General features: G+C 42.8%; 3 protein-coding genes across 3 annotated transcripts; 1 reads left to right on the top strand and 2 right to left on the bottom strand.

Annotated features, from left to right (window-relative positions):
* Window positions 1-8824: 8824 nt before the first annotated feature.
* Window positions 8825-9778, top strand: LOC117189037. The gene is made up of 2 exons (XM_033393927.1): window positions 8825-9431; window positions 9490-9778. Exons 1-2 carry the CDS (start codon window positions 9404-9406, stop codon window positions 9762-9764), a joined length of 303 nt encoding a protein of 100 aa, XP_033249818.1. The 5' UTR covers window positions 8825-9403; the 3' UTR covers window positions 9765-9778.
* On the bottom strand, window positions 9536-11090 carry LOC117189034. Its single transcript, XM_033393919.1, has 3 exons — window positions 10751-11090; window positions 10400-10688; window positions 9536-10318 (listed from the first exon to the last, which is right to left on the bottom strand). The coding sequence occupies exons 1-3, from the start codon at window positions 10934-10936 to the stop codon at window positions 10299-10301; spliced, it is 495 nt and encodes a 164-aa protein (XP_033249810.1). The 5' UTR covers window positions 10937-11090; the 3' UTR covers window positions 9536-10298.
* A 47443-nt stretch (window positions 11091-58533) lies between these two features.
* LOC108162654 lies at window positions 58534-59561 on the bottom strand. The gene is made up of 2 exons (XM_017297487.2): window positions 59293-59561; window positions 58534-59228 (listed from the first exon to the last, which is right to left on the bottom strand). Exon 2 carries the CDS (start codon window positions 59216-59218, stop codon window positions 58862-58864), a length of 357 nt encoding a protein of 118 aa, XP_017152976.1. The 5' UTR covers window positions 59219-59228; window positions 59293-59561; the 3' UTR covers window positions 58534-58861.
* Between the last annotated feature and the right edge of the window lie 12528 nt (window positions 59562-72089).

The following is a 72089-nucleotide window of genomic DNA, read 5'->3' as shown; positions in this document are numbered from 1 at the left end:
GAACTGGATGAATATGTTTTTATTGAAAATAGTGTGGCAATTTGTGGGAAAATTTATGAAAAAAACCATGGTTATTGAATTAAATTTATTAGATTTGTTGTTTTGATTAAAAAACAAAAAAAAGGCCCGAAGTTCGGGCCTCTGCACTATTGTTATCGAAAAGCACGTGAAGGGAAAAAGTGCCGGATTAAGAACAATTTTAAATCTATCAAAAATTAAAAAACGCAAGGAACTGATTAAATTTTTTTCCTGAATCTTAATCAGTCGGGTTTGAATTACGTGTTTTGAGTTGTGAACTGTATCTAGTAGTTGTGATGTCTTCGTAATTGTAGGTTAAAGTGAGTCGTTCAACATGTGCCACCTTGTAATAAAAACTAATTTTTGAAAAGGTGTACAAAGTTAGTCCTACCTAGTCCCACCCTGAAACCTTTTGTGTGTCGTAGATTAATAAATTCTTTTTGAAATGTATATAGTAAGAAATGCCACTTTTCACCACAATTCTTTAAATTTGCATTAATAGATCATTACCTCAAATTCAAAAAATGCAGAATTGTTTGCCTTATGGCATTCAGAAAAGGGTAAAAAAAGCAAAAAGGAAATTGTGGTACTGGAATTTTTAAAATCAGCACTTAATGGTGACATATCAGAAGAAATGACCACAGCATTTGTTGAAACCAGCAAAAAAAATTGTTATCGGTTGACAACAAAATGGAAAATATGCAGGTCAAATATAAAGATGTTTCAACGGAAATATGTGGATTGGCTTGATCAACAAACAAGTGTAGCCGTCCCAAAAGTTTTAAAGTCAGTGGGACGCCCTGTATTGTTATATACCAAAAAAGGTCGCAGAGCACAAAGAAGGCAGGCTGCAGATCTTGTTACATCAGAGAAAGGAAACATCAATTTATTGATTCAAGCGGCAAGCATTGCCGCACGAAAGCGAGGCAAACACGACCTCGCTTTTGTGCTAAAACTTCTCTCTGTATGCCCAGAGAAGGCCAAAATAGTTCGCAAGGCTGTGCAGGACCCAGTAGGAAAGCCGACCCCGATCTCCCCTGACGAAACGTTAGCCCTGCTTCTCGACAAGGATCTTAGCAAAGAGCAGTACTGTGCAATAAGGGAGCAAACAAAACGGAAAAATTGCGACATATACCCTTCATTTTACAAAATTTTGGACCAAAAGAAAGACTGTCGGCCGAATAACATTTCCACAGTGGAGATAAAAACAAAGGTTCCGCTTCAAAGTCTTCTAGACCACACTGCAAGTAGAATTGTTTCATTACAAGATGAAGTTATTTTAAATGTAATGGAAGAGCAAGGCGTGAAGTTTTTGACTGCAGATTTGACTTTGAGTTATGGTTTCGATGGTAGCTCTGGACAATCAAATTACAACCAAGGTTATTCTGGAGGTGAAGCATTTGATATGGACTCCAGCATTTTAGCCACAACAGTTACACCATTAAGGCTAGTAGATTCATCCGGAAACATACTGTGGAACAACCGAACACCTCAATCTATTAGATTTAGTCGGCCCTTAAGACTAGCCTTTATGAAAGAGACCAAGGAGTGCATATTAAAAGAAAATTCAGACTTAAAAAAAGAGATAAAACACTTGCAACCCTGCAAAATGATTATGGAAGACGGAAAATTTGTTTATATAAGTTTCAATTTACAACTAACAGCAATCGATGGCAAAGTGCTTAACGCCTTGACAGGCACAAAGTCAACACACGCCTGTCCAATATGTGGTGCATTACCTTCCGATTTTATTAATAATAAAAATTTCCAATGTGAAAAGTTTTTGCCCGTTTTAAGTAATTTGAAATATGGATTAAGCCCTCTACACTGCTGGATTCGCATGTTTGAATTTATTTTACACGCTGGATACAAGTGCAATATTAAAAAGTGGAAAATATGCAATTAAAATGATAAAATGGAAGTCGATGAAAGAAAAAGGCATATTCAAGACCTGTTTTGGGTACAACTTTCTCTAAAAGTTGATAGACCGAAAACTGGCGGATTTGGCAGTACAAATGATGGAAATACAGCCCGCCGTGCATTTAGTGACCCAAAAATATTTTCGAAAATCACTGGCATTGATGAACAGCTTATTAGCAAGTTAAGGATTGTGTTGATATGTCTTTCATGCCAATTGCCAATAAATGTTTCAAAATTTAAACAGTTCTGCTATAAAACTGCGGAAATAATTATTGACAAATACCCTTGGTTACCAATGACTGCAACAGTTCACAGAATTCTGGTTCATTCAAGTGATATTATGGAAAGCACTGTTCTTCCTGTAGCATATTTTGGAGAGGAGGGCGCTGAATCTATAAATAAACTGTATAAATCTGATCGGTTACATCATGCACGGAAGTGCAGCCGAATGCATAATTTTACAGACGTGTTCCACCGAGCAATGGATACATCAGATCCTATTATTTCATCGTTAAATCTAGATAGACGTATTCAGAGACAAAATAGAATAAACCTTCCAACTGAAGTTTTGGAAATGTTATCAAGCGAAGGTAGCCCATTAGAAGACCACGGTCGGAATGAAGATGATTATGATGATAATTTTGGATTGCAATGGAGTATGGAAGTGGAAAACGAAGAGCATGAGGCTTAAAAATATGTAGGTGTGTATAATCTGGTAAACTAACTAACAGCACAGTTAGAACAAATGTAATTCTTTTATATTTCAGAGCCCCTTGACAAAAGCAACCTTTAAACAATTATTTTTTTGACTTAGATCCCAATTTGTATTTATATTTAAGTAAAAAAATTCTTTTAAGCATCCAACGCCTCTATTTTTAATAAAGATGTTGAAAATATGCTCAAGACTTGTTTTTCACTATAACTAATAATTTAAATATGCATGATTAAAAAAAGGGGCGGTGCCACACCCATTTTTTTTCTTAAATCCACTTCTTATTGATTATATAAATCCAATACAAAAAACCAGATTAAAAAATCTTGTTCCGTTCGGGAGTTATTAATTTTGGCCAACAAAAGTGGTCATTCGGACCATAGTGCTCTGCTTGCCGTTATTTTGTATATGTGTGTGTATGTGAATGCCGTTGTTTTTTCTGGGCTGGGTTCACGGACGATTTTTTTGATATATTCTTAACCCTTATGTCCCGACAGCAAAAAAATTACATATTGCATATTATATAAATAGCATATAAAAAAAAATATCACAGAACTATAAGTAATATTTATATATTATGCAAAAGAAAATTTTAATATAACTAAAAATGTTGAAGACAAATTTTTAATGGCTGCATAAAATTTAAATATTAATATATCAGTAAAATCATTTTATTTTAAAATTTTAAGCCCCACGGGCCTGTTAAGGGTTAATCAACATCAACATATGCCGTCTCACTCACACTCACTATACTATGTGCCTTTCATTCGCACTTATTGCTAGCATACGTTAAGGGACTGACTTTTGCCGACGAGACCACCTTGTATAATTGCATCATAGGATATACACACATACGAAATCGTTAAAAGAAACATTAGCATCCTTCACAGCCTTGGCGTTTCTGTTAAAGTATAAATAAAATAGACCAGATATTTGACTGCATGAATAGTGGTTCATTATATGCGGATAATGTGTACAGATCTGCGATACAGCTTAACAATGTACCCCACAAATTCATTCAATTTTTTTTAAAGCTATATTAAAAACGTAAATTTTTTGGATTCGAAGAAACGTGTTTATTTTCTTGACGGCATACAGATTACATTAAAATCCCTTCTTTTACTTGCTGATGAGCTTTTAACGAATTTAGATAAGTTTTTTATTATGACAAAAACGCTCAACCAGGACAAACTGGAAAACACATTTGCAGTAGTGAGGCAAAAGGGTGGCAATAATACCAATAATTCCAAGGCTTAACTGCGAAACTTGCTCCAATTGTATGAGAAAGGAGGATGAAGTTATTACTGTGCCTAGTGAACTGTTCATTTTTACAAAAATTATCAGAAATTGACAGATTTTGGTAGCCTTATTGCTACTTCCGATTGCCTCATGGAAGTAAGCAAGAAGCACATTTTAATTTTTTGTAAGTTTTTTGAAATTGGTTCTCAAAAAGTTGGCATTAAAAATCTAATTTTAAAAGCATGTCAAGATGAGACTCCTCTTTGGTTTACAGGCGAATGTCGTGAGCATAAATTGGCTCTTTTAGATTTTTTAATATTAGTTCTTCTTAGGAAACATTCTTTGTGGGCTATACGAGGAGGAAACAAATGCGTCAAAAAAGATAAAAATTATGGCTCAATAAATAATACAACCAACGGCTTTTTGAACCAAAAAACTAAAACAGAACACCAAGATAAACCAAAAAATCGGACCATCCAAATTTAAGTCGAGCATAAATGTGCTTAGTCATTCCAGATGGCTTCCCGTCGTCAAAGATTCATATTTTGTTTTTGTATTCTTTCTCTCGAGACACACCGACTCGACGCTGACCGAGGCATTGACGAAGCCGAGTAGCATTTCGGAGGCAAAGGTAGCGTAAAAGAGAATTGAAGTACTATCCCCGCGCGCCCGTACCATGAAGCGTCAAACGAAAATTGAAAAAGCATTTGTTCCTCATGCAACATCTTGGTATTGTATAGTCTTTGATAAAACGCAGCAGTGCAGCAGCTGCAGCAGCCATTGGAACATAAGTCAGAGAAGTTCCAGCAATATCCCACGTTGCAAAATCAGCCGCAGCCACAGCATCCGCACCACCAGCAGCCATTGTAAGAGAAACCACAGCAGGATCCAAGGAAGCCAGGATTCAAGTTGAGCCGTTCAGACAACGTCTCCAGTCAGACCACGCAAGCCACCTAAACCATCGCCTCAAAATCCGTTACTTTCGACATAATCATGAAAGGAGACGCATATTGGAAAGAGAGCAGGATAAAGTTCGCAGGGTCCAAGAAAGGAGTTTAGTAGATCGTTGCGCGAGATGCTCTGGTGCGAGAAGATGCTCTGGCGCGAGAAGCTGCTCGGGCCGCAGCACGACAGTTAAAAATTCTTAATGACGCTGCCATAGCTGTTAGTCAGATAGTAAGCCAATGTACGAGCGATAGCAGCAATAGAGTTGAGCAAAATTGAAGAAATGCTTCCCGAATCATGGGCTCAGATAGAACCCAGAATCAGGCTTAGTGGCCTAGAAGCTCTAAAAGTAGTTTAGACACTACACTGTAGACACGGAGCCAGACCGTCCGACAAGGAAGAAGAAGCAAAAAAGTTCAACCCTGGAGGTCAGGAAACTCTGTTTGAAATCAACATACCATTTGATGATAGGATTATCGAAATCGCACCAGGCCAAGGCCAACGACCTCTCTATATGATTCTAGATATTGACTCGGAAGAATTATCCTTTCCCACCATTTATGCAAGTGTTAAAAGACAATCTTAGCAAAGTTTTACAACCATTGTTAGATCAGAGCTTCGAAATGAAGGTAGGAGAGGTTGTAGAACTTATAAAAAATAATATTCCAATCTGCTTACGTAAGCGGAGCACTTCTAGTGCTGTAACGGTACCTAGCGCTCTTAATGAGAATTTCATAGGGGGGTAAAACTACGATGGGGATATAGGGCTCTTCGAGATATTTGATCGTCCCCGACTCACCGGTAGGGCAAAAATGGGAGTAAAATTTAGGTGAAGAGGCAGTTGATGAGGGGTATAGGGTTTAGCTATTTAAGATATAAGTTCCCACATAAATGCTCTGAACTTGAATGACCAGGAAGGGGTTCAAGATAGGAGCATTCGCTTTGTCAGCGACAGCCACCTAATGGTCATCTGCGTGGACATAAGCTCCCAAATAAATGCTCTGAACTTGAATGACCAGGAAGGGGTTCAATATAGGAGTATTCGCTTTGTCAGCGACAGCCACCTGATGGTCATCTGCGTGGACAAGTCCGAAAAAGAAGAGGAGAACAAGTAGCTTCCACTGGATGCCCCTTAATATTTTATCTAATTTAAATAGATCGCTTGATATTCACAATGTGAGAAGTAAGTCAGTTTTTATGAGCTTGTAGGTGGCGTCGGCAAGAGTAGAAAAATATCTAACATTTTTTAATTTTAGCAATGCAGAAAATTCAATTTCCTTATAGTTCTCTGATGGACAACACTCCTCTTTCTTCTCCAACGCCAACCGAGGAAACTCCACCGAGCAAGTTCGCTGCCAATTTCGAAGCTTCCGACGCGGAAGAGGACAACGAAATTGTGCCTGCAGAAGCCAGCACGAACAGCATGAATGACAATACACCTCTTCTTTCTCCAGCTATAGCCGAGGAAAAGGGAAAAAGCAAAAACAAAACACCAAAAGGAGGACCCAAAAATAAGTAAAACTTATATATGTAATAGTCGTATTCTGAATTATAATATTACTTTACTCTTTTTCTTTTAATTTTTATCCGCTTTATTCTATTAAGTTTATCCTTTTTTTTTAATTTTTGGAGAATGTGGAGCTTTAAATGTTCCCCCTCGTTTTATTACATACATATATTGATATATGCGATAATATATTGCGCTATGGCGAATTTTGGCAAAATGCGGGAAAGACAGCATGTGGCCTCCATTTTATAGTCCGTGGGCCACGTGAAATTGAAGCTGAGGCAGAGGTGATACTGAGCCGCTTCTGTCTCTTCCCTCTCGCTTTGGCACATGCAGATCCGCATGGTTCTTTTGGTGTTCGTATATGTTTCGCTGTCGGCGCTCTCTCTGCCCGCTTTCGGATTCCGTCGCTTTGGTTCTGCCCGAAGTTCGGGCCTCTGCTTGCCGATACTTTGTATATGTGTGTGTATGTGAATGCCGTTGTTTTGTCTGTGCTGTGGAAATCTAGGGATGGCAGCTGCGCCTAGTGATGGAATGTTTTGTGACAGATGTTTTGAGCAGATTTTTGAAGTTTTTGATAGTCACCAAAGAAGTGGGATAAAATTAGTAAAAAATAACGGCCGAAGTCCGTCCCAGACACATGGATGCCTCCACCCGAATAAGCGTTGGCTTTCAGTGCAGCCAAGTTGTGAGCAGCGACGTTGGGTTTAATTCTAATATCAAAAATAAAGAATAAAATAAAACGTTTTGTTCCAAATTTAAGTTCGATGTGTATTTAGTATTATTAATTATATATTTATTAATTTTTATTAGCGCATAATATTTTGAAGATTGCTTATTACAGGCCAATTAAATTAAAAATTAGATTCTCAATTAAGAAAAAACAGCTCCTATTTTCCATTATTAATCCATACGATAATATTGCGATTATTGCGAATTTTGATCAATTGCGGGACAGACAGCATTGGCCTCCATTTTATAGTCCGCGGGCTGCTTGAAATTGAAGCAGCGCAGCGTTGCTCCAGTCGGCTGAGGCTGAGGTGTTACTGAGCCGCTTCTATCTCGCTCTGGCACATGCAGGCCCGCATGGTGCTTTCGCTGCTCCTATATATTGCGCTGCCGGCTCTCTTTCTGCCCGCTTTCGGCATCTATCGCTTTGGTTCTGCCAAAGTTCGGGGCTCTGCTCGCCGTTACTTTGTATATGAGCGTGTACGTGTATACTACTGCCTAGTGATGGAATATTTTGTGCATATTTGTGCAGATTTTGGAAGTTTTTGAAGGTCGCCAAAGAAAAAGAATAAAATTAGAAAAAAGCATGCTTATTTTTATTTTATTTTCACATCAACGCGTAAATTTTATAACAAAAATATTTGTGTTGAATCCTGGTAGTAGCTAACGGCTGTTAGGCTGTGCGAATATACACCATATACACTTTTCGATGTGTTCCGCCAATTTTGGAGCACTTATTTTTGGATTTTTATTGACTTCATTGAGGATGCTTCTCTCGTCGCGACTCGATGGCTTTTTTGGCCTTCCAGATCTCATCTTATTTTCCGTGGAATTGTTGTTGTTGTTGCGAATGATGGTCTGGACGGTGGATCGACTTAATTCAACTATATCCGCGATTTCGCCATATGATTTATTATCATTACGAAGGCTAATAATTAAATTGCGAACAGAAGACTGTATTTCCTTCCTTTTTTCCATTTTTTTCCCAAAAAAAGAGTAGCAATAATACTTTTTTCCAGCCAGTAAACACACTTGATACGCAATTCCCTTTTTTACCTTCTATTTCTTGAATTATTAAAGGGAATTCCCACGCTGTATGTAGACTTTTTTCCGTGAACATTTTATGTTTTTTCCTTGTAACTTTGGTATACATAATTTTTTTTAAAATTTTTTTTATGAAATAATGATAACTTTAAGTGTCCTAAATAATGGCATACCAACTTTTTTAATTTTCATTGCGAAAACCCGAAATATTGAAAAATCGGTGCTGTATGTTGACTTTTTTCCTTGACTGTACATATTTGGTCTTATCCGCTTTATCAGCGATAAATCAGGATAATTAAGGAGATAATTACACCACTAATAACAACAAAATATTACATAAAAAATCAAGTTTTGGCGACACTGCAGGATAAGTGGGAGGAGAACATTGAAGGTTTTCATGGTGTGAGGAAGAACTCCAACAAACGACTTGGCAGAAAATAATAACTAAATATGATTATCCAGTCTCTTTCGTCCATTTTCCTGTCGATTTCCATTATTTTTTTTTAAATTTAAATATTTGGTTGCTTTCCAATGCGCCCGTTCCGATGCCGATAGCAAGCGTACGGCAGTGTAAAAAGGCTATTACACTAATGGGAGCTTGCAGCATAGAATGAGCGCTTACATTCTCAAAAAGTATTATTGCATTATTGAAATAGCTTATTATAAAATATATCATATTATTACACAATGCAGCAAACAAGAGAACAACAGCAGGCGGCACGGTGAAATGGAGTGCCGCGCTTGAGAGCCTGCTGATTGACATATGGAAGGAGAAAATTGAAGATTTGCGCGGACCACGCAAAAATTCACATGTGTAAATTAAGTGGTCCGTATGTCCAAGTAGCCTTAGCTGCTTGATGCGGTGGTCCTCGTGCGGGTTCCGTGGTATAGAATCCTTTATGAAGATTATGTTGGAGAGATAACTGTCTCTCTTATCACTGGCCTTGTGGTACAGTGGTATAGAATTAATAATTCAAAGTGTTTACGGCTGGTTGCCGGAGCAAGGTTTATTAACAAGCGTTAGCTTTCGTTATAAGAACAGAACTAAAACTAGGAGCCACCAGCAAGCTGGGGCATAAGCTGAATCAAAAGTATTTAATTGCCAAAGAATGCAAATCTACAAAATATATGTACTTAGAGCTACAAAGCTACAGTCGGTAAGCCGACTTGGCATAAGCGATAATGCTGATCTTGCGGCATGTGCAAGATATCAGATTACCGCCGGTTGACCGTCACATTCAGGGCGCTGAACTGAAGTTCGCTGATTTGGCATCTTGAGTGCAAACAACATGGAGCAGAGCACATTGGACAACGACAGTAAGTTTTATTAATTTATTGCTAAAAAAATATATTTCATTTAAGGTGTTCATTGCAGATCCTGATGAGTACTTTTCGGATATTATTGAGATGGACCTGGACGGATCTTGTAGCTCCAGCACCTTGTCTGGGCGTCCGCCAAAGAAAAAGAAAAAGACCGACATTTCGTGGCTGGCAGAGATCGCCCAGGAGCGTCTCGAACAACAAAAGGACCACCACAGAAAGAAGGAGGAGCACGACGTTAGGCAGGAGAAGATGGTGCAGGACTTGATCAGCACCCAAACAAAATTCCAGAACGACTTATTAGAAGTTTTAAAAAATAAAAATAAATAAGTTTTTAATTTTCATTACGGTCTACACAATATTTTGCGATTGCAGATCGTATCTGTTCTGCTGACTGATTAAAGTCAGCAGAACTGTTGCTGGTATCGGGCTGTTCGCGCTGCTCATTTGTTGCAAGCTCCTAATTTTCATTAATCGCGCTGTTGTGCATATTTAATATATTGTGTAAAATACAACAGCTCATTATTATGGCGCTATTATTTTTGTGGTGGCTATCAAGACCTTTTCCGATTATTCGAAATCTGGCTTTTAAATGCCCAAATGCATTTTCCACCACTCGCCCAGCTTTGGAAAGGTTGTAGTTAAACGTGCGCTATTCCAAAGAGGCGACTGTGGAAAACGGGTAAGGTTTCATCAGCTTTTTAGAAAACCTAAATGCCGAGTCCCCGATAAGCATTACAGGGACGTTTACTCCGCTTATTTCCTTGGCTTTCTCTTGGAGTAATGCCGATGCTTCGATATGTTTTGCAAGGCTTGACTTCTGGTATATCATCGAGTCATTGCACCTTCCTGCAGAGCCGATATTTACATATGTAAATCTGTATCTAAAAAGAATCGGATTTAAATAATTTAGGACATTAAACCAACTTGCTAAATACATATTTTTGTGCAAGATATTTGCATACCTATAAGTGCTCTGCAAAACTCGTGCAGGATATTACACACACTGTTTGGAGCTACACCGAAAAGCCTGCCAACTGTTCGGTACTCAGAGGACGAGCCCAAAGTGTATAGCGCAATGGCGATGCGCTTTTCCAAAGGAATTGCAGCTCGGCAGTTGGTTTCCTTCTTTCGCAGCACTTCAAGCCGATTCACTAAAATATCAAAGCAGGGCCTCTCCATTCGGAAACTCTCTTTGAAAAACGCCTCGTTGTTTTCTGGTACATCTTTCTCCCAAAATGTCCCGAACCGCTTCTAAAACCATAAAATATGTCCTTGTACTTTAAACTATGGTTGAAGTTAGTAGAAGTACTCACAAACGACCATAATCTTCCTGGCTTTTGTGTTTTTATGGCAGTCATCTGGGTCATCTCATCCTCGTCAATGTTAAAGTCATCATCGTCATCATCATTATTCATTGACAGCAACATTATTAGTTGGTGCAAGAAAATATTTTGCTGTTGAACCACAGCCGAAATAATTGCTATATCTTCATCATCCATTATAAGAACCAAGAATTAATAAATCTTCCGCGCAAATTTAATGAACTTGTTATTGGCATCAGCTGTTTTTGACGGATGGTGGATGGTGGCAGTGTGAATCGGAGTTTCACATCTGTCAAAAAATCCCACCATTCCCCCGGGATGGGCTCAGTGTGCAGAGCCTATAAGCCTTGTTCGTCTATCAGAGACAATTTGCCCTGCCTTGCTAAAAACTCTTTCCGACTCCACAGACGTAGCTGGGATGCATAAATATTTAAATATCAGTTATTTTAGTAATGGAAAATCTGTTTGGTTGACCTGCAATTAAAATAAAATAAAATAATTATTATAAAATCTTAATTTTAAGTGTCGATTATTGTATATATTATTTTTACTTTAATCCATAATAGAGGATCCATTTCTTGGGGGGCAAGGTCTCTCTCCAGATACTGCCTTTTCATTATGATCGCATCCGATCGCACATTCCTTTTCTTACTAATGGATTGATGGTCCAAAAAATCAAAAAATGGGTCCTCTGTTGTAGTGTTTGCTTCAACATCCAAGTTAACAGGGTTTTCATTATTAGACAAATTGACCAATTCATTTTCAAAAAAAGACTGAAGCTTGTTCAGAATTTGTGTTAACCCTCTAAGACTATTTTATAAAATAATAGAAGAAAATAATTCAAATAATTTGTTCTATAGTGAATTGCGGCTCCTGAACATAAAAAGAGTGTACAAGCTTTCGTTTACCTGTAAGGTGAGAAAAAGTGAATAAGTGCCTATAGGCAATCTTGGGGCTCTGAGTATAAAAAAGTCATTTCCCAATTGCGAAGTTTAATTTTATTTATTTTTATGATACTCCAAAAAACAATTTTTGTTGGCTGAGCAACATAAGTGCAGATTGCATTTAGTGCAAACGCACTGCGTTTGTGAAGTTTTACAGTACTCGCAACATCTTCTTTCACTTTCTCGACCCAACCAATCCGGAAAATGGTTTAGCTGGTCAATCCGCAAGTCCGATATTGGATGATTTGATTTTTTTTCACCTAGTTTGAGCACTAGCTTTGAAGGTCGCTGGGAGAGTGGAGACTGGATTGTTCGTGAAGATCGATTGTTGAAACCACTGATTGGACGACATGGATAGTTTTTGGTTTGAAATGCCACCAGACCAGCAGCAATTGATTCGCACGCATTGAACCGAAAAAAATAGAAAAATAGCTGTAATGGAGTCTTGAGCTCCATTATTTCAGCTGGCAGCGAAGAGTCTCCTCGAAAGGCTATGTCGTTGACATTCAACTGCATACATTGCTTTCGCCATATAATTTTAGTCGGCTCCTTTGTTATTGTTTATATAAATTAATTACTCACTTGTTTAACATATCGCATTTATGTTTGCTTACCAAAACCATTGAAGCCACCAGAATCTTCAATAGTTGTCAATGGCGATCTAGGCCTTTTTACGGTTTCCCGGGTAAACTTAGATTGTACTATATTTTGCACATTTTCAAAATTAGTGTCCATAAATGAAACGTTATCAGCATCCTCTAAAGCAGTGGTCAGAGCTCCTCGTCGTAACTTGATACATTTGACACTTCCTCATCCGACGGTAGTGACTCAAGCAAATCCAACAACTGTTCATCAGTCAAGTCGGACTACTTGTAACGAACCCGCTTTGCCATTTATTCTAATATTTTAATTTCTATTAAGAACGAGAGGGAACGTTGTGAGTTGCTGCGGACACCGCAACTCTACATTTATACCCGATACTAAGTCAGTATGGCTCTCCACCGGCAGACGCCGCGAATATTAAACGACACGACAAAGAGTGCGTGCGAGAGAGACAGAAAATCAGTCTGAGCGTGACGTCGGGCGCTGCGTAGCCACTGCAAATTGATTTCTTGCTTTTGGCTATACAAATTATCCGATCTGATCCAGATTCAGCAATCTGATAGATATGGTCATTCTCCATGATTATGCGTTTTTAGTTTTCTCGAATCTGCAATATTGTGGATGCAACAGATTTTCATCCTTTGTGGGGGCGGAAGGGGGTGGGGCGAAATTCTGAGATATACGTTTTAAAGTGAGATCTAACAGGAGTGAGGATACCAAATGTGCTTGCTCTAGCCTTAATAGTCTCTGAGATTTGTGGATGCCCCAGATTTTCGTCCTTTGTGGGGGCGGAAGGGGGTGTGGCGAAATTTTGACACAAAACGGTCAAGGTCCGATATCACAGGAGTGTGGATACCAAGTTTGGTTGCTCTGGCTCTTATAGGTTCTGAGATCCTTGAACTCATATTTTGCAATTGGCAAAAGCGACCATGAAACTTGTGTGTTAGAGAGAGACAGAGCGAGCAAGAATGAAATTGTTTTATTGATTCTGGCTATGATAATTACTGGTTAATTACGATCTGGTTCAGATTTTACACTCTAGAACATATAGTCATCCTCTACGATTCTGCGTTTTCAGTTTTCTCGTATCTTTGAATTTGTGGATGCCACAGATTTTCGCCCTTTGTGGGGGCTGAAGTGGGCGGGGCGAAGTTTTGAAATATTTTTGTAGCAGTGACGTATCACAGAAGTCTGGATCCAAAACATCGTTGCTCTAGCTCTTATAGTCTTTGAGCACTAGGCGCTGAAGGGGACGGACAGACGGACGGACGGACGGACGGACAGACAGACAGGGCTCAATCGACTCGGCTATTGATGCTGATCAAGAATATATGTATATACTTTATGAGGTCGGAAACGATTCCTTCTGGACGTTACACACATCCACTTTTACCACAAATCTAATATACCCCAATACTCATTTTGAGTATCGGGTATAAAAATCACACAATAAACACAAAAAAACACAACAACTACAAGTAGTTGAGAAAAAGCTACTGGCAACAAAATATAGCGTGGAACCCCAAAAGTGTCTCAAGACACTTATCACTATTTTTTTGCTACATCGCACATTTTTCTAATACTTGCATATCTATTTCACGAAAGAATTATGGACTGGATTGGTTTTATATATTTACTTTTATAAGCAGAACAAAACACAAAATGCCGCAGGTCGAATTTGACGCGGGAAAAAACACATCTTCTGTGCACATGGAAAAGTACCGTTAAAATCTTCTAAGAGCTTTCAAAGCTTCTTCTAGTAATTGGTGTATTTGTTAGTAACAGCCAAAAAATAATCAAATGATGTAAAAGCTCTTCGTTTTTTTGCTAATGTGAATAATATAATAAGTGTCTCAAGGCACTCTTACGTGTTAGAGGGTTAAGCTGAAATCCATCTTTCTTCAAGCGCGGATCTAATATCGTGGCCATCCTAGTTACAGTCCGTTGCTCATATGTACATAGATAGTCGTTTTTGATCGACTCCAATAAAGCATTTTTCATATTTTCCCCTACTTCAGTTTTTAGCTGTGGTGAAAGATTTTGGACTTGACGATAAGGTCGCCAATGGTATTATCAACGAAATTTTCACATATTTCCCAACAGAAATATTTTCGAAAACTTTCTTAAAAAATTACAATATTTTTTCTAAATCTTTCAAAATATTTATTTCCTCGGCAGTAAATGGTAGCGGTGCATTTGTGGTGGATAATAACACATATCATAATGTGAAAGCTATTCTATCTTGTTGGGGTTTCCTGCAACAAAGTATATGCGAAATTTTCCTGAACTGATTTTAATTTTTCGTTCGCAATATAACTTTGTTTGAAAAACCTCACAATGGTTTTACATTTTGAAAATAAAGCTTTTGAAACATCGTCATGGTCAAGCTTTAAACCATCTTGGACCACCAAATTAATGGCGTGGGCCCAACATGGCAGATTTGTGATCTTTAAATTTTCACATGCTTTTAGCATTTAGCTGGCACTGTCATTTACAATACAAAGCGTTTTATCCAAGACGTTCCAAGATGTCAATATATCCTTTAAGGTGTCTGCAATATTTTGGGCTGAGTGATGGTTGCATCTTTTCACTATGGATGTACCAAAACTAATAATTCTGGGGTTTTCCCCTTTGGGGTGGACTCACTTTTATCTTATTGGGCCTGCTTTCGGCTTTGTCCTTGTCTCCTAGAATTACATACATTACATACAACACTACTCCATCCTTATCCCACTTACTTTTTTTCACGCATTCGCGTGAGCTTCCATTGCAGATTTTTTTGGACTGATCTGATTCTGAGCTGCTCTAGCTGCTCTGTGTATTTCTTCCGGGCGGCTACAATGAGTTCCTGCTGTTCTAAACGCTATGACGTTAACCGTTCGGTCGCCAGTGCTGTGCCACGGTGGAGATACAGTATGTCAACTAATTGTTTGCGAAATGAAAAAAGGCACACAAGTTCAACTTAAACATAATTATTTATTAGACACCCTTGTTTTCATGTTCAGTCCAATACAATGTTTTTCTTTTTAAATAATAATTTTAAATTATATATATCTTTGGAAGACTCAGATCTATTTGGATAATATTTTGCATGCCCTCCATTAGCATCTATTACTCCTCTGAGGCATCGCGACATCGACGATATAAGGAAATTTGTGTCGTAATATTCTTGAATTTTCAGCCACTCCTAGCTTATCCAACGAATCAAATCATTGTTTGAGGTAGTGCTTCGTTTGGCCACCCTTTTCTTTAGCAATCCCAGAAATTCTCGATATGATTAAGATCTGGACTCTGGCGGGGCGTGTCAATCACTTTGCTGCAATTATGAGGCAGCCAAGTGCGGCAAAGGAAAGATTTTTGCTTTAGATCATTGTCCTGGTTCAGCTTGCATTTTAGTTTGCTGGTGTTTTGTGGACCAACGAAGCCAAAATTCTGCACACTTTTTGTCAGTTCCTTGTTTAAAATGTCCAAATAAAACTCATTGGTCATAATATCCGGGAAAATGCGCAGCTCTTTAACACCATTGGAAGAAATACAGCCCCAAGCCATCACTGAAAGCTTGCCAAATTTAACAGTAGGCACAATGTTCTTTGAGTGGAGGGCTGTTTTCGGCCTATGCCAAACTTTTCCAGGGCCATCATTATAATATAGCATGATCTTGGTCTCGTCACAAAAAATTACGTCGTTCCAGTACTCGAGAGGCTTGTCAGCATTAAATTTCGCAAAATTTAAGCGTTTCTCAATATTAACAGCGGACAGCAACGGCTTCTTTCTTGCCACGTGTTATGAGTATCTGTGGACATTTAGAACTTTTCGCACAGTCTCAGGGCAATCGGTCTTGTTAAGATTAATTTGTATGTCATTCACCAACTCTCTGAGGCTTGTTTGTGGTTTATTTTACACGGTTTTTAAGATTTGCGAACAATCCAGCCGAGAAAGATTCTTTGGTCTGCTGGCAGAGGTCTGTAGTTCTAGCCTATTTTCTTTATCCGCATGTTTAATAATATTATAAACTGTTCTCAGCTTAATATTGAACATCTTGGCCAACTCTTTTGCTGTCTTCCCTTTAGCATAATTTAAATACACCAATTGTATCAAATTATCGCCTGTTCATTTTTCGGGCATTGCAAAAACTTCAAATTACACAATAAACAGTGTGAAGGTATAAACCTTCACAACGTAGGAGCAACACCCTCCCCTGAAGGAACAACCCAGATGGCTTATTATTACATTTCGAACCGGAACCAGTAGGAGAGAACCAACAAGAGCATCACCAGCAATGGGCCTGCCTCAACGCCGCACGGCGAAACAGCAAGCGACGACACAAAAGGAAACAGCAAGAAGAGAGCCGACGGCCATACGCAGCGAGCAAGTGACAAACACCCAAAGCAACAGCGGTACAGAGAGGGAGACGAAGAGAGCCCGACGATCGCTCTGACGCCCACCCCGCAGCAGCTGAATATGAAGAAAGGCCAGCAGCGGAATGCTACAGAAGTGGCAAAGCGGCAGAAAAGCGGCCGAAGAAGACAAATTTAACAAATTTATAAAAACCACCACTGCATAAAACGTTACACGTTGTGGCAGACCACGAAAGACAACTGCCAAGTCAGACACTTTTAATTTGCGGCAATTTAAGCAGGATGTCTTGAAAACTCCTCGATCGGTTGCCAATGACTTGAGGGAAACAGGAAAACTTGATGTAAGTGAGCGGACAATACGTACACGTCTTAAGGAAACTGATTTAGGAACATATATTACCAGAGCTATACTGCAATAAGTTAAACGCCTTGAGTTTGCCAAAAAATTGATCGGCGAAAAATTTTAATTTTGGAAAAAAAAATTTATGGAGCGATGCAAGTGCTTTTCAGTATCACGGCTCAAAAAAAAAAGTTTTCGTTAGAAACCTAAAAGAACGTCGTAAAAAAAATGTCTAGCCTCTTATAGCCACACTCTTTGGTAATCCCACGGGTTGCACGCAACCAGTTTTTTTTTTCATATCTTGCATGTTTTTGGAGAGATTACCATCCTTCTTTAAATTTCTTTTAACTAAGGGACAATATCGCTCAATTGGCCGGAGCTCTGGGAGAACCCATCCTCTTTTGACACGAAATTTATGCATTTTGAATCAAGTAGCGCTAAAGTTGAGCGCTGGACACATTGTATTTTTCATAAAAAGACGCTTTTTCAAACACTCCTTCATGTACATATCGGCGTTGAATGTCCCTTTTGTGAAAAAAGCACTGGTTCTTAGGCTACAGGTGCAAATGGCCTGCCATATTAGCACTTTCTCCCCAAATTTATCGACTTGAATTGTTGACACCGACCTTTAACTTTTGTATAAAACTGAGTGCCGGGTAAAGTTTTCGAGTCCAATTTGACATACGCTTTCGCACTCTCGTTTTGCCGACTTCTACTTGTCGCAGACTTTTTTTCGGAACTTTTTTTAAATGTCTTTAAATTATGTCGTTGCTTTATTCTTTGAACCATACTCATACTTGTTCGAGCTTTTTTTGCCAATTCTCGAACGGACATCGTGTTATGTTTGTGGACTAAGGCTAATACTAGGCCGTAAGCCATCGGGTGCTATAGGGGGACAATCGGATGACGGGTCGGATCGCACAACTGTGAACTCGGAACTGAGGCGCAGCCGCTTCGGTTAGTAATACCCGGTGCGGCCTGCGTCCCACACCCCTAGGACACAGAGGGTTGCGAGCGAACCGTCACCCGCCGTAACTGTACACACCGGTGGAAGTGCGACTATACTCTACCCGTGAGGGCGGCTGGAAACAGGTCCTGGCACGGTCATGTCTCTGCCAGGATGCTGGCGAATGGTAGTCGGGCGGAGAGAAGAAAACTCTCAGTGAAATTACCCCAATCCAAGGTGACACTGTTGTATGCCGAGGGATGCATGGCCGCGGGGGGGTGCCCGGTCGCTAATATGCGGACTCTTGATACCTGCCGACCTCCAGTTTAAATTAGGCTTCCCGGGGCAAGCGGGCTATGCCTCGGGTGACCAACCCCTTCCCGGCTACTCGTGGGAACAACAATGCCAAATAAATTAAACATCAAAAACAAAAACACCGCAAAGGAGATCGGTACTCCTCTTAAAGTACCGGAGGGACAAGCCAATCCCTCTGCACCAGCGCCTAGGAAACCAGGCCCAAAGAAGACGGGGAAGGAGACTGAGTCGGTCCACCGTCTTCAGGCAGCAGCCGCAGCGAGGGGATGCCCGAAAAGCCAATCGGGTCTTTCCAAGTCGGGTGGCTCCAAGGGCGAATCGGATACCGGGGTGGCTGCCAAGCAGAGCGTAATCGCGGCTGGTAAGCGCACAGGGACCGAGAAACCCATGGGGGCGGGCAGCGTCTCTGCACCACGGGGAGGAAAGCCGTCGTACCAGGACAGGAGACGAGCGGCTTTCATCCTGTCCAACGAAGACCCCAACTAAAGGTCGTCGGCCGAAGGAAAGGAGCAGAGGCTGTGGGCCTCCTCAATCCTTCCACTGTTCCAGCCAGCCAAAGCCGGAAAGGGCGCAGCCAAGGCCCCCAACAAGCGGCAACGCTCAGCGGAGGACCCCGCTAATCAGCCACCTCACGAGCCGGTCGTTCGCTGAGGTGGCGAGCGGCAAAACCCTGATCGGTGTCCTGGCCAGGGGCGCCGAGGACGGCCATGTCCCTCGCGATAAGTGGCACCTGGTGGAGAACGAGCTCCAGGACCGGTTCCTACAGGAACTGGAGGAGAACGGCGGACCACCGCCAAAGTGTGAGGACGCAGGGTGGCATCAAGGCAAGGTGAAAGCCATCGCCTGCAAAGACGCTCGCTCTGCGGCCCTCTACATGAAGGCGGTGGCTGCTCTGAAAGAGGTCTATCCAGGGGCGAAACTGGAAGGATGTTCCTAGCCGTCCGAGAGGCAGAGCATGGGTCTCGGCTAAGCCTGCAGAACCTGAGAAAATCCTCAGGCTACTGCAGGTCTGCAACCACCACCTTCCCACAGCCGATTGGAAGGTGGCCAAGGTAGAGGACTTACAGGGGCAGAGGCGCCAGATTATCCTCGTCCTAAATGAGGAGTCGCCAGAGCCCCTCGCCAAGACGGACGGTGTGGTTGACTACGGGTATAAAAAGGTCACCATATCCACATATAAGTCGGATCGCAAGAGCAGGCAAGCGGAGGTCGAGCCAGACCCAGAGCTGCCGGAGATCCCGAAAGAGGGGGCCTCGTGCGAGGAAGACAACCCGGCGTCGGATGCGGCGTCTATGATGTCGGACGACATCCTGGACGACTACGCGTTCGACGAGAGCGACCTAACCAGGGGTCTCAGCCACATCGCTGTCGGGGAGGAGCCGGAGTCCCCTGACAGCGATCCAGAAGCAACAATGGTGGAGGCGAGCCTCAGGAATGTCGTTGACGCTCCTGCAGATAAACCTCCACCATTGTAAGGCAGCATGCGCCGCTCTACTGCTCCACCTGGCCATGGGTGGAGCCGACATAGTCCTCATTCAGGAGCCCTGGATCCTCGAAAACAGGGTCTCCGGTCTGAGGACTTCTGACTACAAGCTATACGTAGCTGAAACTGCAGGTAAAATTCGTACCTGCATTCATGCAAAAAGAGAGTTGCACTTATTTTTGCTCCCAAATTTCAGCAATGAAGTCCACACCGCAGTGAGCCTCGAAGGCCAGGAGCGCTCACTGAGGATCTGCTCCGCATACATGGGGCATGATCAACCAGACCCCCCTCCACAAGCGCCTCTCCGGGCTCTAATCGCAGACTGTTCGGCCAAGGACATCGGCCTAATTGTGGGGTGCGACGCCAATGCACATCACTGTCAGTGGGGAAGCACTGACACAAACGCAAGGGGTGAGTACCTTTTCAGGTACTTACTGACCACTCAGATGGTCCTATTAAACCGGGGTAGTGATCCCACCTTTATTATTAAAAACCGCCAGGAGGTCCTGTACCTCACGCTTGCCTCTCATGAGATACAGAGTAACATTGTATCCTAGAGGGTCCTGGAAGAGCACTCCTTCTCGGACCACAGGTACGTGGAAAATGTTTTCTCCTTCTCAGTACCGAAGCCAGTTCGTTTCTGGAACATCAGGCGGACAAACTGGACTCGGTACTCTGATTACCTCTGTCGTGTTCTCCCTGAGCCCCCATCTAAGGAGGAGTTCTCCACGGAGGCCACGACCCGTCTTCTTAAGATCTTTACCGACGCCTGCAATAAGGCCCTCGACAAAGCATGCCCCTCTGGCAAGAACAGAGGCCGGAAGAAACCTGAATGGTGGAATCCGAAACTGGGTGAACTCCGGAAAGCCTCCCGGAGACTCTTCAATAAAGCTAAGGCTGAGAACGTTGAGCAAAACTAAGCCGAATACAAGGCCAGTCTGTCAACCTACAACAAAGAACTTAGAAAAGCCAAACGCGACTCCTGGCATAAGTTCTGCAGCGAAATCGAGAGCAACTCAGAAGCCTCGCGCTTGCGCAGAGTTCTCTCGAAGACAACACCCACCCTGGGCTACTTGAAGAACACCGACCACTCGTGGACTATGTCCAGCGATGAGTACCTAAATCTTCTCCTCAATACTCACTTCCCTGGCTGCGATGAAAACAGACCCAACTACTTCGCGCCTCCTTTTGTCGTCTCAAATGCCATCCTGAGCCTGCTAAGCCAGGAGAACATTTCCTGGGCGATCAGAAGACGGCATTTTCCCTGCCTAACTGATTCACGCGGGACATAAAGCCATTAACTGGCTCAAAATAATTTACGAGGGAATTTTCTCCCACGGGTGCATTCCTGACACCTGGCTTCAGACCAAAGTCGTATTCATACCCAAGGCAGGCAAGCCCTCGCACACTGCCCCAAAAGATTTCAGACCCATAAGTCTATCGTCTTTTCTTCTAAAGGCGATGGAGCGGCTCCTGGGGCTGCATCTCACGGCGTGCATTCCGTCCAGTCTGATCTCAGACTCCCAGCATGCCTATCGGAAGGGAAGATCCACCGAAACGGCCCTACACTCGATCACATCGATCATCGAAGCGTCCCTTAACTTTAAGGAGTACACCCTAGTAGCCTTCCTCGACATAGAATGCGCCTTTAACGACATCCTTCCGACCGCCATCACGGGCGCACTGACGGATCTGGGCGTTGACTCCAGGACGGTGAGCCTGATCGATCAGATGCTACAATTCAGGACGGTTGAGGCATCACTGGGGACGTCAACGTGTACCAGATTTGTCAGCAGAGGCACACCGCAGGGCGGAGTCCTCTCGCCCCTCCTATGGAACGTGGCAGTGAACGCACTGCTGCGGGAGATAGAGGGGGGTGGCTGCCGTGTGGTGGCGTATGCGGACGATGTTGCAATAACACTCTCCGGAAAATTTCCGCAGACGTTGTGTGAGTGCATGACAAGTACTCTCACGAAAATGTCGAAATGGGCAGACAAATGCGGGTTAGGCGTCAACCCGTCTAAAACGGAACTGGTGCTTTTCACTAGGAAGTACAAAGTTCCGGTACTGATTCCCCCAAGACTATGTGGGGAAACGCTAGTCTTCAGCAACAACGCCAAGTATCTTGGCCTAATCCTCGATAGAAAGCTCGATTGGAAATTGAGCATAGAGGATAGAGTAAAGAAGGCCACAGTGGCCCTCTATACTTGCAGGAAAGCCATCGGACTAAAATGGGGAATGACCCCCTATATAGTTCGGTGGCTCTACACCGCCATCATACGACCAATCATGCTCTATGGAGTGGTGGTATGGTGGCCAGCCTTAGACAGAAGGACATGCCTCAATAAACTCAGCACAGTTCAACGCATGGCAGAGCTATGCATAACTGGCGGGCTACGCACTACTCCAGGATACTGGATAAGTTTTACAACAGGGCAGGCAGTGACAAGGGGCAAGGGAAGCGGGGGTGGTCGAGGCAAGAGCGCACGTCAAAGGAAGAGCCAAACGAAGGAGCTTCACCTCTCTCTCTCTCTCTCTCTCTCTCTCTCTGTCTCGCACAGCACAACACAATCGATGCCCCCACCAGTGTGGTGAGTTCCATTCTCTCTTAGCTTTATTTGCCGATCCCCTCTCTCTCTATCTCTCTCTCATCAACAAGTGTCCAGCTGTGTGTTGGAGGATGGAAGTGGTGGCGGGGGGGTTGACCTGTTCCTAACTCAATTCAATTTTTTGTGTCTGTGTCACATAAATGTATTCTCCCGCTCTCCAGCTCACCAGCTCTCCGGCTCTCTTTTCTCTCTTTGATAAACAGTGTGATGAGGTGGATTTTTTCTTCCTCTTTCAAAGCTTGATTATCATATTCTGCTTTTTATTATTGAATTTCTTGCTCTTCACCCATGTGTGTGTTTTTTTTTTTTTTTTTTTTATATTCATATACTTATTTATTTGCTCTATAATATATACTATACAATTTATATTTAACTTAATTTAACGGGCAAGAGTACTGTTGGGACTAGGGGCCCCGCGGACTGCGGTACTGCCGCAAAGCATTGCTTCGCAGTGGCGTGGACACCTACTCCGTCTGCTCCTTCCGCCTTCTCTCCAAGAACCTAAGCGCTCGCATCACGCTAGAGGCGAACTCCGCGGCCGCTTCCCACACCTTCGGGTCTGCCAGCATCAGCGGCACCAGAGCCTCGGTGCTGACCCTAGACCCTGCTGCTGTCTCCAATGTCTGACGCTCGACGTCAAACCTGTGGCAGTCGAAGAGGACGTGGCGAGCGTCCTCCTCTATGCCTGTGCCACACTCGGGGCACCAGTCCTCTGTCTCGTGGCCGAAGCGCTGGAGGTAGCAGCGGAAGCAGCCATGTCCGCTCAGTGCCTGGGTAAGGTAGAAATCCACCTGGCCGTGCTTCCTTTCAACCCAGCATGCTATGCTTGGGATGAGGGTGTGGGTCCATCGGCCTTTGGGTGAGTGGTCCCATCGAGTCTGCCATCTGTCTATGCTGGTCCTTCTGGCGGCGTCCTTAATTTCTGCTTTGGAGCGTACCTCGGCTGCACTGTCCATCATGGCATCATGGATCTCCTTCCTCTCCCTTATCAGCTCCCTGAGCGGAACTTGCCCGGCAATGACTAACGCGGCTTCGTCTGAGATGGTCCGGAACGAGCACGCGATCCTAATGGCGCACAGTCTGTACGTTGCCTCCACTCCTCGCATGTAGCTCCTCACCTTCGCGGCTTCTGCCCACACCGGTGCGGCGTAGAGCATCTGCGACGTCACGACGCTCGTCAGCAGTTTCCACGTTGCCTGCTTTGGCCCTCTGGTGTTTAGCAGCATCCTGGATAGCGCTCCCGGGGTCCCACCGGCCTTCGTGTAGACGTATTCCAGATGCTCTTTGAAGGACAGGCGCGTGTCGATGAGGACTCCAAGGTACTTGATGGACCTCTGCGATTCGATCGCGGTCCCACCGACCTGCACTCTGGCGGTCTCGACCACTTTACGGCTGGATATCAGGACCGCCTCCGTTTTTTGGGCCGCCAGCTCCAGCCCCGCGGCGGCTAGCCACGCCTCAACGGCTTGTATGGCGACGTTGGCAAGCTCCTCCACTGCGGCAAGTTCCTTCGCTACCGCCACTATTGCGACGTCGTCAGCGAAACCCACCAGGATAGTGTTGGCTGGCATCGGGAGCCGTAGGACCCCGTCGTACATGGCGTTCCAGAGCAGAGGTCCCAAAACGGAGCCCTGCGGGACTCCGGCTGAGACTTCGTATGCCCTAGAGCCCTGACACGTGTCCATTGTCAGCACCCTATTGCTGAAATAGCTGCGCGCTATATTCAGTAGGTAGCCCGGGATGTTGAAGGACCTCAGTGCCTCCAACGTCCGGGTCCAGTCGGCCGAGTTGAAGGCGTTCCTTATGTCCAGTGTCACCACCAGACAATAGGACTTGGTTCCGCCTCTCCACCTAGTCCCAGCAATGGCTTCCTCCGCCGTTTGTACGACCCTCAAGATGGCGTCCAGCGTCGACCTCCCTTTCCTGAACCCGTATTGGTTCTGGGAGAGACCGCCTGCTGCTTCGATGGCTGCGCTCAGCCTCGCACCGATCACCCTTTCGAAGACCTTTCCCATGGAGTCCAGAAGGCAGATGGGCCTGTAGGAAGTGGCCACCCCTGGCGGCTTGCCCGGCTTGGTTAATAGTAGCAGCCGTTGCCTTTTCCACCTCTCGGGGAACGTCCCCTCCTGGAGGCATTTGTTGAAAAGGCCCGCAACTTCCCTCGGGAGTAGAAGAAGTGCCAGTTTCAGCGCGCTGTTGGGGATCGCACTCGGACCCGAAGCCTTCCTAGGTATCAGGTTTCTGCCTGCCTGCAACACCTCGGCTTCCGTAACCTCGCAGATGTCGCTCGGGCTATGCTCGAACCGCAGGAAAAAAATGTACTGTAGACAACCTGCAACGTGCCTGCAATTTTAACAAAAAATTGCAATATCAAAATCAACGCGGAACAACCGCCACACCGATCTGCTAGGCGCGCTGCATAGGCGCTGCACTTGCAACGGCCAGGCCCAAACCGGACTGCAAGGCGGCCCCGCCCCGCTTACAGCACACACACACAGACACAGACACACACTATATAGTATATATTAAAGGCCAGAGACGACGCCTAGTTGAGCATTTTGAACGACAACAGCAGCAGGGCAAGCAGGCAGTGGACATGCCATAATTAAGTATCCAGCCCTGGATACTGTTCTGGACCTCCTCCCTGTAGATCTCATGGGAAAGAAGGTGGCAACACTTTCCGCCCTCAGAATGAGAGAAGCCAGACTGTGGAAAGCATCCGCGGTTGGGCACTCGGGAATCCTGATGAGACTCCCGCAATTACCAGAGAGGACAGATTACTGTATTCCTAGTGATCACCTCTCGACGCCCTTCCAGGTATCAATCCCACCTAGGGAGGACTGGGAGATGGGCGAACCAGGACCTGCAAATGCGGTCCACTTCTACACTGATGGCTCAAAACTAGACGGCCGCGTGGGAGGCGGAGTCTACTGCAGCGAGCTGAACATCAGTCATTGCTTCAGGCTCCCGGATCACTGTAGTGTGTTCCAAGCGGAGGTTGAAGCCATCAAGGAGGCCATTTCGATCGTCTCCAAATTACTTCTAGATACGCACTTAGTGTGCGTCTTCTCGGACAGCCAAGCAGCTATCAAAGCTCTAGGCTCAATATCGTCGAACTCAGCGACTGTAAATGACTGCCGCAGGTCTCTGCACGAGATCGCAGAGCAGTTAGATCTCTTCCTTATATGGGTCCCCGGCCACAGGGACATCGAGGGGAATGACGCCGCCGACGAGCTAGCCAGGCAGGGTACTACGATTCCTCTCCTACCGGAGAGGGAGCAAGTAGCGATGCCCTTGGCTACGTGCAGGCTCCTAACGCACGAATTGTTCGAGCAAAATGCCAATAGGAGATGGCAGCAAACCGTTTCCTGTAAAGTCTCAAGATTGATATGGCCATATCGATCGAAGAAGCGCTCAGCAGAGCTGTATAAACTCAGCAGAGCACAGTGCTCTGCAGTTACTAGAGCCATCACGGGACACTGGCAGATCGGCACTCACGCCTCTAGACTGTCAATCCCTCATAACGACTTCTGCAGGAGTTGTCGCGACGAGGAGGAGGAGGAATCGGTCCCCCACTTCTTCTGCCACTGCCCAGCCCTTGGAAATCGTCGTCTTCGAATTCTCGGGGCCGCTTTCCTCACGGACATTTCGGACCTGTCCGTAATCAAACCAGGGACCTTGTCCAAATACATCCAAGCCACCGGATGGGACTGCCCTTAACCTGCAGTTGTATGCTCTCACGGTTCGGGCAACGCGAAGGGGCACATGCCCATGCGGCAACACAACGGACCTTTTATAGGTCCAAGTGAGCTTGGGGGCGGGAGGCTCTTATCCCCCCCCTCCCGGCTACCGCCTTAACCTAACCTAACCTACTCAAAATGAGTATTGGGGTATATTAGATTTGTGGTAAAAGTGGATGTGTGTAACGTCCAAAAGGAATTTCCGACCGCATAAAGTATATATATTCTTGATCAGCATCAGTAGCCGAGTCGATTGAGCCCTGTCTGTCTGTCCGTCTGTCCGTCCCTATTAGCGCCTAGTGCTCAAAGACTATAAGAGCTAGAGCAACGATGTTTTGGATCCAGACTTCTGTGATATGTCACTGCTACAAGAATATTTCAAAACTTCGCCCGCCTACTTCCGCCCCCACAAAGAGCGAAAATCTGTGGCATCCACAAATTCAACGATACGAGAAAAATGAAAACGCAGAATCGTAGGGGATGACGATATGTTCTAGAGTGTAAAATCTGAACCAGATCGTATATCTATTATAGCCAGAATCAATAAAACAATTTCATTCTTTCTCGCTCTGTCTCTCTCTAACACAGAGGTTTCATGGTCAGTTTTGCCAATTGCAAAATATGAGTTCAAGGATCTCAGAACCTATAAAAGAGCAACCAAATTTGGTATCCACACTCCTGTGATATCGGACCTTGACCGTTTCGTGTCCAAATTTCGCCACACCCCCTTCCGCCCCCGCAAAGGACGAAAATCTGGGGCATCCACAAATCTCAGAGACTATTAAAGCTAGAGTAACCAAATTTGATATCCGCACTTCTGTTAGATCTTACTATAAAACGTATATCTCAGAATTTCGCCCAACCCCCTTCCGCCCCCACAAAGGACGAAAATCTGTTGCATCCACAATATTGCAGATTCGAGAAAACTAAAAACGCAGAATCATAGATAATGACCATATCTATCAGACTGCTGAATCTGGATCAGATCGGATCATTTTTATACCCAAAAGGAACAAATCAATTTGCACTGGCTACGCAGCGCCCGACGTCACGCTCAGACTGATTTTCTGTCTCTCTCGCACGCACTCTTTGTCGTGTCGTTTAATATTAGCGGCGTCTGCCGGAGGAGAGCCATACTGACTAAGTATCGGGTATAACTGTAGAGTTGCGGTGTCCGCAGCAACTCACAACGTTCCCCCTCGTTTTTTTTTAATTCCGTGTATTTTAACCACAATTCCGTCGAGTTTGTATTTGTATTACTTTTATTTTACGAATTATTATTACATTTTTCAATTATTATTTATTTTGTATAATAATAAACATTGTGATGTCTTTCGAGCGTTTACTGTACATAGGACATAGTATATTATATTTATTATTGACATATGAAAATGGTAAATAAAAAACTTTTTTGCCCAATTTATCGCCTTCCAGATATTATAGAAGTAAAACTATTATTCAAATATTTTTAATAATCCCGCTTATTCCCCAGCGCTGGGTTAAACGTTATTTCGCTTAGCAATGTTTCGCAGCCCATTTTCGATCACTTATGAACCAATACACCTGAACAAAATCAGCAATCAGCTTGCTAAAAAATCAAACATGCTTGATCGATCAAACTAAGCTGAGCTGATTTCAGCGAGCTTTTTCAGCTTTCAGCTCAGCTCAGTCTGCAATGTGCGCACTTGCACCGGTGCAGTGTGTTTGTTTTTTCAGAGCTTATAAATCAGCTATCAGCTCCGCTTTCAGCTCCGCTTTCAGCTCCGCTTTCAGCTCCGCTTTCAGCTCCGATTTCAGCTCCGATTTCAGCTACAGTGTGCGCGAGCCATTAGAGTTAGTTACGCTTCCCAACTCGATTCAAACGGCCGATCTACCGCGCGACCCCCGAACGAAATACACAGAGAATATATATCTACCACGAAACACAACGATCGTTTACATTTCTTGCGACGGCTACTAGGAGGTTCCCTGGATCAGCGATTTTGATATTGGATAATTGAGCTTCGCCCGCCCCACTACAATCAGTCACCATTAGTAAAATCTAAAGTAACTAACCCATTCAAAAAACAATCGAGATAGAAAAATTACGCACTACAAATAGAAATTCAAAAAGTAGAAGAAAACTAATTTGAGTAAATATAATAATTCCAGAGAAACGGAGGAAGTTGATGGGATCAGCGAACCCCAACATAATTAGAACATCATCTTACTTACGCGCACAGTTCTGATCACACATGAACAAAACATCGCGATAAGTCCCATTAACCCGCGAAACGGATATCTTATATTTAAAATGGGAACCATTAATATACCCAGTAATTACGAATATCATTATCTCACAGTAAATGTAACAAAAACAGATGAAACATACCAAGACTTAATAATATCAGCTACTAAATTTGAAGATATAATCCATGTAAAATATCTATTAGAAAAACTCCAAAGAAGGAATAGATATTATTTACAAATTAAACGAAGGAAATGATAGGAATTAACAAATATAAATTTTGATATTCAATTTACAACATTTCACAGAATATATCGAAGACATAGAACTAGGAATGCAGTTAACTAGACTCGGCATATTCAATCCGAAATTGTTTAAAGAAAATTACCTTGAACACATTAATTCCGAGAAAATACTAAACATCAAATCTTCTACTTGGCTAAAATCAGACACTAACGAAATCTTAATAATTTCCAACATTCCTAGACAACGTAAAATCTATAAAATTGTTCCATATCCAGATGAGCTAAATAATATATTAACAGATATAACATATGACTAATATTATATTCAAGATGAACAAATATACATTAAGGAAACTAATCAGAAAATAACGAGGGGGAACGTTGTGAGTTGCTGCTGCGACCACTCTACATTTATACTCGATACATAGTCAGTTTGGCTACATTGAGCGACAAAGAGTGCGTGCGGGAGAAAAAGAAAACGTGTCTGAACGTGTCGTCGGGCGGTGCGCAGCCACTGCAAATTGATTTGTTCCTTTTGGCTATAAAAATTATCCAATGTGATCCAGATTCGGCAATCTGGTTGACATGGTCATTTTCTATAATTGTGCGTTTTTAATTTTCTCGTATCTTCAATACTGTGGATGCCACAGATTCTCGTCCTTTGTGTGGTCGGAAGGGGGGGAAATTGGGAAAAACACTTGGAATAGTGAGATCTAACAGGATTATGGGTACAAAAATTGGTTGCTCTAGCTCTTATAGCCTCTGAGATCTAGGCGCTTACTTTTTGCGATACGAAATGTCGTTGCTCTAAGTTTTATAGTCTCTGAGCAATAGGCGCTAATGGGGATGTCTGTCCGTCCCAGACGGACGGACGGAGAGACATGGCTCAATCGGCTCGGCTATTGATGCAGATCAAGAATATATATACTTCATGGGGTCGGAAAGGCTTCCTTCTGGACGTTACCCCTATACCTCTAGCTAATTGCCAATAAGAAATTCCTTTTGCTGTTGCGAATACGGGAAAACGGAACACGTAAAATACGTATAAATTTGCAATCATTCTTAAGGGGCATGCCATTGCATGATCAAAAGCTTGTAGTGCGAGTAACTGTGGATTGAAAATGTGCAGTTTAGTTTTAATAAATTCCTCCTTCACTCAGGCCACACCACTAACACTTACGCGGGCAATGCGAGCATCACAGATTTATTTTCTAGAAATGGCTCCCCTCTGCCAACAGTCCCTCCTTTGGCAACGGTAGCAGTCAGCCGCAATGGCAGAGGTAGTGGAATTAGTCGTACAAGGTGGATTTTCCCACTTTCAAAAAGCCAGCACACACGAAAGTAGATGGAACACATTTACGCTGTCTGCTGCATGTTTGACTGTGTATTTGGAGAGGGGTCCAAGGCTGGAGGGATCGAGTGGTGGAAAGTACAGCTCGTACTTTTGGCCTTGTTTGGCCCCGTGGGGCCAACTTCAATTCAAAGCGAACAAATTAATTTCCAATGCAAATTGAATGGCAGTCAAGTGTGCGAAGTTCGAGATACATTTGCAGCAAATGCTTTTAAAAACCACCCACTGCCCACTGACATACTCAGGTACCCACATAGAAATGCGCGGACGCACAGAAGGCACAAAAGTGTGTCAGGCTCTGCACTGCTTGGCTTTGTGTACGGAAATGAAGCGAAAGCTGTCAGAGCACTATGGCTGAAAACTTTGCCTGGATATATGAATTACTTTCAATTTTAATTACCGAGCGGTTTCTGGGCGGTTTCCACGGGTACCACCCGCAAATAACACCACTGACACCGCTAACATCCTCCCATCCAATCAAGGCCCCCACCGAGGGTCCTGTGCGGCAGTCTGGGAATCGCCCAATGACAAATATCATTTACTGTAAAAAATATTGCTTACATGGTCGTATGGTTGCGAAACAATGTTTGTGTAGCGATATGAATTGAATAGGCTTGGTTACGCTTTATCGCTTCGCGAATCCAAATCATTCGTGAATATCAGTGGTGAAAAACTCGGAAGAATTTTTCCAACTTAAACTTTATGATGACTCCGGTCAAGCGGGCTCTAGTTGCGATTTTTACTTTAAATTGTCAGGTAATTTCTGAACAAATAAAACAAGTGCTCGACTTCAAAGCATTTATTCGACTGGTCGCAGCCAGAGATAACAATAACTCCCCGACTCCAGCGCCGAGCCGATCTTGCATGCTCAGAGAGCAGTACAAGAGCGCGGCGTGTGAGAGCAAAAGCTCTGCTCACAACATCGCACGCGCTAGGCTAGGGTAATTAAGATAGTCTGCTGCAACAAGTGGGTCCAATCATATTAATAGTTTTACGCTTCCCAGCTTCTACAAAACTTATCAGCCAGAAAGAAGTTCATGAATTTTATTCAGACGTAGCAAAGAGAGAGAAGTAGGTTAGGTTTATCCCGCAGTAACGGTCACTCGGAGGCAGATCTGCTAATTTTAATGCTATTTCTTGTCATTGTCCTCTAATTAGAGACGTGCTTGTAACCATCCCAAGTCCTCAATAAAGAGTACCAGTCTCTCCAGCGGAGTGGGCGCCGTATTGTCCAGGTCCTCGAAGTTTGCCATTCTGTCAGTAATAAATCATCCAGCTTTACTGAACTGTTCAGATTTCACTGAAGTGAATATACATATACATACATATACATTAAAACTTAGTTTCATACATAACAGTGGATTCTTTTCATACGGGAAAAGCCGTTGTCTTATCGATTACAGCTAAATTTCTAATAGCATATTCGTGATACATTCTTATATATGTATTCAATGTAATCCATTACCGAGAGAAACCCGCCAAGAGCTTTTGTTGAAAGTCACAGGCGCAATTGACAATGAGTGGGAACAGTGGCAGTAGCGGCAAGGAATACGGCTTAGCTTTATACCTGGTACTCAGTCAGTTTGTACTCATATGTAAATTATACAATCAGGTAGGCTTCGGTTTTCACATACTTTTGCGTTATACGTTTTCAGCAAAAACGTTTCGTTTTAAAGTTCGCCTGGTTCCACAAATTATTTTTATCGATAAATTAGGTTACGTTACCCCGTAGGACCCTCAGACGGGCCACGCATAGGCCAATATGGCACTTAGTTATCCAGATAGGGGTATGAACCGTCGCTGGGGTGCTTATGGGATTTGAAAGTCCTCGAGAATCGACGTCTTTTTAGCATAGGCCAGAAGTTCCCGTCCTCTTGGGGGCGTCTTCCAGCGATGCACAGTTTCAGAGATGGGCAGAAGCAAATGAGATGCTTCAGATCACCCCATTTTCATCACATTTTCTGCAACTGTCTCGGTTGGGGATGCCTAGCTTTGTTGCGTGTCCCGCAGCCAGACAGTGTCCTGTAAGTATTTCCACTAACAATCTATCGTCCTTCAATGGTAGCCAGCTCCGGTAGCTTATATGACAGCCTTATCTCAGGGTCTGTACAGTATAGACCCGCTCCTATTACTCCGTGCATCTTGGAGTCGTCTGTATATGGGCATTTCCGCGGTCACTCACACGACTTTCGAAAGCAAAATAAAATGTTAAATGCTAAATAAATCAAACAAAATTGAATTTTTTACACTTCACCACTAATGGTTTTTTTTAGTATTATGAGAGTACTATCAATGGTAAAAAATTGAGATTGAGCGGTCACTCACGCGACTTCAAATATACATGGCTATAGACATCAAGGCTAATAATCGGCAAACTCTGCGAATTGTATGCAAATTTTGAACTTTAAATATTTTGGACATAAATAAGAAATATGTAGCTTTATTATTAGACTTATGGTTTTTTTTAAATTTGGCCTGTCCTTTTTTTGCGAAGGATTCTTTTGGGTCACTGCAGTTTTGTGAGCAGTTATATATATAATAATAGTCATTACACTAACGTTTAAGCTAAGAAGAAGAATAAAAGATAAAAAAGAGATATCCATGAGCTGCAAACGACTAAAGAATACTCGATGTTACAGAAGAAAAGAAATTAATTTATTTTAAATTCGTTTTTGCTTAACATATATATACAGAATTAATTAATATAACATTTTTAAGAATAAGCGGTGCGCAGTCTTTTTATTTTCATTTCAGTATTGCATGAAGTGAAATGCTTTCGTTTAATGCGACTGATATTTTTGGCTGTTTCCCATTATGCGTTAATTTTTCCAGAGACTTTTGCTATGGCATCTGTCGAAATTAAGAACAGGTTAACGCCACTAATATTGTGTCGTGCGCATTCATAAAACGAAAAGGCATTTTGGAGAGCATCCTTTTTAGGTTTTTGAATTTGCCACACTTTCCTTTTTACAACAGCACCTACTCCATCAACTGCACCCTTGCCATGAGAGGTTGCGAAATAGTTCCATTGTAATTCACCGCATCCAAAATGCACCAAAAAATCAGGTACGCTCCACGCTATAAATTTGTTTTTAAATTGACTGCTACTGCCATCAGAAAATATATAAACTTTTTTAAAAAGCTCGTATTACATATTTGTAATATACAAGTTTTTGATATACAAGTGAAAACCGCATTTTTGTCGTGACTTAAATTTTCGCTTATTAAAGCATACTACTTCGTACTACCGTGCCACACATAAAAATGGTTTCATGTTTATAACTAAAATGGGAACTTTGAATTTCATTTTGGCATTGCAGGCGGTAGTTTTCCGCGAAAATTCTGCAATAGAATTTCACCTGGTTATACCCGATACTCAAAATGAGTATTGGGGTATATTAGATTTGTGGTGAAAGTGGATGTGTGTAGCGTCCAGAAGGAATCGTTTCCGACCCCATAAAGTATATATATTCTTGATCAGCATCAATAGCCGAGTCGATTGAGCCCTGTCCGTCCGTCTGTCTGTCCGTCCCTATTAACGCCTAGTGCTTAAAGACTATAAGAGCTAGAGCAACGATGTTTTGGATCCAGACTTCTGTGATATGGCACTATTACAAGAATATATCAAAATTTCGCCGCACCCCCCTTCCGACCCCACAAAAGACGAGAATCTGTGGCATCCACATTATTGAAGATACGAGAAAACTAAAATCGCATAATCATAGAGAATGACCGTATCTATGAGATTGCTGAAGTGTTCTTTAAAGATAGATAGCTCCGCCTGGAGTTCATTTAAGGGAATATGTAGGCGTGCTGAAGACTTGGTTAAGACCATTTGTCTATTAACCTTACGCCAATTCTGCCAATTCACACATTCTTCCAAGTATTTCCAATATATTAAGGGAACAAATTTATGTTTATCTTTGGACGTTGACATGCATCTTTCAAGAGGCGATGCAGTTACTGCACCGTCAAGTGGCCCATGTGACACCAGCAGAAGGTTGTTACGCGCGGATCCCAGGCAAAACGCAGCCCTCCTCCCGCCCAACCGACCGAGGGGCGCTGCCGCATGACGCGCGGTTCGTAGCCGAACCAAACGCGAACATGCAAGAAAGATAGCTATTAGCAAAGACTATACAATACCAAGATGTCGCATGAGCGACCAAAAAGCTTTTCTATGGCGGGTCCTAACATTAGGACCCAAAAGGCACGAGGGAGCGCGCGGGGTTTCAATTCCCTTTTCGCCTGTACTTCGTCTCTACCGCGACCCCGCTGCCCATCGGTCTTGTCTGTTCGGCAATGCCTTCACCAGCAACGAAATAATTCTGGACTCTCGAGCCTCAGCACCATCGAAGCGGTGGTCGCGGATCGCCGATGTCATTGGAGCGGCACAGTGGGACCTTTGGCCGTCTCAGCTTGCTAAATTAGTTAGTTAGTCAATAAATATTTGCACACTGAAAAAATGTTAAACTTTGAGTGCTTATATCTCCTAAACTAAAACTATCTTGAAAATTCGATTGGAAAATTCTCTATTAGATGCGTACATTAAATTTATCTAAAGCACTCATACAATTTTTTGACTATTTCGGCAGAGTCCCCACTGTGCCGCGCCAAAGACATCAGCGACCACGCTGCCCTACGGTTTCGGCACGCAGCACTGACATGCTTTCAGTGCGCTTGTGTGTGAAGCTAAAAGCCGTATATGCTGCGGGCGAAACCGGTTTATGGCCGTGCCGACCTAGGACATACACACATATACACAACTACAAGCATATTTCTGGGTTGGCTCGAGCTCGTGCTGACCGAGGCATTGACGAAGCCGAGTAGCACTTCGGAGGCGAAGGTAGCGTAAAAGAGAATTGAAGTACTAGCCCCGCGCGCCCGGAGCAGCGTCTGCCGGAGGAGAGTCATACTGACTTAGTATCGGGTATAACTGTAGAGTTGCGGTGTACGCAGCAACTCACAACGTTCCCCCTCGTTCTTCCTCGATATCTGATAAAGATCGTATGATAGTTCTTGGTGATTTCAACTTGCCAGGAACTGTTTGGTCTTCGGTAAACGAGTCTAGTATCCAAGTGCCCATGTCACGATATGACTTTGTTGACGGCTTGCTTGACCTATCCTTGTCTCAAGTCAACCATGTGAAAAATTCCTTGGGTCGATTGCTTGATCTGTGCTTTGTATCGGATCCGACCATAGTGTTGTTAACCCGAGCCCTTCCGCTCACTATACCTGAAGACCCCTCCACCCTACTTTCGAGGTGTCGCTAGATATAGGACCAACTGTATTGGATCGGTCGAGTAGGCTGTCCGAACGTGTCCGCTGCTTTCGTAAAGCCGAGTTTGCGAAGCTTAATAACCTCATTAGGGATTTTGATTGGTCCGCTTTGTACTTGTGCACTGATGTCATAAAAGGCACAAACATTTTATACAATGCTCTTGGCACATTTTTCGATTCTTGTGTACCGCTTTCTTGTCCGACTAGATCTGGAAAACCCCCTTGGTTTACCAAAGAGTTATCCAGTCTAAAAAACTTAAAATCAAGACTTTATAAAAAATTTCAAGAAGTGGGTTCTCCTACTTCTCACTCTCGCTATGTAATAGCTCGGTCAAACTTTTCAGTTCTTAATGCTCAATGCTATAAGAACTACCTATCTCGATGCAGGATACGTTTTTCTCAGGACCCTAAACAGTTTTACTGCTTCGTAAACAGTAAGCGTAGAACGTCCGCACACCCATCCTCGCTATCATTTTGTAATACGTCGGCAAATAATGATCAGGCAATTGCCGATCTTTTTGCCAAATTTTTCCAAACCACCTATTCTGAGGAAAGCTACTCTGGTCATCCGTACCCATACGGTTTACCGAGGTCGAACGGCATTTTCAGTCCCTTGTTAAATGAATGTTCCCTACTTCATGATCTTCGACTAGTTAAGCCGGTGTTTTCACCGGGTCCAGACGGGGTTCCAGGTTGTGTACTCAGGTACTGCGCCGAAGCTCTGTGTGGACCTTTGCTTAAACTATTTACCCTGTCCATTGATTCTTCTTGCTTCCCCCCGATCTGGAAGGAATCGTTTATAATTCCTCTCCATAAAAAATGTAGCAAGTCTGATGCAAAAAATTATAGAGGTATAGCAAAGTTATCCGCTACTACTAAAATGTTTGAGAAGGTTTTAACTCCGCACTTGCAACATCTCTGCAAGTCACTTATATCTCCAACTCAGCATGGATTTATAAGGCGGCGATCAACCACCACGAACTTGTTAGAGTTTACCTCTTTCATTATTAAAGGCTTTCAAGGTAACTTACAGACGGATGTTATTTACACCGACTTTAGTAAAGCATTCGACTCTGTAAACCATTCCCTTTTAGCGCATAAACTTGACCTTTTAGGGTTTCCGCCCAACCTCCTGAGATGGATTTCTAGCTATCTTTGTTCCAGGTCTCAAAGAGTCCTCTTCAAAAACTCCCTCTCTTTACCAGTAAAGGTTTCTTCGGGAGTACCACAAGGCAGCCATCTAGGCCCCTTACTCTTCACACTCTTTATTAATGACTTGCCTTCAGTATTAACATACTCTCGAGTACTTATATATGCGGATGATGTTAAACTCTGTGTCCAGTACAAGGACATTTCATTTCATTCTCGCTTGCAATCCGATCTCAATAACTTTCAGTCATGGTGTTGTGCAAACTTGTTACACCTTAATGCCTCGAAATGCAAAGTTATGACATTTCATCGTTCTAGCCCTTTGTTGGCTCCCTATACCCTATTTGGTGGTTCTCTTGAGAGAATTACCCTGGTGGATGATCTGGGTGTTATGTTAGACCCCAAGTTAAAGTTTTCCGAACACATTTCTACCATGGTAAATAAGGCCATGGGCGTGCTTGGGTTTATAAAGAGGTGGTCAAAGGAATTTGACGACCCCTTTATAACAAAGACTCTCTATACCTCGCTTGTTCGTCCGATCTTAGAATACGGCTCCTGTGTATGGTGCCCTCAGTATAAAGTACACCAGGACCGTATAGAATCAGTACAGAAAAACTTTTTACTCTTTGCTCTGCGGGGCCTTAACTGGGATGCGGGTGTAAGACTCCCATCTTACTCTAGTAGACTACTATTAGTAAACCTCCCATCCTTAGTTAACCGTAGAAAAATGCTTGGTGTGATATTTATGCACAACTTGATCAGGGGTGACATAGACAGCCCTGATCTGTTGAGCCGCATAAACTTCACGATTCCTATTAGACTGACTAGAAATTTTATACCGTGGTTCCTTCCACTTTGTAGATCGAATTATTCCTTGCATGAACCTTTTAGGGTCTTATGCTCGGATTATAATTCCCTCTACCATATTATATCCAACACTAATTCTCTTCCTCTTATTAAATTACTCATCCTTACACACCTTTCTAGTAGTTAGTAATTGTAGTGGTATTTGTATTTTGATTGCATGCTTAGTTTCTTAGTAAGTTTAGTACTAATTTTCCTCGAATGTTAGTCTAATAGCTATCTTTCTTGCATGTTCGCGTTTGGTTCGGCTACGAACCGCGCGTCATGCGGCAGCGCCCCTCGGTCGGTTGGGCGGGAGGAGGGCTGCGTTTTGCCTGGGATCCGCGCGTAATAGCCTTCTGCTGGTTTCACACGGGCCACTTGACGGTGCAGTAACTGCATCGCCTCTTGAAAGATGCAGTCATTGCATGTCAACGTCCAAGTAGAAATATTATAAGGCATCTTACTTGAGAGCTCGATGTGGCTTGGACGCTGTTGGTAGAAAATGGCTTTGCCTATGGCACTTGGACCAATCTCGGTTTTATATAATTCAAAAGCTTCTGCTATTGTCATAAGCATGTATCGTCTGGCAACTAATTGGCCATCGACAATAATGGTTTATTTCCTCTCAGCAGTTTGTTCGGATATTTCATCTTTTAAATACAACTTTTTGGCAACATCCAATTGATTTTGATTGCTTCTTTTGTCTTGTGCAGAAATGTTATTTTTGGTCTTCGTTGTATTTTTTATTTAATACATCAAGAACAATTTTTCGTCTTTCAGGATTTTTTGGCAGTGCCTTTTCTGCCTTCTTTACGGCCCTTCCAAGAGATTTCTTGCTCCAATACCTTTCACTTTTCTTGTTCTCCACTTGCTTTTAGCCCAAATCATTTTTACTCTCGATCTATCATATTCTCTCTGTTGAGACAACGAGCTATTTGCTGACTATAATTGTTCAAGAATTTCACAAAGTAATGATTTCTGAAACGATATAAATTTTATTATAGGTAATTTGTGTGTTGAGGGAGGCCGAAGATGATACACTTGGATGAGGCAAGCTAGCCGATCTCGAGCCAAAGTAATAGATTGGGGACAAAAAAGGTCTGTTCTCCAACTATATCAAGCGCTAAGTGCCAGGGCAGGCGCAGCTGCTGACGGCTTAGCGACGGCATACGAAAGAAAAGATAACAAGAGCGAACATAGATAAAGATAAAGGCGACTCGAGATACGCCATCAGCTCATGGGATGAGCTCGAAGATTCTCGCTAGAGGCCACTTCAGAGGAGGGAAGTTCTCGTCCTTAACAAGAACGACATCATTGACGTGAAGCTCAGGATTCCGGGTGCGCCACTTCGTTCTTTCTTGAAGACTTAAATAAGATTGGCGCCAGCGAGACCAAAAGAGGAGACCAAGGATCCAAGGGCACGTCGAAGATGATGTTTAGCAAGCTTGACTGACGCCTCCCACAATCCTCCAAAATGTGGCGATCTAGGAGGAATGAAACGCCAATCGATGCAATCGGTGAGACAAGCTTGATGCACGGATTCTTAATGACTGTCGTTTAGGAATAGCGACTTAAGTTCCGCCAGTTCGGTCCGCGCTCCAACAAAATTTGTGGCATTATCTGACCAAATACGAATCGGTCTTCCACGGGTGCAAATAAAATGCGAAGAGCAGAGAGGAACGCAGACGTTGTAAGATCCTTCACAAGTTCGATGTGAACCGCCTTAGTGGAGAAACATATAAAAATGCTCATGCAGCACTTCAGTGGGGGCCGGTTTCGAACTTCTGATTTATACAAGAACGGACCGCAGTAGTCAACGCCGGTAACTAAAAATGCACGAGATTCGCTAACTCTGTCCACTGGAAGATCTGCCATTATTTGCTCGAGAGTTCGAGGCTTCACTCTAAAGCATCTGACACACTTTTGGATTACGTTTGCTACGATCTTTCGGTCACCGATTGGCCAGTACGTTGTTCCATCGTGAAGGTGTTTTTCGTGTAAGTGCCGTATCAGAGCAGAAGTGATGAAATGATTCCTGGGCAATATTATGGGATGCCTCGAAATGGGGTGCTTCGAAATTCAAGGTACAGTTTTTAAGACGCCATCCAACTCGAAGCAAACCGCAATCATCTAAAAATGGCGAAAGCGAGGCGATCGAGCTTGAAGCCTTGATGTCCTTTCGGGTTTCCAGGACTCTTATTTCAGTAGATAGACGAGATTGCTGAGCAAGGCGAAGAAGCAGTTCGATTCCCAAACGCAAGTCCTCCAAAGTTATTCCATACTTTCTTCGATGAATGAATTTATGGACTTTTACCACTTTATAGGGTCCTAAATACTTTTCTTTCAATTTAAGCCCTACCCCGTATTCACCTTGTATTCCTTTTCTACCTTTCTTTTCTTATTGAATGCTAATCGATTTTCCTCCTGTAAAACTTTTATATTCTCTCTAGCTTCCCTGCGTAACTGCTCACGATCTTCGTCCAATTCATCAACAAATGATTCATTCACCAGGTCTTTTAGCTCCGAAATACCTGGAAAACGCATATCGATACCTGTCAAAACCTTAAACGGTGTGATCTTCGTACTCCTTGGTTCAATATTGTTGATTAACTGCTGTACTTTGGCTACATGCTTATACCAAGAACCTGGACTATCTCCACTTAACTTTGACAACATAGGAACTACGATTCTGTGCATTCTCTCCACTTGCCCGTTACCTCGTGGCACACCTGTGGTGATCATTAAATGTTGTATATTCTGCTTTGTGCAATACTCTCTAAACGCGTTTGCTGTAAATGCGGCTCCTCTATCGGATACAATTCTACATGGATTTCCGAAATTGTTGGCTTGCCTTTCCAAACATTTTATGACTTCCTCAGTTCCTGTACTGCGCGTTGGGTATAACCACACATACTTCGAGAACCCGTCAACAACAACTAGAATATGGTTATATCGCTTTGTGGTGATCTCCATTGGACCTACATGATCTATGTGGAATGTAACTAACGGCCTATCGCCCTTGTCTATTGGTGTCAAATAACCTTCTTGCTTTCCAGCCTTCGCATTTACCAATACATTCTACACAACTTTCCACGACTTGACATATTTCCTCTTTCAATTTTGGAATGAAGTATGACTTTTCCACTAAGTCCTGAGTCTTCTTTGCCGAAAAATGTCCCCGCCTATGGGCAATTTGCATGATTTCTTTTTCCACATGCGATGGAACTACGATCAATTCTCTATCTGGGTCCATGAACAAAATTTGATTCGTAATGTAATAGTCTTCGTACCCTTTATCTTCAAAAAGACTTCTAATTACTTTTATCCAGTCATCCGCCAATTGCGCCTCTTTCAACCTATGCATCACACTTTCTGTCAATACATAACACGATACTCTACTTAATGCATCTACATGCCTCATCTTTGAGCCTGACCTATGCTCTATCTCGAAATCGAAGTCTTGTAGGAACATCGCCCATCTCGCAACTCTCAACGGTACTTCCTTCTTCTTCATCGTCATGGCAAACGCATTACAATCAGTGATGATTTTAAACTTCATTCCCAGGACATATACACGCCACTTTGTCAACGCTCCTATCACTGCAAGCACTTCTAGTTCGTACGAGTGGTATTTCTCTTCGCAAGGTCTTGTTTTTCGGCTCATAAACAATACTGGGTGCAACAAACTATCCTCTGGGTCTTTCTGCAGCAATACTGCACCAAATCCAAACTTGGACGCATCTGTGTGTATTTCCGTTTGCAACTTAGGGTTATACAACCTCAAAACTGCTTTACTGGTCAGTGCAGCCTTTAACTGCTCGAACGCTATCTGCTGTAACTCCTTGAACTCAAACCTTTCCTCCTTCCGGAGCAAATCTGACAATGGTTTTGCAATCACTGCATAACAATCAATAAACTTCCTGAAATACGACGTCAGTCCTAAGAATCTTTGCACTCCCTTTTTATCTCTGGGTATTGAGGTGAGGATTCACTGCCCTAGTTTTCTCCTCACTTGGTCTGATCGTACCATTTTCAACAATATACCCTAGAAATATAACTTTCTTCTGTAACATCTGACACTTTGACCAATTTATTCTCAATCCGTTTTGTGCTGCCACTTCAAGCACCCTTCCCAATCTTTCTAGTCCCTCTTGCAAGTCTTTACTAGGAATGATAATGTCATCCATGTTAATAATTGCATCGCCTTTTTAATTAACTCGCGCATTACGGACATTATAAAACGATTAAAGGCTGCCGGAGAGTTGGATATACCGAATGGAACATACTGGAACTCGTACTGACCATTTTGGGTAACGAATGAAGTGTACTTCTGTGACTGTTCCACGACAGGCACGTGAAAATACCCGTTCGACAGATCCAATGTGGTAAATACCCTTGCTCCTTCTAACTTTTCCATAACACAATCCTTTTGCACCATTGGAAAGTTATTTCTTACTATCTTTTCATTTAACTTTCGAAAATCACAACATAGTCGTTTATTCCTATTCTTCTTTTCGACCAAAACTACAGGAGATGCATATTCTGACGTGCTATGCTTGATTATCTTCTCGTCTAACCATTCTTGAACTTGCTCGTCTACTATCTTTTGTTCACTGCTTGCTAAACGTCTGGGATGTTGGTAGACTGGTAGCTCATCCGTTAACCCTAACTTCATTCTTACCTGACTCCTAGAATTTCTTTTTGGATTATACTCCCTGATCATCCCTTTCACTTGACATGCTTCTAACTGCGATAACTATGTCCATCTTATCTTCAATTTTTTTTTTTGAACTTAACATACACAAACTTCTAAACTCTTTCAATAGCTCTGAGCAAGAAACTTGTTCCTCATTCCTCATTCCTCATCCTGTGCAACATCACTCACTACTGGGACCTCAGATCGTCGCACAAATTCTGTTCCATCTTTGGTGACTTTCATGTCAATGTCTTTTAAAATGTTCCAAAATAGCTTCAAAAGCTATGTCTTCATCTGACACAATATTGAATTCCACTTTCATATCGATTCCATCGATCTTCACGGGTATCATTACACTTCCAATAGTGATGATCTGAAACTGGCCTATTCCAGTCAGACATCTTTGGCGACCTGTCAATTGACCAATTCCTAACTGAAGGAAAACTCTGCGGCTTAACAAGCATAAATCCGCCCCTGTGTCTACAAGACCATTGAACATTGCCTTGTGTACCACATTCTTCAGATCTAGCCCAGAGGACGTAAACATACCTGATGGTTTCGTTACCATATCCCCCTGCACTAAGTTTGCTCTTTCCTGCTTTGCCTGTCCTTCAACCCTGCAAGCTGCTGCTTTATGACCTGGTTGGTTGCATTTAAAACATTTGAAAACGTTCTTGGGACAGTCTTTCTTCATATGTGACGTATCTCCACACTTGTAACATTTCCTAACTAATTCTGAACCTTTTCCTTCATCTATTTGCTTACCAAAACTACGCGATTCATATTTGTTTGACGACTTTAATGGACCACACATTTTCTGATAAACTTCAATCTGATTCTTCAACTGCCTCATGGTTCTGGCTTGATACAGCAATCCCTTATAGGTTCGACTATCCGGAATACCATTCACAAAGTACTCAATCAAACTTTCGTCTTCTAAATCAATGGTTTTCGCGATCTCCATCAGAGCATACAAGTATTCCTGCAACGTTTCGTTTTTCCTTTGTTGTCGCTTATTCGATCTCCGATGAATCTCACCGAACTCTTCTGTCAATGCTTCCTTCAATCTATTCCAATCCCGAACCTCCCGCTGACTGCGTATGAACAATTTTGCTGCGCCACCTAACAATTGCTTAGCATAAATAAATGTCTGCAGCTGATTCCAGCCTACGGTCAGTGCACATTCTTCAAGCTCAATTATCCACTGATTAACATCCAAGCTATTTGAACCGGAAAACTCTGAAACGCTACCTTCCACATCCTTCAACGTGAACCACGACCTAGCTGAAACTGGAGCTTCCATTTCTCTGCGACTTATTCCGGCCAATCTATTTCCGATTTCTTCAATTTCAACTTGTTGCGGTTCTGTTGACTTCAATGAATGTTCATGTTCAACCCCATCACTCTCATTTACCTCCACTAAAAGATCATAGTGAGTAAGAAGCCGGTTTTGCAAATCTACCTTTCTACCAACCGTCTCCAAACCTAGTTCGTTTAACTTAAGCCTCAAATCCGCAACTAGCAGTGCCAGAATCTCGTCCTTTCTCATCTTATACAAATTATATTCTTATCGTATATTGTAAATAGTAATATTTATATAGAAATATGTGGGGTTATACTTACAGGACACTGTCTGGCTGCCGCGCACGCAACAAAGGTAGGCATCACCAACCGAGACAGTTGTAGGAAATGTTATGAAAATGGGGTCATCGAAACCCTGGAGCATCTCATCTGCTACTGCCCGGCTCGTGTACTGGGCATCGCTAAAAGAAGCCTCCAAGAAGACGCCACAGGAGCCGGTGGCCTATGCCAAAGACACCCCCAATACCTTCTTAACAACAATACAATAAATTAATTTATTTTAAGTTTTCAAAGGCAAAGATTTGAAAAAAAACACCGCAAAAAAATTTAAGTTTTGAATTTGAAAGCTTAATATTTTCCAGAACATAAACTTAAGTGACAAATTGTTTGGTTCCGATTTATGGCTGAATTTATCAGCTTTTCAGAATTGCAAAGTCTGCGCTAGGTTCAGAGATATGTTCTCTGTAACGCTTTTTGCTTTTTGCAACAACCAAGCGTAAGTTATTTAGATTAACTATACCTAGAAAAAATAAATGATTAAACATTTTTAAAGCCCCAAATCTATCAAATCATCGCTTTGGTTCACAGCGTGGAGTAGTGTAATCATCTGTTTCCATTTTTCCTCAACACTGTCTCTTTCTCACTTTTCTCGCAAAAACATTTGTCGTTATATCTCGCTCCCCTCCACGAGGAAGAGTTCGTGACAGCTAGAGAAAATGAGTAAGCGCGTGGAAGCGGTGGCGTAGCAATGGAAAATTGATTTGTTCCTTCTGATTTTAATAATATTTCCTTCTAGTCCAGATTCTGCAATCTGATAATCATATCTAGAATGGTAGATGGTCTATGACCCTGGGCGGCGCGAAATTTAGAAACACACTTGTAGAAGTCTGGATACAAAATTTGACTTCTTTGGCTCTTATAGTCTCTGGGACCTTGTCCCTTATCGACTTGACTATTGATGCTGGTCAAGAATATATATACTTTATGGCGACGGAAACGCTTTCTTCTGGGTTTTACACCCATCCAATTTCACCACAAATCTAATATCCATTGTACTCTTCGAGCACCAGGTATAATAAACATATTGAAATATGGAATAATAATATAATATATTGTATTCTGAGCCAAGAATCAAGAATATGTACAAGTAATTCCAATTAATTTACATATATACATATATAGCTGTTCCGTTCAACCTTGCCTGGGGATTCAGTAGGGACTCGAACTGGAACGGAGCTCCCCCTGGAACGAGGATTTCTAATTTGATTAGCCAGACATGGGTGCTGGGTGTTGTTAGCCGCATCCATCATCTCCATTGCCATCTCCTGGAGGATACCTCATCAACTGTGCTGCGTTCTTGGACCGAGGATGATTAATCCGATCTGCCAGTCATATAGATGTATTTGTTAGCCTGGGCTCTCCATCTCCATTTCCCTCCATTTCATGTTGGCGAGCATTTAAATTTTAATTACACTTTTAGCGTTTGCCCCGCTAACCAGCTATGGAGGAGGACCCACAGTAGGAACAGTAGAGGCAGGAGCCACGTCTCCTTTGCCAGTTTCGCTTTAACGACAATTTATCGCCTTGGATATGGCCGGCGTCAGGTGCAAGTTTGCTGTAGTTGGGTCTGGGTGGTCCTGGACTGCGTTCAGTTTGGAGGCCAGATGACGTTCATTGCAAATTAGCCAGTGCACTTGAGGAACTGTGAGTGCGAGTTGGAGTGTAGATGAAAGTGGGTGGTTGCTACGGCCACGGGCACCGCGTCGTATGCGCAATAAATAAATCTGGCGTAATTAAAACGCGCCCTCTGCGACATCGCTTCAACTGTCATCCTCCATATACGTGCCCGCTGTGGTCTCTTTGTCTCCGTTTCTCGGGCTCTGTATCCGCCGCTCGCCCCTGAGTTCTCATTTTTCCCATTTTTGTACCCGCTCCTTGTTCCTTTTATCGTGCTGTTTCCCATCGTCAATTCCGTTTTGTTGCCTTGGCAACGGCGCACAAAATTCCAGGCTATAAATTACTGTGTTTCCAGGAATTCGACAAAAGGGAGCAAACAAAAATGCTTAAGAATGAAGAGTAAAATTTCCGAAGAACGTGAAATACCCTTTCTAATAATGAAGGCAATCTAAGCAAGATGATACTGAAAACTTTAGAAACTGTTCATCGATGTCTAACGATAGACCCTAGGATTGATTTACTGGAAATCTTGTGATCCTAAAACGATTGAAATGGATGTTCACTAAGCCAATGAAAAGTCCAAAAAGAATTCGAAACATAATTGAATCGATAACTACAGAAATAACATGTATCCTCTAATAATCCCAACCAAATTTCCCCTAATTCACTAAAGGAGCAGATCAGCAGCATTTGGGATAGGGCATATTCATAAATTAATATTCCCTTTTTGGCTCAGCTCCACTCCGCGCTTGGCATCCAGCGTAAAGATAACGCAAACAAAACCCAAGCAAACTCCGGCAAAAGGCCAAAACGCGTTCATAAATTGCGTAATAAAAGCACACCCTAGGGGCTCTAACGCATCTAAAAGACTGAAACCGAACGGAGGACAAATCGAACAGGGCTGACAAGGTGCATGTGGAACGGAATACACCGGACTGAATATAACTGGATTTCACTTGGGATTTTTATTCTCTTTCCACTACATATTGATTGGGCTGGACGTGCGATGTTAAATTGAGCTTGGAGCTTTTTTTGAGTGTATTGTAGGTATCCTGCTAGGAAAAGTTGGGACCCAAAAATGGAATAATTATATACTCAGAAGCAGTACCGACTTCAATCTGAAGTGAATTAGCTATGGGAAAATTCAAATTCGATTCTAGATTATTCTAAGATAATAATTGTTTATGAACTGCCTAATGAGATATGGTCTAGATGCAGTAGTCAGTAATACATAGTATATGAGCTTATAAAATTAAACATGGCTTACGAGTATGAGAATATGATTATATGTATGTATATGAAGCCGTAAGCATGCACCACCTTTTTTGATCGCTCCTTGTTGATGTAATGCTGGAATTATGAGCCCAAAAGAGATATCGCTGAAGGTAGATTTAAAAAGTGAAAACACGTTCGTTGCTGTAAAATGAAACCTCCATATCAAAGAAGTTCACATATTTTTTCTCTCTCTGCCGTTTTTTTTACACCCGATACTAAACATGTGTATAGTCGTATATTAGATTTTTGGTAAAATGGATGTGTGTAACGCAGAAGGAAGCGTTTCCGAACCCATAGAGTATATTTATTCTTGTTCAGCGTCAATACACGTAGCCAAATCGATAGAGCTACATATGTCTGTCTGTCCGTCCGTCCGTCTTGTTTGACGTCTAGTTCTCAGAAACCATAAGAGCTGGAGCAACAAAATATCACATTGAATCAAGCTTCTTTCAAAATTTTGCCACGCCCTTTCCGCCCCCAAAGAGAACGAAAATCTGTGGCATCCACAATTTTGAAGATACGAGAAAACCAAAAACGCAGAATTGTAGAATATTACCATATCTAGCAGACTGCCGTATTAAGCTGGATTAGATCGGATTATTATTATAGCCAGAAGGCAAAAATCAATATTCAGTGGCTACGCAACACGATCTACGCGCATACTTATTTTCTGTCTCTCTCTCTCTCTCTCACACGCTCTTTGTGGTGAATATGCGCGCCCTGTGGAGGTGGGAAGCCGTACTGTACCATACCGTCGGGTAGAGTCGCGGCCGTTGCTGCGATTCAAATCGTTTCCCCTAGTTTTGTTTAGTTTTGTCTCCGTTGCTCTTTCTTGTATGCAGACTGTCCTTTTTTTGCTCTTTTAACCATACATTGTGGGCCCATTCTTAAATCATTGCCCCTGACTGTCTTTCTCTGAAGTTTTCTCACACCTCTGCTAGGACTGGTACCCCGTTCTACTCCGTTTCTTTCCTCGAACAGCGTATGGCAATTCATCTCTGCTTTTACTTGGCTGGCAGCATGCATGACAGATGCCACGCCCACGGGAATGATACGCGGCAAGCTTTTCGCGGTCCGGTCTTGACTTGCTACATTGCATGGTCGCAGCTTGCGGCAATCAAAGCAGCTGCATTGCGAGGCTTCTGGGCGTGGAATGAGCCGCGATTTCTCCTGCTGCTGTCTTGAGAGGCTGGCGAATCCTCTTAATGGCTGCTGCTGGTTCCGTCGCATAGTTTGCCATTTGGCTGCCAGCTTAGTTAAATTTTTAACCCCCCTCCGCTTTCTGCGTCGCTTCAGTCCCAGACTGAGAGACTTGACAGGAATGCTCTTTGGGGGGTAGTGTGAGCAGCAATAGATTGAGATAGCTGGGCAGGGTCTATCTTCAGAAAACCATGTAACAAGGGTGTACCCAGGATTTCTCGAAAGGGAGCAGAATTTCTTTTCTCTCGTTACCGTTTCTCTTAAGCTGGATTGCCACCAATTCGATTACAAGACCATAAACCATTATATATTATACATACCTCTCACTATCACTGCATGTTTTTTTCCAAAATGGTATGTATTGCTGGTCTTACTCTCTTCAATTGAAATGTAGTGCAGTACGACGATTATTTCACTCACAGTGCATAACCATATGCAGAAATACTTAAATGAAATTACTGATATCAATTACTGTTACTGTTATCATTCAGACATGATTCAGACGTAGTCCTTGGCCAAGTCTTCACACTTCTCAACGTACTGAATGACCGTCAAGCAGTAAGCAGAATTTCTAGGGTCATTCGAATTTTTTGATAAAAATAAAAGTTATTTCTGCATACTGGGTGTTGAGCTACTGCACTTTTTCAGCAGCGTGGATTCTATTGATTTCAAATACAATAATAACGCAGGGATTGGTTAATATAGCAACTGAATTAAATGTTTGTTGTGTGTTTGTGATATATAGAGTTAGATATACCACGAAAGAACGACGAGTCAGTTGGCTTAGATCGATTCAAAGACGATGTCGATTGAAGACGCAGGGGTAGGTTCAAGACGGTGTCGGTTGGAAGAACTAGAAACCAAGACGATGTTCAATACCAAGTGAGTGACAGGTGCAGACTAAGTTCAAGGGCTGGCGGGCCGAATTGCCCGTGCAAACAACAACAAACAATAATAGGACTTTACTCCACACGTGCACCACTGGCTATGCTATATGGATTGGCGAATACTGGGCTGCGTACCTTGTCGTGGGAGGCTAAGAGTCTTTGGACGTGAAAAAGAATGGCGCCCTCAAACCAAGTGCTGGAGTTGATATGTCCAGATCAGCAGGGCTTTTAAAATTTAGACTAGACGACTCGAATTTTCTGCCTTCCCCAATAGGCCAATATTGGGATGAACTTGGGCACAGCAACACTCGAAGATCGGCGCGATGTCCAGATCGAGGCCCGTCAGCAGATAGAGGGGACTCGTTCCGACGGATCCGACGCTGATTCCCTGTCCTCTGCTCCATCAGGCACAATCCAATGCTCCAGTTGGCATTTAATTGTTCGAAAACTCCAATTGGGTGAACAATCAAGTAAGAATCCCTTTGACAGTTTTAAGGTTTGATTTCCTCAGAAAACGTAGAATGCGCAGTAACGGGAGAAAACCGCTTAGTGATCTCAGCGTCACGACAACTCTTCGAAGTCATAGCACAGTTCACACTGCCAGTTTCGTCGTAGTTCAGCCTCCCGAGCTCGCTGTGTACGGTTTCAAAAGTGCCGTGCAGCTCCTCGATCTACTTGCGCCTTCCAACGAGCATGAAGTGGGCTTATAAGGCAGCTCTCAAGATAACTTTAAACTGTTCCTCCGTTCAAATAATGCCTTTCAGCTTCAGGAAAGCCACTCTGCTTCCAGCACTGGTCACTGTACCGTTGTATCTCGAATCCATACAATGAGGTTGATGAGATTAATGAGATATTTGCCAATCAAACTTTGCAAGCATTTAGTTTAAAAAGGAAGAAGGAGTTCAATGTGATCAGTGTTGGTATACATTGTTATATAGCGTCATAGTTCCAATAGCTTGGCACTCGGTTTCATTTATTCATTAGTGCATCAATCGTCAATGCTTCATTAATCAACCATTCAAATGTTGGGCAAGAAAGTTGAAGTCAGTTAGAAATCTCGCTCGAGTCAAGCATACCTATTGATTATAGCTTTCAGACCTAGTCTAATTGGAGGAACACTGATATGCCAGAGCAAATGCTCCCAATACGAGATGACATTTATCATCAGACCGCATTCAATTTGCATTTTTCCTTCGTGTCTGTATCTGATAAACGCCATGTATCTGTGGCTATCTGTATCGCTTAAAGGATTTCTCTCGTTCCTGCTCCTGTTTCTACTCCTCGTGCTGCTGGTGGTTCCTGATTAACCATAATTTATGTTGGCCAAGTGGCGACCATTAGCGCCGCAACCTCGCCAACGTCCATGTCCTCGTTCTCGTTCTCCTCCTGGTCCTGGTCCTGGTCCTATTCGTTGTGCACGCTGCTGCTGCTGGCCATGATAAATTCTCCGCATTAGTGTCCAATGGCGGCCAACAATAAATTCCCCCACACACAGCCCCCACTCCCAAACCCGCCCACTGATTGGCGCTTGTTTGGTTAATTTCGTTGCGGGAATTTTAAATCATCTTTAAATTAGGGTCATGCCAACTCAATAAACCAAGTACGGAAGTGTGCGGTCCAGATGAAACGGGGATGGGATGGGGACCTTAGCTGGCGGTAAGCTTTTGCTTTGGGAATTCCACTCTTCCACTCCCTCCCATCCGCCGTGCCGTTCTGCTACACTAATTGAGTTGATTCTACACACAGACAAGCACACACACACATGGGGGTACGAGGTGTACGCGGTGCCGCACTCACACACTTGCCACATTCGGCAAACAAATCACGTAGCAAATGCCCAGTCCATTCCTCGCCAGTGCCTCAGCCCCAGATTCAACAAAGTGCCAATACCACCTCTGATACCAGCAGCCCCTAATCCTAATCGGCACCATTGCATTTTACTTTATTTAACTAAAAAGTAGACATGCAGGAATATCTTCAAGAAAGGTTTAATTACACAGCCCGACACTAACTTTCGTTAAAATAGGTTTTTTTTAAGATATAAGTTTTATACCCGTTACTCCAAGAGTTTATGGACATACTAGTTTTGTGTTGGATGTGGATGTGTGCAACACCCAGGAGGCGTTGCCAGGATCAATAGCCCACAAACATTCCCGCTCGATTTTGTATAGGGGGTATCGATTCAAATTCAAATTTTCGCGCTATTGGTGGTACACACATATGTGTATATGTCGAAAGTACGCATACGAACAAGAATATATTTTCTATGTCGGGTAGGTCACTATCCCATTACATATGTACATATGTATATACATAGTGTCACAGTTCGATGGTTCCTTACCATTTCTATCAGCCTTAAAGCCCAAGAGTCTTTAATTTAATTATTTCTCTTACTCCCCTTTTGTTTCCATCTCCTCTTCTGTCTCTCTTTATTGTTCTCGTTCTAATTGTAATTTTCATGGTGTTGCAGAAAATTTACATTTATTTCATTTGCCTTGGCTCAGACGTGTAAATGTTCTGCTGCATTTCACAATGCTTAAATGTTGCAGCTCTCACTGTTTCCTTCCTCTCTCTTTATATCTGCCTTTCGGTGTCTCTTCCTGCATCCCACTCTTCTTCTGTGTGTTATGCATATGCATGAGACTTAAGCAGGGCCACACCTCGAGGTGGCGCCACCCAATACCAAATTATCGACACTTAAAATGTTGCAAGCTTCGCTTGCTTGGCTCTGCCCCTGCCACTGCCACTGTCCCACTCAGCCCCAACACACTCCTGAGCACTGCTTCGTGTCGTTGTTATGCCACGGAATTCCCGTCGACGCTTATGTAATCTTAATGTTTATACAGCTTATGCTTTATAAATTCGTCTCCATTCCTTTCCCATCCACATCCACTCCCCAACCCCTTGCCCAATAAACCGTCTTTCCCCCCTTCATCTGCTTCACTTATTTTGGCGCCACGGCATCGTCTTCCGGTGGCATTTTGCGCCACCGTAGTTGAAACTATGTACTTTTTGTACTCGAATACCCTTCCACGGGATACTACAATTTTTCCTAAAACTGAACTTTAAATATCTTCAAAAAAACGTAATGAGTATTTCACCTATAAGCAGAATTCTCTCACATGTACATCAATAAATAAGCTGTCAATACAACATGTTACAGCCTGCCTGGAAAGATTGATTATATTATTAAACAATATGAATCATATTGCTTTAGGAAAAACTGTATCTCTTAGTATAATCCAAGCCAACTTACATCAGTCACGAAAGCCGAGACAATCGTGATACGTGATAGTATATAATACTCCATTTTTATTTTCGTCTATACTCTTTCCAACCAACGATAAATATTTTAGTTATTTCGATGCAGCACCTACTACTACACTCTACTCTCAACGGTTATAGCTCCATTCCTCCATCGGATTGATGCTAATCAAGAATATATGTATGTTCCGGGTCGGAAAATTGTATCTTAAAATGTATATCTGGAATTGAAGATCGGAATTTTATACAAGGAACGATATCTGTGAATGACAAGGGTATCCGAAGCCTAGATCCGCTTCAGCTGGCATTGCTGTGCTTGCTGCTTTCCTCTTTTCTTGCCCTTTTCTCCACATTCGTTGTCGTTTGTGTTTGTTTATTGCCAATTTCATTGCTTCATTGCGAATGCTACGCTTATCTGGACCAGCTCCTGGCCCGTTCCGAAAGCAGCTCCATCTTCATGCGCATCCCCAGCCACATCGCTTCTACTTTATTTTGGCTGATGGAAATATTTTTACGACAAGTTTTTCGAGAAGATTTGCAACATTTGCAGAAAAGGCAGTCAGGCTCCAGCCAGCAAGCAGCCAGCCAGCAGCCAGCCAGCAGCCAGCATCTAGCCAGACAGCGGAAGTGGCAGTGAGACTTGCGCGAATCAGCGCAAAAATATGAGCAGCGGGGACTTTTACTGGCAACAGTGGCTACATTTCTGATGGGTTGCTGGAGAGTGGCAGCCCGGAATGAGCACACACATTTTGGCCATAAAACGCTTAACGTTTATGTGTTTGCTTTGATCGTCTCGAACCCGGGATGAACCCATCTGACCCCCAATCAAGGCAACCATGTCCGGTACCTCCGAAGGCTGTGAAGCCCTCTTTATGTTATTGTCAGGGCCTGGATCTTTAGTGAGTCCCCACTTTCATCTCGTTCATGAATTTTGCATGCGACAGCATAATGAAAAATTATAATTAAGCACCTGCGTGATACGAAAGGCGAGCGAAAGAGATATGGCCACTCGTTCCCCAATTTTTCTATTTTATTTTTGCTGGTTTTAGAGTCCACGCACGTTTGAGCATAAAGTACATTTTATTGGCATGCCTTTTGCGTTTGGCTCGGAACAGAACTGTCTTTCCTATTGTGTGTCCTTATGGCGCTGTAAAATGCTGCCTGATTAGTCGTCCAGATCGTATAAACTAGCCGGTATAAGGATATCTGTTAACCACACAAATAGAAATGAAACATGGCTGGATATTTTAGATAGAATTTTTAGCGAATTTCAACGATTTAGCGATTTCCTTATATTGGCTTTCATTATAGTGGATTATTTTTCAATTGCAACTACATACGAGTATACTGTTGCGCTGCGTACATCAGAATTATTTGAGAATCGCGAAATATTTGAAATTAATCACACAAAGAGTTTCGATAAGTACAGTATGTAAATATGTTTTATTTTTGAAATGGCTGTTCTTAGCAAACGGACTCGGGTCCGTCCGACGCTCCGTTTTTAAGCGATACAAAAAAAGGTGTAATTCAGTTTGATGGCAATTTAGAATATCAGGCAGACAGGTGTATCTTCTGCTCTGCCGAAGAGTCTCCCTCACATTAATTTGCTTTTCCATTGAGAACCACTGGGATAAACTTAAGCGAGAAATTGAAAATACGATCTGCCAAAGCGAATGCCAAAAAGTGCTGTACATTCCTGTAGAAACTTTTGTGGTGGTGTTGTGTACGCCAGTACTTCCTGAAAGGAAAAAATGAAACAACCATTAATATCCACTTCTGATCACAATTTTGCCTGATTGGGAAATAGCTCTGCGACTCTCTGACTTGATTCATATTTTTTGTTTTGCTGTATCCGTCGCGTATGTGTAATGTATGTTTTTTATTGCGCCACACCCAACCCCTTGCAATGCAGATAAATATTCAATTGCAAATGGGGGGAAATATGCGGCCATGGAGACGCAGATGCCAAGAAGGCATCGGTGCCAAGGATGCAGAGGCACACGCGAAACGAACGCGCTTTAATTGCAAATTGCGCTCCTTTACAAGCGAGACAAATACGCGCGGACCTGCCATTTGGCGAAAGTCAGCCATCCCACGCCATCCCACGCCATCCCACGCCATCCCACGCCAGACCTACGCCACACCGCCTGACCTCAGACCATGACTCACCACTTGTGCGCCTGGCCGTTAGCATTAGACAAATGAAGCGTCGTGCCGCAAAAGACAACTTCGCCGGCGGACTTGGTTGGAATTTTTTTGTTCCGTGCTTTTGGGAGCGTAATTAGATAAGCTGCCTGGTGTCTGCCCCCTCCTGGCCCATGACAGTGTCACAACAAGCTGCTGACAGATGGAGCGTCATAAAGGAAGCAACACCCTCCCTATGCCCCGTCACCCATCTTAGCTTCCACAGCAACAATGCGCCGCAAAAAGTCTGAGGTAAGGACAGGAGCAAGGAATGAGCACACGAATGGAAGCATGGATTTGTCACGTGGCGTGCGACTTAATAGGGCGGGGACGAGTACCGGGTGGTGGCGGAGGACAAGGAAACAACATGCAATTATACGCAATCAACATAAATCATTCAACTTGCCACACACAGAAAGAGGCAGGCAAATGTACGAGGAACACTTTAGCTGTGGTCGAGCGTGGTCTCGCCGCGCAGAGAAGATGGTGGGGCAGGTCGGCCAAAAGGTAGTTAGGCTTGTCAGAAGCTAGAGCAAAGATAGCTTTGGATAGGCGTTGCCGTTGACGTTGGCTTTTAACTAATTTGCAATTGAAATTCCTCAGCCGTACAAAGCAGCATTTCTGTGAGCTGCTCGCATTACGCATATGGACGCATTGGGAAACCTTTGGCTGCGTGGCAAACTGCCTCTTAAGCTTTAGCTGTTTGATGTTCCTGAAAAATGTCATAAGGACACTTGAGCTGGTCACTTGAACGTTAAAACTAGGTAAAACTCTTCAATGCTAATTGTTGCTGGGAGCAGAGCTGTGCAAATCACGCTCGATCTTGAATAGCCATTTATAGTTACGATTAGCTAGACTTTAAAAACGATTAATATCTTAACTTTTTTCCTGACTGCCAAAACAGGTATGAACGAGCCACGGCCAGGGTTGCGGCTCTACTTATATGCCCGATACGTAGTCAGTATATACTATGTATGTATGTACATATTTAATATTAGATTTATGTAACCTATACAATATATATTATACGTAATTAAACGTAAGCGCCGTAATTGGTATCACTCTCTCTCTCTGTCTTTTGGTATGGCTGTTCGCAGAAGGAACAGTTTGGTTTGTTCGTTAATACAGAGGTGCAAGGCAGACCGAGATCTCTCTCAATTTTTTACTTTTCATTAGAGATGGGAAAAATATAGAAATAAAGATAGGAGAACCGATTGCTAGCTATGTTTGTAATGGAAAACGAGTATTACGGCGGGATGTTGTTACTCAGCTATGACCGGCACGTATTATTTTTAGCTGCTGGATCGCTGGCAAGGGGGGTAAAGTTTTGTTAGCCATAGTCTTAGGCCCTTAATTTTCTTTATTTTCAATACAACGTGCAAGACAAGCCAACCAATTTACGACCATATGACACGGACAATTTCCAATTAGACGGACGGACTATCCTCATACGTATCGAGGAACACTTCGCCCATCCTACCCTTGTTATGAAGGCAAGAGCTACAGGCATCTAGAGGGGGAGAGCAAAATAAAAGATTTATGTAAACATTATGAAGGTTTAAAACTCGATTATGCATAATACACTTGAAAAGAAACTCTCCGACTGGCCTAGAAATTCGCGCAATAAGGGATTTAAAGAAAAGAACGTTATAAATATTGATAAAATAATGTAAATGTCATTAAGTAAAGTAGTACACGGCAATCAAAGAAAATATACCTGAACAAATATAGGTACAATATTTCTTGCAAACCACTTATCAAGGAATCAAGGAACACTCACTTTGTACTGCGATTTCTGATGGTTGCTACAAGCTGTGGTAAATGTTATTATTATAATTCGGTGCGTTTATTATAATGTTTGGATCGATTCAAATTTTTGTTTGTTTTCGGCATGAAAGGTGCACATGCTTCTCTTCTTTCTTTAACTTTTTTAATTATTATACCCGATACTCAAAATGAGTATTGGGGTATATTAGATTTGTGGTAAAAGTGGATGTGTGTAACGTCCAGAAGGAATCGTTTCCGACCCCATAAAGTATATATATTCTTGATCAGCATCAATAGCCGAGTCGATTGAGCCATGTCTGTCTGTCCGTCTGTCCGTCCGTCCGTCTGTCCGTCTGTCCGTCTGTCCGTCCGTCCGTCTGTCCGTCCCTATCAGCGCCTAGTGCTCAAAGACTATAAGAGCTAGAGCAACGATGTTTTGGATCAAGACTTCTGTGATATGTCACTGCTACAAAAATATTTCAAAACTTCGCCCCGCCCACTTCCGCCCCCACAAAGGACGAAAATCTGTGGCATCCACATTTTTAAAGATACGATAAAACCAAAAACGCAGAATCGTAGAGGATGACTATATGTTCTAGAGTGTAAAATCTCAACCAGATCGTATAATTATTATAGCCAGAGTCAAGAAAACAATTTCATTCTTTCTCGCTCTGTCTCTCTCTAACACACAGGTTTCATGGTCGGCTTTGCCAATTGCAAAATATGAGTTCAAGGATCTCAGAACCTATAAGAGCCAGAGCAACCAAATTTGGTATCCACACTCCTGTGATATCGGACCTTGACCGTTTCGTGTCCAAATTTCGCCACACCCCCTTCCGCCCCCGCAAAGGACGAAAATCTGGGGCACCCACAAATCTCAGAGACTATTAAGGCTAGAGTAACCAAATTTGGTATCCGCACTCCTGTTAGATCTCACTATAAAACGTGTATCTCAAAATTTCGCCCCACCCCCTTCCGCCCACACAAAGAACGAAAATCTGTTGCATCCACAATATTGCACATTCGAGAAAACTAAAAACGCAGAATCATAGCTAATGACCATATCTATCAGATTGCTGAATCTGGATCAGATCAGATCATTTTTATAGCCAATAGGAACAAATCAATTTGCAGTGGCTACGCAGCGCCCGACGTCACGCTCAGACTGATTTTCGGTCTCTCTCGCACGCACTCTTTGTCGTGTCGTTTAATATTAGCGGCGTCTGCCGGAGGAGAGCCATACTGACTAAGTATCGGGTATAACTGTAGAGTTGCGGTGTCCGCAGCAACTCACAACGTTCCCCCTCGTTTTTCTTACAAGAATGGGTCGAAAGAGTCATTGGTCAGAGGAAGAAGCCCGATAGGCTCTTATCCTGAAAAAGAAGGCAATTCTCTTCGGGCCATTGCCAAATTTATAAAACGATCGCATAGTTTTGTTAAAAATGCTTTAGAAAGGAAAACACGTCAGGAAACTCGCGGAAGGCCACAAAAAACCAGCAAAACACTTGACCACCACATTGTATCTTTGAGCAAAAGGACATTTAAGGCGTCAAGGGCTATTGCAGCAGAAATTGACCAAGAAGTTAGTGCTCCAACGATCCGTAGACCACTACAACAAGCCAACCTTCCAAGGAGAAATATCCCACTTATGCGCCATAAAAATATAAGGATGAGGCTAACTTTTGCCAAGGATCACAAAGATTGGGTAGGATGCAACAGAGACAAAACGTGGAGAAACATTTTATGGATCGACGAAAGTAAGATCAATTTATTTGGGAATGATGCGATGGAATATGCGAAAGGAATGTACGACGCCCTGAGGGAAAGGAATTCGATCCATGTTTTATTAAAAAAAACTGTCAAACATGGAGGTGGCAACATAATGATATGGGGCTGCTTTTCCTGGTACGACGTAGGTGTGGGCCCCAAAAAAAAGAGCGAGATACAGTGGATATTTAATTTTACCTACAAATTTAGCTTACAAAAAAATATTTAATCAATTAACAAGCTTTTTTCATTACAACACATGAAGTGTTCCTATTATTTTGATCAGCCTAAAATTGACTCTGAAGTACAAATTGAAAGCAAATACTTTAAGAATAATTGAGAACTAATTTTAAATTTTAAATATTTAATAAAATCTGTTTCTGTTATGTTAAAGTTTATGATGTGTTAAAGTTAGATGTGCGTACCTATTATTATGATCAAGTGTGTATGTAAAACTGTTTGTTCTTCTGGTCGTCTCTCCTATCATATTCGCAACTCCTCTTATATTAAATCTGCTGCTCTTCATCCCGTCTGGCCACTCCTCCTTTTCTTCACTAAGCGATGTTAGCAAGCATTTTTTCCTCTCGCTCACTCCACCATACGGGACCACTGCTTTATCTTCTGCCCTCATTGTCTCTGCTTCCACAAGCTCTGTTAAAGGCCCGAGCTGTTTGTGGTTATGGCGGTTAAAATGAGGCAAAATGAGGCATATATGTATGTATATAAAACGAGGGGGAACGTTGTGAGTTGCTGCTAAGGCCGCCACTCTACACTTATACACGGTACATAATCAGTATGGTTCTCCTCCGGCAGACGACGCTAACATTGAACGACACGACAAAGAGTGCGTTCTGTGATTCTAATTTGTATTTTCTCATATCTTCAAAATTGTGGATGCCACAGATTTTCGTCCTTTGCGGGGACGGAAGCCGGTGCGGCGGAATTTCGAAATACACTTGTGCAGGCAAAGCAGACCATGAAACGTGTGTGTTAGAGAGAGACAGAGCGAGCTTCAGAATCGTTAAAAAATAGATTAATAGATCAAGATTTTATATTTTACTTTATGAAGTCAGGTGATGAATTAGTGGACTGTATGATTTTTTTAATATGTCATTTATATTTGGTGTATCAACCGTTAATGAATTTATCTTTCCAAAATATAACAAAATCCAACTTATTTACTTGAAGTGATTGAACTTTGTGCATTACAGAGAATTTTCGAGAATCGATACACTTTTTAGAAATTTTTTTAAACCGAAAACAGAAACCGACCGCTGAAGGTCAATTAATTTTGGTTTGTATCATTCTGAAAACTATTACAATAAATTTTCACAACCAAGCCAATGGTTAAATGGCAAACCACATGATCGATTAGTTGGGCTCGAACGAGTCCAGTGCCAAGTTCTGGAAAAGTTCCAGCTGTAGCTGGACATATGCAATTACCGCGTCATAGCAAAAGCTCATGGCTTCTTCGAGGGTTACCCACTTGTCGATCATCTCACCGACATAGATAACATGCAAGTACACGGCCCCACCGATCATGGCATGGTTGAAGATGCCCATCATGTTGTTCGAGATGCCAGTTATGTGGCTTGCATTATTGTTGCCGTTATTGTTCCAGTTATGGTTACCATTTCCGTCTCCGTTTCCTTCGCCGTTACCGCTCCCACTGGCAACGGTGAGCCCAAAGGCATCGATTTGGGTTGCTGGATTCAGATTTATAACCATTCTGAAATCGCTGAGTGGCGAAAAACGGCAGATGAGATCAAGTCTCGGCTACATACACTCAGTTTCTGGCTCACCTCAATAGAAAAGCTGCTTACAAGGGGTTCCAGTTGAATTTCAATTGCCTCTCAGCTGATGGTGATCCTTTCTGTCGCGAACGATGAATCCTCAAATACTGTGTGGTTACTGCTGTGTGTGGTGCAGTAAGCCGGTATTGATATTCAGTTTCTGGTGACGGGTTTATTGTTCGAATTATTACTCGTATTGTTCGTATATATTTTGTGTATTCTGTGTTGTAAATATAATTGACATGAATGCCCTTCTCTTGACTAAAAAATGTATCTGACTTCCCTTTTCATGACTTCTAGATCTTAAAAAATTTAACAGGTGTCCCAGCCAGTGTTTAAACTGTTCTCAGTGTATACATTCGACACTCCGCACTTTTATTATTAATGAGGATTTATTTATGGTCACTTAGAAACATGAAGACTCTAAAATAAAATTAAAATTTATTTATTTTTCGATATCTGCTGGCTATATTTTCTAGCTATTGCTAGCTTAATGCTGTGGTTTCGGCCATCTGATTCAAGCACCACATCAGATTAAAGACAGATGCCCCTAACACTTGTTGCTTTCCACCCGGCCACCAGGTGGCGGGGTTAATGCTTTTCTCAGTAACTTTACAGATTTTCACTGACAACACTGATATACAAATACTTTACACAACTGTACCACAGACTGAGCTCTCTGTCTCTCTCTATCTCTCTGTATGAGTGTGGGTGTATGTCTGTCATCGCCTGCTAAAAATGGAATAAAAGTTCCACCGCAAAAGTTGTTGACATGGCAGTTCCCTCCTCTCCTCAGCCCTCCAGTAACCCTATTCCTTTTCATAAAACTTTATTTATAGCGGTAAATACATCGCGCAGAGCGAGATAGAAACAGCGCTAAGCGGAGCTTAAGCGGAGCAGAAGCCCCAATGCAATTAACTCACATTCTGGAAGGGGGATACAGAACAGACAGAGGCAAACAATCAAACGGAAATTAATTGCGGGACGCGTTAAAAGTGAAAGCAAACAGCTGTTCGGGAAATGATTGCCAGGCGCAGAGTTACAGAGTCACATAACCAACCCCAAATCATACCCTTTTCCCTTCCCGAACCATCTGATTGATAGCTGGTAGCGTGGGAGCATTGACTTATGTACGCCCTTTAGCGGGGGAGCACGGCAAGCTGTTTTGGCATTCTGCCAACTCATTGAAACTCATGTAAAGCACAGCAGAATTTTCCATTCTCATGTCACTGCCATAATCAATTCCAGTGATCCCAGGACCAAAGCTTAATTAAGACTTCATTACGTGTACTTTTCCGAAGGTGGAAATCGAGGAGAGGATTGAATCCTTATCCGGCTCATAATGAGGTGCCTCGTTGGATCGCCGAGTGCGTTAAATCTTAAAGAAACATTTAACTGGTTCACCTGTTGTCAATCCCCCGGAAAGCCTTGTAGGGAACTGAGCTTTAAGCAATCATAGCCTCGGGGCATGCCTTGGTTGGCTCCTGCATCCGTTCTGCACTCATTGAGCTCCAGCCAAGCATATGATAATGCTGCAGCCACAATTTATAATGCTGAAAAGTGGAAAAGGTTGAGTGATGTTGAAAAATGTAAACTTGATGTGAAAAACGCAATAGTTTTTGAAAGGACGTGCCTTTATGTCAAATGCACCCAGAATTTTCAAAATACGCGAAAACCGAACGCAGAATCCTATGGAGTGATCATATCTAGCAGATTGCCGAATCTGGATCAGATCGGATCTTTATTATGGCCAAAAGGAGCACATTAAATTGCAGTGACTACGCAATCCATTCCACGCGCTTACTCATTCCCTCTCGTCCACACAGTGTGCAGTGTGCGGGCTATAACGGTTGTTAAGTGTTGGCTTGAGAAAAGAGAGAGACAGATGTAGTGGAATAAGCGGTATGGAGAGAGAGAGGGAGTGAGGGATAGCATACGCTTACGCTTAAAATATATAGTAAAGGTTACATAAATCACTGACTGAGCATCGGATATTTTATTGTATTGCACTTACCCCGCTCGTTTTTTCTGAGTTTTAAAATTCTCTTATTCCACCTGTTCCTATTCTGGTTGGTAAAGCAACAATCCAGCGATGACCATCTGCAGGCCTTGAAAGATATATATGTATTTGCGCAACTCTTTGTCTGATTGAGTCATGAATAACAGCGTCAGTAGAGGAGCAGCAGATCGTCAACGGTCAACATAACCTCAAACGATATTTGACATTTACATTTTCTTCACTTTCTCCCTCATGTGGTTGCTATTGGAGTTTTAGATATACATACAAACATGCAGTTAACATACAGCATCAATTTTTCAATATTTCAATGTTTTCGCAATGAAAATTAAGAACTTGGTATGCCATTATTTAAAACACTTACAGTAATCATTATTTCAAAAAAAATTTTTAAAAATGATATATGTATACTAAGGTTTCTAGGAGAGAACATAAAATGTTCACGGAAAAAAGTCTACATACGTGGGAATTCCCTTTAATATTTCAAGAAATAGTAGGTAAAAAAGGGAGTCCCCGACTATTATGACGCCTATCTTCGTCGCCTATCAAGTTTATTGGGTCTTACTGTTACTCTTTTTTTGGAAAAATAAATGGAAAAAAAGAAGGAAATACAGTCTTTTGTGCAAAATTTGATTATCAGCCTTCGTAATGATACAAAATCAAATGGCGAAATCCACCGTCCAGACCATCATTCGCAACAACAGCAGCAACAATTCCACAGAAAATAGGAAGAGATCAGGATGACCAAAGAAGCTATCGAGTCGCGACGAGAGAAGCATCCTCAAGGAAGTCAATAAAAACCCGAAGATAATTGCACCAAAATTGACAGAACACATCGAAAAGTGTTTAGGAGTTATGCACCCTAAAAACCATTGCCAATTTTTTGTACAAGGTTGGCTTCAAGAGCCGAGTTCCACGTAAGAAACCATTGATTTCTGAAAAGAATCGTATTTTGCGGCTGGAGTTCGCCAAAGCGCACTTAAATAAGGATCCAAACTTTTGGAGAAAGGATACCGAGCATGATACCAATCGTCAAGCATGGAGGCGGTAGTGTAATGGATTGGGGCGCTATGGCGTCGTCTGGAGTCGGTAACTTGGTGTTGTGAAAGGGAATATGGATCGCCTCCAGTATAAGAAGATATTGGAAGATAATTTGAAACCATCGGTGGATACATTGAGCCTGGAAAGCAGTTGGATCTTCCAGCAGGACAAAGATCCAAAGCACACCGCACATGTTGTGCGGGATTGGTTGCTGTATTATGCCCCAAGACAGCTTCGTTCACCACCGCAATCGCCAGATCTTAACCCAATCGAACCTTTTTGGGACATTTTAGAAAGATTGGTACGGAAGTATGACATCAGCAGTCGGGAAAGTCTCAAAGCCGCCCTTATTCGAGCTTGGGCCCAAGTTCCGCCCACAACAACGGGAAATTTGGTGGCATCGATGCCCCGACGACTACAGGCTGTAATAGATGCCAATGGTGGACCAACCAAATATTAAAAATATAATAAGTATTAATATTAAGATGACTTTGAAACTATAATACTGACTGTATGTAGACTTTTTCCCCATGAATATTTTATGTTTTTGTTCTTATTGTTGAAAGAAGAATTATAAATTCAATTTTTTCCTTGATGTACATATAAATGTATGTCCACGTAGAAAAGTCGAATCCAAGCCCGAACAACCCACATTTCAATGTCCGTTCCAGGGTCTTTAACATAAACAATTTATGCACAACAAATTCAACTCTTTGAATGGAAGGGAACCAAATAGGAAAAAACGGTAGAACATGCGAAAACCGTAGAGTTTCGAAGCCTTAGATACCCTTACAGCCCAAAGGATTGCGAATAATGCTATATATGACCGTTGAGAATTACGAGAATTGTTGGATTCTTGTTTCGGCCTCCCTAATCTGTAAAATTGTACGAAATTTTCTACACAAGGCAGGTGTGCAAGGTGACCATCTTAATGGAGTGCGATATTCTTCCTAGTGTACGTGGCGGTCATCAGGAAAAACGAACACACCCGGTGAGATGTTACGGAAGAAGGCATGCTCCGGCTTTCAGCTTAACAACTTTCTGCTGGGTTTTTTAGCTAAGCCAAAAACAAGAAGACGCAAAGAAGGACAGGCAGAGGAGGAGACAGAAAAAGGCGAGAGAGAGAGAGTGTGAAGAAGATAGAGAGATAAAGGCAAGAGAGAGATAGAACAGAGGGAGAATGAGAAGAAAAGTGCGGGTCATTTGATTGTCTGTTTGGACGGAGAGACCTCAACACCATCGATGATAAGCGAGAAGTCAACACAAAATGGTGAATAGTGGGTCAGAGTCAGCGTTAAGACGGGAAGGAGCGGGTAGTGGTGCAGTGGATGTTTATTGGGCAGAGAGAGCGAGAAAGAAAGAGAGGGAGAGCTTGGTGTGTGTACAGAGAGACACGCAAAGTCAACGCAAATGGTAAATATTTAGCTCTCGGCTGCACTTGAGATTAACTTGGACACAGATGCAGCCAGGAATGTGTTGGTGTACGAGTATCTGTGTGTGTGTGTGTGTGTGTGTGTGTGGTTGAACTTGGCGCCAAGAGGGAGAGGGCCGGCAAAAGGTCCAGGGCTGACAGCAGGAAGTACTTCAACACAAAACCAAAGTGAAGCAAAATACAAACACACTCAAAAGTGAAAATGGAAAAAGTTTCAATGGTTTTATCATGTTTACTTTTATTTGTGTCACTGAGTGGTTGTATAAGCCCCGGCACGACCACAACCCGGACCCAGACCAGGGTATACACACGGTGCCGGGGTCAGGGGACGGGAATAGGATATACAAACACACACATAGCCATAAGGACCTTATGTTCAACGCACTCGAGGGAGATCACTGACTGCCGTGAAGTGCCCGGACAAGTGACAGCATTGGATTTCGATATGGAGCCCAGGACACTGAAACTGTCCTTGGCCAGTAGTTGAAGCAGGGTGTTACTGGGAAAAAGGACCGTATTGAAAGTCAAAGTAGGTGTGGCAAGTGGAATGGGGTAGAATGAGTGAGCCTTTAGCCTGAACATAGCACTTTTCCCCGAAACTGAATACAACTGAACCCCATAAGACTGCTTCGAGGTGCAACTTTACTGTCAGCTCACCGACCATTAAAGTGTCTTCCTGTCTTGTTCCACTCCGGGCATCTGCCTAATCAGCTCTTCAGCCCAGTGGAGTAAGTCTTGTAGTTCGGCCCTCGAAGACCCATTATTTGGTACGTTGCATACGCCATCCGTATCCGAATTGACTAGTTTTCTTATTTCTGAAATTGAATATTTATTTTTCGTAAAACAATGGCTGAAGCTGAATTGCACAAGGAGGCGGAGAAACAGAAACTTCAGTGGGCCCTGGTAAAAGCCGTAAGTTGATACTGTCCAATCATTACTTGCTGGACTGATTGGCTCTGACCAATAGTTCATGAATTCCTTCTGTTCCATTACCTAAGCTGAAGTACTACAATCGTGGCGAAAGAAATTTGTTTGTGGCAACGCTCGAAACGGGTATACAAACGGGTATGCATAATGCAATACGCCTCCTACAAGTTCCATTTGGCAAGGTCTGGCAGACAGTCCCGCTGGCAGCCAATGTTGTCCGCGAAGCTAACAAGCAGACGGGAAAAAGTCGGCCGCCTTTGATAGCCAAATTCATTAACCTGATTAAAATGGTCGAATACTTGCTATGTATTGATGCTGTTGCCACGCCGGGGCCAGGAGGCCAATAACCTGTTCGCCAGCGTACTCCGTCGGAGCCACAGCTGTGTGCCGGCCCTGACCGGATGTGGCTGTCTGGCATATAATCGGAAGGACTATTCCGCGGCGCTGGCGTTCTTCCAGACTGTGCTTGAGTAGGAGCTGCGGGGACAGTGCGATGTTCGGCTGGCGATTGCCCTGCTTCCTGTTTCCTGAAGAGGTATGATCTGGGCAAGGCCCGTCGTGTCTTTGAGCTGGCCATCGTGCAGAACGGACGCTCTTAGGAGGCTGTACTGGGCCTGGCCCTGCTGAAGCTGAGGAAGAGTGAACGCCAGGCCACGAAGGAGGGTATGAATCTGTTGACCGCAGCCCTCGATCAAAATATTAAACACCCCTCAGTGCTGAGCTACTGATGGGGCACATCACTGCCGGCAAGGTTTTCCACCTCACTAATCGCCCGGCACTGCCGGCCCAGATCTGCTACCAGATCGCTCGCAGCTGCATGCCCCAGGGAGGTTTAAGAAGGCGCTACAGTTCTACAATCGATCATTTCGAGTGCACCGGTAGGCTTAACCTTAGCCCCCAACTATCTAGGGCTGGCCCAGATGTGGCTGCTACGGGGACGGAAGGACAAGGCGGTGATCATTCTGGAGAGCATGCGGAAGCTGCGGCCAGAGCATCCATTTGGACTGCGCCTACTGTCCGCGCTCTATCAGAACCACAGGTCACTCAAAAAGCTGCAGCAGGCCATTGCTATGCTTGGCGGAGACTATGATAGCTTGATTTTGCTGGCCCAGATCTATGAACAGATGAAGCTCTGGAGTAAGACCATTAGTTCCTATCAGCAGGCCAACCAAGTCTGCTCAAGACAGGGCTTGACGGTGCCCGTCGAGTGGATACATAATCTAGGAAACGCCCATATGAAGAACAAGCAGCCACAGCAGGCCTTCCACACCTTTGGCCAGGCCCTGGAGAGGGAAAATGTGTGTGAAGTCATTAGGTGCTCACTCCAACTCAGTGGAAGCCGCGTTTGAGAAGATCTGCACAGATTCGACCTGGCCGAGATTTCCTACACGGACCTGCTTAAGCAGTACCCCGCAAAATCTGATTGCTCTGTGAGACTGAGTATATTGACGGCGAGGAGGAAGAAATTGTACGAAGCCGTCGATCCTACCAACCATTAGGACTATGTGGAAGATCCCTTTATGTTTAGGCTTTTAATTACGTTTGGTGAGTCTTATTTCTTGTAAAGGACACTGTTGCTCCCCTTGTTGCTCAAGGATTTTTAGATGGTTTAGATGTTAGGTCTCCACTTTTTAGTTTGGAGACTTTATGCTGATGTAATGCTCCTAGACAGGCTTAAGAGGATAAAAGAGGGATACCTGTCAGCACTTCTAAGCCATCGTTGGGCCCCTAAGATGCCACCACACTCGTTCGAAGCTTTTAGTTCCAGATTTATTGTTGGCCCTTTATCTGCACACCACTCCTGAATTATAGTTTATACTCATGCCAGCCTGCTGTATAGACGACTAAGTCATCAGCATACCCTTGGAATGGGATCACTTGGCTATTTAGGCTGAAAATAAGTTAATCAATGACCAGAGATATGATTCAAGTTTTGAACACTTCTTCTGTCTCCATCACATAACAGCTGATTGATAGGGAAATATTTTTCCTGGGCGTTATGTATCGCTTCGTAAGAGGTGTTGTCAAAACTCGTGAAGGCTCGCCATTTGGCACCCAGTTATACTTACGATCCAGTTATACTTCTTAATCTGGCCCTGGCCAGCAACGAAGATACGATGGCCATTTTTGACTCGTCCCCACCAGAAATGGCCGAAATGGAGCTAAAGGTGAAGAAAATATTTGAAATGGAGACCCCAATGAACGATGTTTTCCACCGCAGATACTTGGCGAGGTGCTGGAAAGCAGGTGAAGAAATGTCATCAGCTTCTAGAAAATTTCCTTCGGGTAATGAAACTGTGAAGGCACAACCTTCGCCACAGGGCAGCGACACCATCCCCTGGAGGGACAACTTATGATTTCCTTACAAATATTCATTATAATTTTTGACCCACCAACAGACAAAGCCATTAATTTTGATTTACCCTCCCCTCTGTAGATATGTACCTCCCCAATTAGACTAAGAAATAGATTAAGGAAACCCAAAACGTCGGGGCTTTTTTATTACTATAGGGTAAAAGAACACGGAACCAGTAGCAATAACCAACCAGAGCATCACCAGCGGCGGACCTGCCGCAACACAGCCGCAGCGCACCACAAACAACAAGAGAAAAGCACAAAAGAGAGGGAAACGGAGAGAGAGCCAACGATCGCTCCCACTCTTACACCCACGCATCCGAAGTCAGAGAGCCAACGGCCAACACAGCGGCAGCGCGCCACGAACACCAAGAGAAATGGCACAAAAGAGGGGGAAACAGAGAGAGCTCTAGTAAATGCATGATTTTTCGTGAAAAATCATCGCTTATTAAGTGCATGATTTTTCGGCAACGCTCGATGACAATGTCATCGATTATGCCCTAGGACATCTCCATGTTAAAGTAAACAGCTCAGCGTATGGCCGGTCATCGACTATGTCATCGGGGGTAGTGACGCGGTCATTGACGTGTCAGCAGCTGAGTCATCGATGACCCGTACTGCAGGGAGCCGATCGATCTCACACCCACGCAGCCGAAGGGCCGACGGGCAGAGGCGGGGAGCCAAAAGCTGCGGAGCAGCGAAGCGGCAGAGAAGCTGCCGAAGAGATAAGAATGAAGCCTGGCCCGGTCTAGCCGGAGCGAGACTCGAGAGTGATTCCCGAACTCCCACGCGGAACAGTCGAGCCACGGAAAGGCAATATATGTACATATATTAAAAAGTGACGGGAAAGTGAAGGCCACGAGGATCATCAGCAGCAGGAGCCACGAGACAACTGGACATCGGCGCCGGGAGAAAAGGGTGAGCCTCCCGGCTCACGTATGTGAGCGTGGAAGTGATCGGTGCGTTAGGTGGGGAACAGTGTAGGAGCCAGATTTTCGTTGTTTTCCGCTTAATGGCTTCATCATGTACTTGCATGTACAATTTTGGCAGTTAAAAAAGCGTTCCCTACAGGAGGATGACAATTAGAAGCGCCCAAACCAAAAGAAAATAATATCACCATTGCAAAATGTATTTCTACATGTATATATTCTTAATCTATACAGTCAATTCAGGGAACTAACAAATTATATATGTATATGTATGTATTCATGCTATGCTTTCAGCAAAATGTGTCTCAGTCTCAGACAGAAGAAAAACGCATCAAACACTTTATTTTAGAATAGCACATACACATAAAAATAATTTATTACCATCCGAAACTCCATTGTTCAAACGGGACAAAATGAAATTATAAATACATGTTTTTACCCAGAAGAAACACTTGTTTTGTATTTTATGAATGATTTTATGATTTATGTAGGCTGCCTTTTAAACTACTAGTGAAAATATTATTTTTATACCCGATACTTAAGGAGTATATGCAATAGCCACTCCGTTACCCTTCGGAGATTCATTATGCATCGAAGGACGTACACTACTGAATTCGTTTTACCTGTTTTTAGCAGTGGCAATGAATGGTGCTTCATCATCAGAAGTTAAACTAAGTTGATCGAGACATTCTTGTCCTGAAAATCAACGTCGAAAGTAATAGAAAATCGTGACACAGAAATGTTCCTGCGTTAATTCCATTTTTCTCCACAAAATAATTCTTCGCTTATTGTTAAATGATAAGAAACGCGACCATAGAAAAAAGTTCTAGGCTCGATTTTGCCATACTGAAAAAGCGGTCACAATGTTTCCATATGGCACCTTCCGTTACATCTTCTTCTATCTCTCTCTTTCCACCGTGGAAGTATCATCCGGCCGTTAAAGTTTTCCGTCGGTTGTCCGGCTGGCATTAACTTCGTTGCGGCTCGGACTATTCTGAGTGAGATAGGCTGTCTTCCAGCATGTGGGCAAGAGGTTTTTTAAGTAGAGTCTCCCGTCGTTACACCAGCATTGATTTGCCCACGACTATTTCTCGTGGGTTGATTATGGGCCAACCCTGAGTGTCCCGAGTGCCCCACCCAATGTATTTCTTTGCACCAACTCCTAAACTAGTCTATTTGAACTAGGCAATGTAAGCAAGTAGCCCAGGCCAGAACCACAGGGCGGGTATTAAAAACCTGTACAGGCAGGCAGACCTCAAATGCATGAGAATACGTATACACACAAAGTCAAATATCAGTCGCCTCATCAGGCTGCCTCATAACGAATACTTGAAACGGCTGGCTTTTCAGCGTTTTCTCGACAAAAATTCAAGAGATACATTTTTGTTGGTTGCTTGCACATAGTGTTTTGTTTGAAATCGGAAGAATTCAAACACTAGAGACACACTCAAGAATTCACTAACACTATTTATTATTTACAAATATAGCTTTATAGAAGGCTTACTGATTTGCTCTGCCATAGATATTATCGGATCGTACGAATTACATATTTTCAGTTTAGATTGAGTATAAATTTCAACATTTCAAAAGGCAATAAATATTTTAATGAACTTATCTTTCAGAATCGCAATTCATAATGGAAAATCAAAGCTGTGAGTACACTGATCTGAAGGCCTTCAAGCGTCGCTTGGGTGAAATAGTTCGTAGCCAGAAACCGAGTCCACAGTGCTGGAGTCTCATCGTTGTCGGCGCAGTTGCCTGCATCATTATTTGTGCATTATACTTGATGGGGAACTCAAACAACAATAGTTCTCTACTAATGAAGATCATATGCAGCAAACTCGTGCTTTTCATAGCTGTTGCGCTGGAAATTTCGTATGGTTTCAAGTGCCTGGTTCTGGACAAAAGAAATTTTTTAAAACAGTTCCGCCAAGTGCTGGAAGACTATTGCGTAAACTACAGCGAAGATAGTAAATAATTATCGCAAATAGTCATTAGCAAATAATGATTCTTTATTTATTCTTCTATTGATTTATTTGTTACCAAATTTTTTTTCTCAATATTCCAACCAAATTTATAAGCACACAATACATTCAATGCATTGGTACATCCTACATACATACAATATATGTACATGTTGGCTCTCTAGACAGTTTGATTTTATTTGTATTTATTTATTTATTAAATTAACAATTATCTGCTAATAATGGTACTTAATTACAAAAGGAGGAAAGAAGAGAAGTTGAAAGTTAGTTAAATTTACGGGATTATAAATATTGCATGTTATTAGTTTAAGGGATAGTTCAGGGGATAAGGTATGACAGAGGGAGTTATAGTTATGGCATATAACCCTAAAAGGTTCATGTTCGGCATAATTAGACCTACATATGGGTAAGCGGATTGGCCTAAAAGTACGGTTAGGTCTATATGGGACGGCCAAGTCAATCTGACCCAAGAGAGTTTGGGAGTCAACAAACCCGAGAAGGAGCTTGTGCACGAACTTAACGCCATTGCATATTCTGCGATGGTGCAACGACGGCAGGTCAATAATATTTAGCCTAGACCGGTAGGGTGGCAAGATTCTACCCGAGTCCCAGTTAAAGTTACGAAGGGCAAAAATTAAAAATTGCGTTTGCACGGATTCGATAACAACCTGCTGCTCTTTATACTGCGGGCTCCACACACAAGAACAATACTCCAAGTTGTTTCGAAACGTACGGGTCGTCAAACTTCTTGGACCAGCGCTTGATGAATGCTAAAACACCCTTAGCTTTATTTACTGTTGCAGCCATCTGGCTGTTAAAACTGGCTGTTTCCTAGAACATATGATACAAAAGGTGGAGCGCGACGGTAAAATGTCATAAGTTTGCATTTAGAAAGGTTCAGAAAAAGAAGATACCAAATACCAATCAGAGTAAGACCGACAGATTTTAACATCATCAGCATACATTAGTGTAGTAGAATATGTTATAACTTGAGGAAGGTCATTCACAAATAAAATAAACAGAAGCGGGCCCAGATGACTTCCTGAAGTAACATTAACAGTTTTTGAACACGTTAGAAAACAAAACACGTTGAGTACGGTTAGAGAGATAGGACAAAATCCAATCAAGAAGATTCGTTGGGAACCCTAATAAGGAGAGCTTTTGAATAAGCAGAGCATGGTTCACAGAATCGAATGCCTTGCTAAAGTCCGTAAAAACTACATACATCCGTCTGCAAACCAATTTGAAAACAACGGTGGATTAGGTTAGAAAACTCAAGAAGGTTAGTCGGTGTTGAACGATGTCTGAGAAAACCGTGTTGCGACGAAGATGTCAAGCTGCAACAAAGATGTTGCAGTTGCCGGGTGACCAGGAACTCAAGAAGCTTCGGCACGGCGGAAAGCTTTGCGATACCACGATAGTTTTCAATTTTTGATCTTGAATCTCATTCCAAATTACAGGGAGACAAGACTGTTCCAAAGGGAGGTAGAAGAGAAAGGTCAAGGATTTGCAAAGGGACTGGACACAGTGCTTTAAAATGCAACTTGGTACCTTGTCAGGACCCGCAGAAAAAGATATGTCCATAGATGACAACGCTTTCCTCGAAAATAGGCAGAAAAATGCTGTTAGCGTGAGGTAGCTGGTACGGATACGGAGTGGATGCGTTGTAAATAAGGGACGAGTACGTTGTTTGGAAAAAGGTATCGAATAAATTTGCAATACCAACAGCAGAAGCTTCTGTTTTGTTCTGGTAATGAAGGGACGGAGGAAAAGCGTTTGACTTGCGCTTAGAGTTAACGAACGAATAGAATTTTTTAGGATCACTATGAAAGTTTTAACTGCCTATTAACAGCAAGGAACAGAGAGCGAGCGGAGGAGTATAGAGCTAAGGCCGACGTGGAGCCCGACTTCTGGTACTTTTTATAGAGCCTCGATTTTTTATTTTTTAAGTATGACAAAAATTTGGAGAACCAGGGAGGCTTGGACGATACAGGTACAGTGATATCTGGAACAAATGTATTAAGGGCGGAGTAAATAGAGCTATAAAAGGAGTTAACAGTTGCGTCTATTTTCGGTAATGAATAAAGAAACGACCAATCAACACGCGAGAGATGTAGATC

The sequence above is a fragment of the Drosophila miranda genome, chromosome XL (assembly GCF_003369915.1).
Source record: "Drosophila miranda strain MSH22 chromosome XL, D.miranda_PacBio2.1, whole genome shotgun sequence".
In the NCBI taxonomy this organism is placed as follows: domain Eukaryota; kingdom Metazoa; phylum Arthropoda; class Insecta; order Diptera; family Drosophilidae; genus Drosophila; species Drosophila miranda.
This window is presented reverse-complemented; position numbering and strand designations above follow the sequence as displayed.

Coding starts and splice junctions, on each gene's coding strand:
- LOC117189037 (XM_033393927.1), top strand. CDS start 9,404: ATGGAGCAGAGCACATTGGACAACGACA. Junction 9,432..9,489: donor GAGCACATTGGACAACGACA/GTAAGTTTTATT, acceptor TGTTCATTGCAG/ATCCTGATGAGTACTTTTCG.
- LOC117189034 (XM_033393919.1), bottom strand. CDS start 10,936: ATGGATGATGAAGATATAGCAATTATTTCGGCTGTGGTTCAACAGCAA. Junction 10,689..10,750: donor CAGGAAGATTATGGTCGTTT/GTGAGTACTTCT, acceptor TTATGGTTTTAG/AAGCGGTTCGGGACATTTTG. Junction 10,319..10,399: donor GTTTTGCAGAGCACTTATAG/GTATGCAAATAT, acceptor GATTCTTTTTAG/ATACAGATTTACATATGTAA.
- LOC108162654 (XM_017297487.2), bottom strand. CDS start 59,218: ATGGTTATAAATCTGAATCCAGCAACCCAAATCGATGCCTTTGGGCTC.